The sequence below is a fragment of the Salvia splendens genome, chromosome 1 (genome assembly GCF_004379255.2).
Source record: "Salvia splendens isolate huo1 chromosome 1, SspV2, whole genome shotgun sequence".
NCBI lineage: Eukaryota > Viridiplantae > Streptophyta > Magnoliopsida > Lamiales > Lamiaceae > Salvia > Salvia splendens.
This window is the reverse complement of record NC_056032.1, coordinates 9,169,798-9,241,886: the sequence shown is the minus strand read 5'-3', so window position 1 is coordinate 9,241,886 and position 72,089 is coordinate 9,169,798. Positions and strand designations below refer to the sequence as shown.

The 72,089-nt window shown below is 38.8% G+C and overlaps 2 protein-coding genes and 2 pseudogenes across 5 annotated transcripts in view; 1 reads left to right on the top strand and 3 right to left on the bottom strand.

Moving 5' to 3' along the window:
• The window catches only part of LOC121741127 (ubiquitin C-terminal hydrolase 13-like), a 14,483-nt gene extending 2,903 nt beyond the window's left edge, over positions 1–11,580 (bottom strand). The window contains exons 1-26 of one of the 2 annotated variants that reach the window (XM_042133830.1): positions 11,380–11,580; positions 11,042–11,111; positions 10,297–10,441; positions 10,048–10,205; positions 9,212–9,477; positions 8,889–9,107; positions 8,695–8,803; positions 8,479–8,594; positions 8,187–8,285; positions 6,798–6,907; positions 5,991–6,065; positions 5,445–5,523; positions 5,186–5,335; positions 5,004–5,084; positions 4,796–4,915; positions 3,628–3,750; positions 3,347–3,424; positions 3,173–3,261; positions 2,919–3,027; positions 2,467–2,535; positions 2,265–2,375; positions 1,435–1,490; positions 1,140–1,317; positions 959–1,060; positions 771–842; positions 554–619 (exon numbers count right to left, since the gene is read on the bottom strand). In XM_042133830.1, the coding sequence (XP_041989764.1) occupies positions 554–619; positions 771–842; positions 959–1,060; positions 1,140–1,317; positions 1,435–1,490; positions 2,265–2,375; positions 2,467–2,535; positions 2,919–3,027; positions 3,173–3,261; positions 3,347–3,424; positions 3,628–3,750; positions 4,796–4,915; positions 5,004–5,084; positions 5,186–5,335; positions 5,445–5,523; positions 5,991–6,065; positions 6,798–6,907; positions 8,187–8,285; positions 8,479–8,594; positions 8,695–8,803; positions 8,889–9,107; positions 9,212–9,477; positions 10,048–10,205; positions 10,297–10,441; positions 11,042–11,111; positions 11,380–11,412 (2,883 nt within the window). In that variant the 5' untranslated portion in view covers positions 11,413–11,580. The remainder of the gene's footprint in view (positions 1–553; positions 620–770; positions 843–958; positions 1,061–1,139; positions 1,318–1,434; positions 1,491–2,264; positions 2,376–2,466; positions 2,536–2,918; positions 3,028–3,172; positions 3,262–3,346; positions 3,425–3,627; positions 3,751–4,795; positions 4,916–5,003; positions 5,085–5,185; positions 5,336–5,444; positions 5,524–5,990; positions 6,066–6,797; positions 6,908–8,186; positions 8,286–8,478; positions 8,595–8,694; positions 8,804–8,888; positions 9,108–9,211; positions 9,478–10,047; positions 10,206–10,296; positions 10,442–11,041; positions 11,112–11,379) is intronic. The other variant, XM_042133838.1, reaches the window with a different exon arrangement.
• Positions 11,581–21,028: 9,448 nt separating this feature from the next.
• On the top strand, positions 21,029–30,054 carry LOC121776585 (annotated as a pseudogene).
• Positions 30,055–30,526: 472 nt separating this feature from the next.
• Positions 30,527–36,329, bottom strand: LOC121741120 (annotated as a pseudogene).
• Positions 36,330–43,080: 6,751 nt separating this feature from the next.
• On the bottom strand, positions 43,081–54,145 carry LOC121741102 (5-methyltetrahydropteroyltriglutamate--homocysteine methyltransferase-like). Of its 3 annotated transcripts, none has more exons than XM_042133799.1 (13): positions 53,948–54,145; positions 47,827–48,180; positions 47,637–47,724; positions 46,944–47,071; positions 46,469–46,860; positions 46,025–46,188; positions 45,168–45,248; positions 44,904–45,070; positions 44,707–44,812; positions 44,386–44,636; positions 44,104–44,305; positions 43,609–43,985; positions 43,081–43,469 (listed from the first exon to the last, which is right to left on the bottom strand). In XM_042133799.1, the coding sequence occupies exons 1-12, from the start codon at positions 54,061–54,063 to the stop codon at positions 43,620–43,622; spliced, it is 2,415 nt and encodes an 804-aa protein (XP_041989733.1). In that variant the 5' UTR covers positions 54,064–54,145; the 3' UTR covers positions 43,081–43,469; positions 43,609–43,619. The 3 variants fall into 3 exon arrangements, with proteins under 3 accessions (XP_041989733.1, XP_041989745.1, XP_041989738.1); XM_042133811.1 differs by having other exon boundaries at positions 47,827–48,157; positions 53,948–54,046; XM_042133804.1 differs by lacking the exon at positions 53,948–54,145 and adding an exon at positions 48,334–48,487.
• Positions 54,146–72,089: the final 17,944 nt, after the last annotated feature.

Sequence of the window (72,089 nt, the reverse complement as noted above, 5' to 3'; positions counted from 1 at the left end):
ACAGTCCATCAGGCAGCCTATGTCAGATAATTCAGATCACACCCAGCCACAGGTATGCTATAGGTAAAAATCTGACCCAAACTTACATATTAATCTGATTGTTTCAAAGCCACCAAAGTTCACTTTTCATCTCAGTCACCCACCAGATTAATGTCACTTACATAATTCCCTGCTACTTTCCAATTTATAAGGAGATTTTAGCCAAATATACTTGATCAATGCATCCTCACCATGTTGTCTCAGCCCACGACTACAGAAATTTCATTTAGCTGGAAGCAATATAGCATGATAATTGCAAGTTTTTCTCCAATTATATACATGCTATGCTCGTCAACTTCTAAGAATCCCTTTGATGGCCATAGCATTAAGTGACTCATCAGTTAGTTCAACATCCAAACCTTGTGTGAAATGTGAACATGGTTCTCAAATTTTAAGTAAAGACAAACCAGTTATTAGGTCGTAACTTGATAATACATTTCTACAGTCTTCGTCATTAATATAATCAATGAGAACAAAGAGTAAAATATAAATGGTGGAGATAAGATCTCCAGACCTTGTAGATCTTGTGGGTGAATACTTCCAGCAGTCTGAGTTCTGCATCGGGACGAGACAACTGAACCTGCTTAACAATCAAACGAAGCAATATTAATCAAAGAAGCACAAAAAAACAAATTACCCTACACATATGAAGAAATATATTCTAGCATTGAAATATGTATCCTAGTGAAATGTTGATACAATGAATCAACATTATCGGTCCAATATTTTACCTTTATCCTGAGATCATCAAGCAAATCAGCCACAGTGCTATCCTTAGGCAGTCTAACATTGTGAATTTCCGCCTGGAAATCAGAAAGAGTAGAAGAATAATGATTTTGTCAAACAAATATCAAAGGGATTGATGTGTATGCCAACTTGCCAAGCACAACAAATTTACTAAAACTAGAATATGACTTACTTCGTTATATGTCCCGTGATGGAAAGCCACTCTGAGCGTTCTTAAGCCTTGCAATTCTGGCAGAGGCATATCCAGGACTTCATAGTACAATATATCAGAAGTCTGACCAAAACAATAACTATTCAATATTTCAGATAGTAAACATGTCAACTTAGACTCTTAATGTTAAATAATAGCTTACCTGATTGTGCTGCAGCAACATATCTAGCAAATTATCTACTCCTCTATACTTTATAGGATGAGGTTTTGGTTGTTGAGTGTATGAATTGCATGACGTAAGTCTAAGTTTAGAAGGATCATCTACTCCAAGTTGGAGAGCCACTTTCTCTACAACTTCATCATATGTGTCAAGCTTTGACCTTCGTATTATTATAGATATATATATATCAGAATGCAACAAATACACAGATTAATGTGATCAACTAATACAAAGATGATGCCTTGAGTTCAAAATTTTGGACCAATTTCGCACTTACAGTTGTAAACAAAATTCATCATCTTTAGGCTTTTCTAGGGACCGAAAATGAATAACCTGCAAAACATCCAAAATAAAATATGAAAATGATTTCATATTCAGATATCTACAGTATTATGAGTTTAGTTTGTTAAATGTCACCATCAGAAACTTCCTATCTTCCTTTCTAGAGTCCTAGACATGCAAGGTTCACAAAGGAAACTATTGCTGAAGAATTGGTATGTTGTTTATGAGTCCAAATTATTTTTCAAAACAACAACTGAGAGTTGAGACAAATATTTATTAACAGAAAACAGGAAGTATACTCAAGAGAATGGAGGCAAGTAGTGCAAGGAAGTCTTGGCTTACATGCTTGCTCCCAATGCTATTAGTTCTACTACGCAGAACCCTTAGTTTCTTTTATGCTTTACAAGATAGTCAATGGCTTAGAAGTTAGAACATAATAAAACACTCTTTTCATTCTCATCAGTAGTAACCTCCTTTTCTTTTTTCCTCCCTTTTTTTCTTTTATACCAGAGCATCTCAGCAGTCCGTACCAATATTATTGTTTTGTAGTAAAGCTTAAGATGACTAATGGCAGTTACATACTCAAATGTATCTTTATAAATTTCAGAGTAGCTATTAAGAGACAAAAGAAGGGCCCTCAAAGACAAACAAGCCTGGACTATGAGCCCTCCATGCCAAAAAGATTTTCAGAATCTCAACAAGATAAACAGGAGTGCATGGACAGAAAGAGCATAAGACTTGTAAATACATAAAACAGCAATCGCACGTAAGAAATATGAAAAGCCGATACTAAATGAAATTCATTAAATATTGAATGAAAAGTACTTGGAGATTATGGCGGTACTCAAAGAATGACCGAACATCTGGGCAACGAAGTTGCTGGAGAGCTTCGCTTGGAAGGGACTTCTGAATGCAAACTATGTCCCCATCCTCAAGCTGTAGTTGAAGACAAAGCAAATCATACCAATATTTTTTTTTCACATACGGCATAACACACATTATTAAAAAAACATATGCAAAAAAATACCTGGCTAGACCTAAAAGGGAGTATCTTCTGGATATGTTCACACATCACATTAGGATCAAATTTTATTTCCTGATAACCAGTAACAGAACAAATTAATACCAATGAGTTGACACTGCCAAAACAGTGTGTAACCAACCCCGCCCCAAAACAAAAATTACTGCCGTAAGTACTTGAGCAACCAGGAAAGGATGGGAAACAAAGAAATGTCCTGACCATTCCAAAAAGAAGACAACTCATATCCTACTCGCCTATATCTATTTTGGAAGTAGGAAATCAAAGATAGGTACAATGGACCCTTCTTTAACTACTTGATATAAAGCTGAGAATAGAACAGCCACCTCATTACAAGAACGGGGAAAAGGACAGAATAGTGAGGTTACGGGGAAAAACAAGAAGATAAAATTAAGAAGAATATGTATGGTTCAAAATTACTTCTGATATAAGCAACAAACCTCATAAAGCTCAATATCTTCCTCAGGAGCATAGCCAGCCATCTCATTTAGTCTAGTCAAGATATCTACCGGCTTCCCAAAGCTCTTCACAAAAAGTCTACCAACATATCTGGCATATAAAAATAAAACAGATAAAAACAATGACAAAGAATTGCTTCTCGTCTTCATCTCTAGGTGATGTCTAACTATTTGGTCCTATAGATATGTTCTACATAAAACATACCTAAACAAAGGAATGCAAACTAGAATAATACCTAAGCTCTTCCTTTTCTGGATCATAAAGCTTGAAGAATAACAGAATGTCATCTTTTGCCTTATTAGGGAGAGGGATAGGCCGGGAGTCCTGATTGATATCATAGAAGGTTATTAGCAATTTAGCGCCAATTATGAAGGAGAGCTTACTTTCTCACAACAAAAAGTTCCATTACCGGCCCACGTTCTAACTCTAAGAATAGCCTCAACTCTGCATTCTGAGCTTTATTAGACATATCCCTCAGATACCCAACCTACATCCATGTGAAGAATTGTAACACAACAAATCTCAAAATAGTCGAATTCGTATAGGAAATTACTGATATATTTAATAGTACTAGATATAAACTGATAGCATATGAAGACCAATGAGTTGGTCAAAAAAAACTGTTGACTATAAAGGTACAAGACATTCATAAGTGGTCACTTTTATAGGCAGGAAAAAAAATTCGCTTACAGTCTGTGCTTCCTCAGACTGTGTCAATGGACGGTTAGGACGATAAGTGTGATTTTGCCGTTTTGCCCACAGCCAGAAGCGTTGTAATTGCACAGGTATACCAAATTTATTTGCAACCTCTTCCTGGGGAATACGATCAGTTGATGTTAATAATAACTACAGCTTCAACAACTGAATGTTGTAAAAAAACTAATATGTGAGATGGCTTAGCCTGGAACGACTTTATGTATTTCATAAAAAATTATAGAAGTGTATGCTCATAAGAACAGACTGAATTCGAAATTTTAAGATATGCAACATGTTGATTTGTAAATCAGCTTATAAGCATCAAACTGACTTAAACGGTTTAAGTTAAACCCATCTGATTCATTTTCCTTCTCTTGATTATTATTTTTAGACAAATGTCTTAAGCTGAAGTCGGACCACTTATTTATGGCGAACAAAAAAATCAGACTTGCATTATTTTATACAACTACAAGTACGATTTTCAAATCATACTTGATGTGATTTTAATTCCACTTGAACTGCTATGGTTATAGTATCTCAAACTGGACGTTTTAAGTCACAAGTCACAACTATGCTTTCCATCTAAAGTTAAACTTACGGATGGTTTGCCCACATTTATGTCTAATCTTTTACATATTTCCTAGATGCAGGAAGAGCCCTCTTTCTTTATTTGAATTATTTTTTAAGTAGGTTTCACAAATAAGCAGCCTGCCTGCATCATCCCAAATATCCAATGACTAGTTAGCACACTTCAGAGTAAACATTGCACAGTAGCTGCTTGCCCACAACATTTCACCAATACCAGTGTTGATCTTTAAGCAGACTAGGGTGCTGGTGACACATTGCAGCCACACTGAAAGTTTTAGGCGGATGTTTATTTAGCATAACAAGTAAGAGGAAATATTGATAATCTTAGGACAATCTACCCTCTCTTTAGGTATATGCACATATCCATAATAATATTGAAGAGAGGATGGTTCTGGCTTCCACACTCTATGATGAGTTCCCAACTGTGCAAATCGAAATGCATTCATCCAGATAATCTAGCTCCACATCAAAAGGTGGATTTCTCATGCACTAGTATGTACTTCTAGTGAAGAGATACAGCAGCTAAATCATTACAGAAATAATTGTAGTGAAACATTTAGTCATGTTTACATACCTTAAAAACATTAAATGGCATCAGCTTCTGGACACGGAAGCTCCTAACTTTATCATGATCCACTAAATCAAAAAAAACGTTTCTTCCAATCTGCCAAACAAAGTCTTCATCACATACTACCTGGAAGCATCACGCCACATTCTTAGTAGTTGCAAGCCCCTACATTAGAAAGGTCATTCAACTAAAACATGCTTCTTAAATTACTTACCTTTACAATAGTGTAAAGATGTGCTTCAGCTTTTTCTTTCTTCTTTTGTTCTTTTTCTTCTTGTTCTCTCTTCAGCCTCTCCTAGTTGACAACTCAAACTCTAGTTAGGCCACATATAGTAGGTAAAAGTAAAGACTGTTACCTTTGAGAAATATGAAAATATGCTGATATCAGAATCTAACCCTAAGATGCTCGGCAATATCCTTTTCATCGACATGACACATGATTTTATCCTTGTCACTTTCACGTATATACACCAGCATATAAGCATTTGAGTGTTTGGTGAACTTGAAGGGAGTATTATTGATTCCCTGGTTTGTCTGCATCAGGTGCTGAAAAGATGAATGAAGAAAGGAAACTGTATCACTAAACCATACAAGACTGCTAGCACAACCAAAGCAATTTATATATTTCACCGAAGAATGAAATCACAAAACCTACTTCTTCTTCACCGCCATACAGCTCATCTAATGCCTTCTTCATATCTTCTTTTGTCACTCGTTCATCATCAAACTTATACCTGAGAGATAATTAGGATTATTTGCTGTTTGAGATTTATAACAAATACATTTGTAATCTTTCTGTAAAAAGCCCATGATATACACAATCTTCATGATTCAGCCAAGGAAGGGGTTTCTGAAATTTTTTGATGACAGTGGTGTAAGAAAACCACAGTGAGGGATGCTGCCTGCATAATTTTTTCAAAGGGACTAACCCTCCAGAGATTTAACAACCACAATTATATTTTGATTACGTAAAGAGAATTGACAAGAAAATGAGGCACAAAAAATATCCATCCAATGAACAAAAAAGAGTCAATATTGCAAATTTAATTCCTAAACTCAGACCAATTCCCAACTAATAGAATACAGGAGCTTAATGATGTATCATAATCAACAGGACTCGCTGAAGGCTGTCAAACCATAAGAATAGTACTTTTTTATGCTGCAAACATTAAAAAAACAAGTTTGAGAATGGACTGCATACCACTGGCTGGAAAGAGTAGGCTGTATAAAGGCATAATAGTGACCACCGTGCACACCACCACTATGGACCAAAACACTGCGAATAATATAAGTTGAACCAATGAAAAGATATAGCATACGATTTTGTGATATATATGCGTTATAATGCTAACTTTTCTTAAATTGCTAACTTGCTAACTCATCAACGCAGTGTGTTAAAAATGTCAACACGATCACATTAAAATCTCAACACAAATTTCTTTGACATTTTAAATATCAATGGCAACTCAGTGTATTAAAATATCAGCTAAGTTTATGTTCACATTTCAATACCAGCGTGTGTTGACATTTTTAATACACTGCGTAGATGAGCTAGCAAAGTTAGGAACTTAAGAAAGTTAACAACGGATCACACCTCTAATATATATATGGATTTAGAAAGACTACAATTAAGTGATACAGAAACATAGGTTTTCATATCAACTTGGGCATTTACAAAAATTTTTTATCAAAGTAAACCTTGTTCAGCATTTACTAATCACAATCTGGGAAAATATATATAATTTACAAAATTGTTTGTGAAGCATCAACATAATTCTATGAACCAAAAGGCAAAAAACAACCGTTCAAAAACTGCAATTTTACAGTTAAAAATGGACAATGTCTCTGCGAGAACGGAAAGTAAAAAATATCTTGCTTTTTTCACACATGGTATAGGTGTTGAAGTAAAACCCAAGAAATACTATTACCTAGCCAAATCAGTAGAGTAAGTGGTAATTTTTCTCACTATAAAGCTGGGAACTAATGATTTAAAATCTCATCATCTGACCTGTGAAGTGTATATAGGTTATGAACTCTTCTATCAGCATCAGGTGACAAGTACTTTCCATCATCTCTATCAAGATCAAGTTGAAGAGGAAACTCATAGTGATCATTTATCTGTGTCATCGAAATCAAGAAATTAGGCTATCCACTTTTAGGGAAATATAAAGTGCAAAGCGTACAAATACACCAGAAATCACAGCTAGCTAAAAGAATCATATACAACAATGAAACGGCAGGAGCAAAACTCGAGACTGAAATTTTGAGAGTTGAGACTTAAGAGAACTTGGTTGACAATTGCTGAATAAATGGCTTCATCAACACACTCACTCATTCCTTTCCTTCACATGTCTGGCTAGACAACAAGAATCAGCTCCTGAGTTCCTATTGCCTAGGGTACTTCCATAGTTAAATTATGGTTTTTGACTAAACGTCCATATCTAATGCTTTCAAAATTTAAATGTTATGACTGAACTGAACATCCTTTTTTTGCAATTCGAATCACTGGCATTATTTCAATAGACAATAACCAAACGTTAGAGATTGATTCCTACTGATTAAAAGAAAATATCTCATGGAACCTTTCGCTCCTAATCTTGTTTCCGTAATCCATAGTTATGCATGCATTGATTAATTACAAAATTCATTTTGTTTTCTATTTGCATTCTCTTCATTAGTTGTGTTTTTCTTTTTTCTTAATTTTCTATCTTTTAATGCCACCGATACCCCAGAAACATCATCTTTAATATATGGTCCTTACATAGCAAGTTATACTTGGTCACCGAATTATACCCATTTACTCAATTTGCAAGAAGTTCATGGTTTGCGTTGCAATTTCTGAGACATTTCAAATTTTCTAGTCTTTTCTACATCTTTCGGAGGATAACAAATATGTCTTATAATGCAACTTAACTAAATTAGTGCAGCTTCATAGAAAGAAGCCACTGCAGGAATTCTTTACTAACTCTTGTTCTATGTATAAGTATATAACCATATTCAAAGGGGAGTTGCCCTGATTAGGCACCACTGTTAAGTGTACCTAGAGGGGACAAGTCTTGGAATTCTTGGATTCTCCACGATGTGACTAAAAACCCATATTAGTTACACTAATTATAGAGTGGCTGTTCATATCATTTCTGTATCCAAATTCTAAGAGTGCTAACACACAACAATTATTAAGGCTATTTGGTAGGAAGTTTTCCATTGACTAATTCTGCTCAACCCTAGAACTAGCAGTTATGCCTTATGTAAGTTGTAATGCCTAGGCTCTATGGATTTGGCATCGAAAAAGTCCATTCCAACCTTGTCTACTTCTAGTACTGTATGTGCCGAAAGAATAGTGAATCAGGAAAGCTCTTGATGAATAGAATATATTACGTTTTCAATAACTGCTCACCTTTACCATAACATCACGCACAAAGTCGTATTCAAACCGCTTTAAGTGAAGCTGGAGAACTGGGGGAAAGTCAATGAATAGCACTCCTTTCTTAGCATCCTGAAATAAGCAGAATATTAGCTTAATAATGTCAATTACCGGGAAAAAAATTCTTCTTTTAGGACAATATGATCGTAAAAGAACAGGAAAACAAGACTGCTGATCTGTACAATGACAAGAAATGCATTGCTCATATATCATATCATCCATATCCAACATTAGTCAAATCCAGTTAAGTGTAAAACATGAGCACCTGCAAACCATGCTGTTCAGCATGGTATTTGTTATCTCCATCTAGATGTTCAACCGTAACATATTTGTCAAAAGAAGCATAGACATCATCACAGCCTTTGACATCGAGCTGAAGATCTGTGACATGAAGGATGAAAGACGCGTTCTTACTTCTTACAATGAAGCATAGAAACAGCAGTAAAGTAACATCAACAGTAAATCTGATCATTCTACGTACCATAGAATGACTCTTTTCTACTGGATTTGTAATCTACATTTATGCACTCGATGTAGTTCATATGGTGCCCTTCAAATAACTGTTGTATGGCACCTTCCACAATGGTTCTCTAATGACAATATCACAACAGTCAGTGGGTAACAGACTAACAGTATCCAAGTTCGGGAAAATTGAGATTAGCAGAAGCTAAGAACCTTCATTTTCTCTTCAAGCTTCTCGCAAAGCACTCTATTGAGTTCTTGTACATCATGTTGCAAGAAAGCATCATAGGTGTCCCATCCAAAGGATTTTGTCAACTCCTTTGTTGCAACACTATTATCGCTGTACTGTAGCTTGTAAAATAAACTCTGCAGAGCCAGAGGGATACTTGCAGATGGCATATCAATAACATTAGTAGGCATATGGTACACAACCTGAATTTACAAGCAAAGATGTGTGAGTAAGATCATGAAAGAATCAAAGAACCTTAATAAAGTAACTCAGATCCGACTACATAGCCCCTAATAAATATCCTAACCTTTCTGAAGAAAGGAATATGGTACAGAGTTTGGAGAAGAGAGTTCATATAGCAGGTAGCCCCTTGGTTTTTCAGTCCTACGAAACCAGTTTCTTTCTTCGAATCATATAGCCATGGATCCATAGCTTTGTACACCGCAACCTCAGCTTCAACTATACAGGTGTCATTGACAAGATAACCCCTGCTAGGATCATGAAGATCACGAAGTGGCATAAAAGCTGTAAAGCCCCAATCATTTTCTCGGGCACTGAATTGATGTTGTGTTTCTGCATGATCATTAAAAAGGATTTGTTTACATTAACTACCTTCATGCCCCCCTTAGAACAGAAGATTGTCTCAAATTGAATGAAGCAGCATTTCAGACCAATCATTGATTCATTTCCTGTTTACACTTGGTCAATGCACAGATAATTGAAAGAAACAGCAATGCAAATTTGATTTTTACTCAGTGAAGTTCTACATAGTAGTTAAATTCTGTACAAGTTGAAAGGGATTAGTAATGACTGGAGTTGCAAGAAATGTTAAGCAATGCACATCATATTAAGAAATAAATTTAATACTGCTTCCATATCTATGCCATAATCGGGGATATCCAATAGTTATTGTCCTTGTCTGGGAATGGCAACAATATAAAAAGGTTTTAAATTATTCCTGGAGGTAGTCAATTTTATATACCTAATTACTCAAGGAATGTTAGCTCTATAGATAGATAGATTAATTCCTTAACCACTCTAAATAGTTTATGCTGAACCAAATGTTTAGCAAACAAGGTAACTTTGCTAAATAAATAAATATATGCAATGTGGTACTGAAATAATATACTGTCCCTTCATTACCCTTTCGGACTGAATACTTGCTATGGACTTGATTCACAATAGCCAAACTGAAATGGGCATATCTAGTCCATCCATAAGGTAAACCGGCAGAATCAGCAACATCCAGATACATGGATAATTGATCAGCATTGTTCCCCTTCGGAAAAATAAGAATCCGCCTAACAGGAATGATAAACTAATTGTTAGCATTACACACCAAAATATTAATTACATCTATCGAAGATCTTAATTTATAGAAAGAACAGTTACCATTTATAATCACCGAGATCAAATATTCCAGAATAGAGCTTCTTAGTAGTTATCTTGGAAAAAAATTCGATCTTCCAAGTAAATTTTGCTGTGCGGGGATCCTCTGTTGGCTGGTTTTCCACATTATTTTCTGTTGCTTCTGGTGCTACAGCAAAGAGTGGACAAGGAAATGAGAATATATAGCTACAGAAACAATGAAAGAAAAGTAAACGAGACACTGTCGTTCATGATGCAATGCGTGCAGATGAAGTTTTATCCTAGTACAACTAAAAGCATTTAGCTCCCTCTTTTTTAGCTACTGCACAGAAGGAAAGCATGACAAACATACTCCTAAGGCATCACACCATTATCTTCTCGAACTTCAATTGCCTTCTCAACGAGGGAGACACTACATTTACATAAAATAAACAAATACGGTGGCTTCCACGCAGCCAACTAACTGTTTACCATAAAAAATTTCATGATGGATTTTAGAAATTTTATTGTACCAAGGAAAGTTCACATTTAAAGCAAGATTACGAACAACCCCCACCCCAAACCCTCCTCCCTGTTTCCGGAAATTTACACAGAAAAGCAGACACAGAATGTAACGTTTAAGAGAAAACATTTTTCTTGAAAGCCATACAGAATGGCCACAATTATGAAACATACCAAAATCCCTATTACATCAACACATTTTAACCCACTCTGAAAAAGTAAAACAAATAAATACGGGGGAACACGCCTATCTACTTATTTGAGTTACCTTCCGCTCCCATTGGCAGAGCCCCTTCCACCAAATCTGATCGAGGAACTAACATGTCCTCATCCTCTTGCTGCAACCGAAAGAAAGATTAAAGATTTAATACAAATGAAACAAAATACGCCGCATATCAAAACAACAGAGTAGCATACACCTCAAACACTTGATCGCCAACTAAACCTAAACAGGGACCAATTGAATATCACTGGAGCTCGTTCTCTCACAGAAACAGAGTAAAAACACACACACAAAGCACGCACGCACTGCGAATTGGCACCGTAAACAAACTTGTAGGTTTATCGAAACACTAGTTAATACAGGAGGCACGCGGATTCACAAACCTCATTCGGGGCGGGAGAGGCTATGACAGTCATGTGAGGATTAGTCGAGTAGAATTTGAGGCAGAATTAACCTAGGTTTGATCGAATTGGGTTAGATTTTGATAGGAATTTTGCAAATGTTTTCAGGTTTAGGAAATGGCAGACTGGGTGCAAAGGGGGGAAAAAGGTAGTGGGGAAAGGAAGGAATGATATCTGACGTGGACTATTAAAGCTTGTTTCCTCTTTTTATTCGCATTAAAATTGATTTTACTGTAATTCTTCGCAAATATCGACTTCATTAAAGTGGGTCCACACTGAAATTTAATTATTACCTTGTGATGAAGTTTATGTTGTACGGCATCATATTTTCATGATTTTACTTTTTCACTTCAACGTTTTTTCTCCGTGAATTATACAGACGCTGACGGTTTTTTTTTTTATGGTTCATTTTGTTCCAATGAGTACTTTTAATAATTTAAAATTGAAAGCTATATGAATTAAAAAAGCAGTACTATAAATAAAAAAAACATTTTATGCACGTTTAGCATGTTTTATTTTAATTTGATTAGTTTGATTCCAATATATTAAAAAATATTATTGATATTTTTATTTCATACAAAACTATTTTAAAATTTAAATTTTTAAATATTTGTAATTTTTTATATTTTTAATGAAGTACTCCATCTGTTCCATATTAATAGAGATATTTTTTTCAGTGCGGAGATTAAGAAGTGTATAGAATAAGGGAGTAACTGAAATGATAAAGTAAGAGATATGAATATAGATGTCAGTGCAGCTTACAACCTGTGGACTAGCCCAAATAGCCTACCAAATTTATAATGCTATGGCTGAGAATTTCTAGCCCAATAAAATTGCAATCCGATTAACCCGCAACTCGTTATGGTTAGATCCGAAACTCGATAAAATTTCCATTGTTCTATATGTTTGTACTCCTAATTCAACACTTCATTGATTATTTTATAATGTAGATAACTAAAAAAATAATATTAAATGTATAAATTATTATTAAAATTTTATTAATGTAAGTAATAGATAAATAAATTAAAAACTTCACATTCACTAAAATAATATTTAAATTTCTAAAACATACTTTAAAATTTCTAGAAATATTTTTATATTTCATTTTGAACAAATCTCAAATATTAGTATTTGATCATGTTTATGTTTGAGTTTAAGCATGTATCTCAAATTTATCATAATTAAATATTTCATCTTTTATAAATATAACTAAGTTTCATCATTATTTATTATATTGATTGCATATTAATTTTATCGGAACAACCCGATTAATCCACTGGGCTAGCCCGAAACCCTAACGTTTAGAGTTAGGGTTGAACTTTATAACCTGGAAAAAATGCAACTCGATTAGCCTGCAACCCGCTGGGCTAACCCATTTGACATCCCTATATATGAAGTAAGAGATATGATAAATTAAGGGATGAGATAAAGAATGAGAAAGAGTGTGTATTGCTTTTTACCAAACATATAAATGACTCTATTATGTTGGAACGTCACAAAAAGTAATATGACGTTATTAATGTGGAACGGGGGAGTACTAAAGTGTCTCGTATTTTACTTTTAGAGTAAAAAAAATATTTAGTGTAAGCTAAATGTTTCGGCTTAAGAATGGTGGAGGGAAGGACTTCTCATTGTGGTGGTTGTGGCCTGAGACATAAATAGAGAAGAATGATGACGTTGGGGGAGTTTCAGCTTGGGAGGAGCTCCCCATTACTCCTTCCGTCCCTGAAAATTTGTCACTTGTTTCTATTTCCGTCCGTCCCTAAAAATTTGTCACCTTTCACTTTTACCATTTTTTATAATTGACCCTACATTCCTGTCACGACCGCATTTTCTAAGGATAGAAAACACGGTTGATCGCGACTAAGAGAGGATTAAAGAAGCGGGGAAAGAAATAAGGAGAAATTAAATCAAACATTGGTTGCGAGACATGACTAATCAAGTGCTGATACATAGAAGAAAAGATACTCGATCATGAAAACTCGAGTAATTGTTTGTAAAAATTTCAATATATCAGAGTTTTGAACAAATAGACTTTAGTCTTTTAGGATGCACAACGGAAGCAAATGAATGCGGTTCCATGTATGAAGACATGAACCTCCGAGAGTCAAAATCTGACTGAATTAAATGTCTTGTCTCAATAGCACTTCATCCACCACTTCGCTGCTCAACCTGCACATTTAGAAATATATGCGGGGCTGAGTACAAAAAGTACTCAGTGAACACATTGCCGAAAATTACACATATACATTTAAAAATATTGTCAAGCCATCATCACAGTAACACTCGGGGGTGTTATTGAAAAGACCCGAGCTTACTAAAAATATTCACATTGGGCTGCAGCCCCTTTTTCCTGTACTTAGCCATATCTGATCACCTGTGCCGCCGAGATGGTGTTCTCGCGCGATCACCTTCTCTGCCCATCATGACAGAGGTTTCTCGTGCCGGGAAGGTGGCCACCTTCCACGGTCACCTTCTCTGCCGTTCACGGTCAGAGGTTCCAAGTAGGGACACCACCCTACCAGGACTCAAAATCGAATCGATTCACATATATCATCATTCATAATTCACTTGGCCGTAGCCAACAGATAGGCATCATACACAAAACATTTATGGCAAGACAACATATTTAAAAATCACAAACATGTGTTCGTGTTTTCATAAAATACGATTTGTATTTTAGTATAAGAAAGCTCACATTGATCGTTTAGTTTCCTTAACTTGAATCTTTCGTTCCGACTTTACTTGCGAAGGTAACCTTTTTGAAAACTTCATAATAAAATAATACACTAATTAGACTCAAGCACAATTTTACTTAAATTAGAATGCATGCCTCATAATTGATCTCCTTTTCGTATTTCACTTATATTTAAAGAATTTCTAAAACTCAAATAACTTAATGCTTCTTCCACTATTCTAGGGCTTCGACTAAATTGGATCTATGTGTCTTTTTCTTTGAAAATTTACACTTTAGGCAAAACTCTAAAATAATCAAAAGATCAATTATTTTATCTTAGTTATACCATTAGAAGAAACCATATAAAAATATTAATCGAACCTTAACTTAAACTTGGCTACAAATTAATAATCTAAATCTCTCCCAACTAATTCTTGGCCACCTTTTTAAATAAATTTACTGCATCCCAACTTATTAAAAGGAGTTGGGCTCGGATTTTAATTCTCTCATCCTCTTAGCCCAAGTAAATAACATGCAGCCCAATCACTAATTAAAAAGCTAGCCCAAAAGAAATAAAACCCACGTATTACTAAGTCATTATCTTCCTCACAAAAATTCTAACCCCAAATTGATGTGAGAGGAGCTCCTCCTTTTCACTTCCAGCTGCTGCCGGGCCACCCTTCCGTCGCCACCGTCCGCCTCTCTGCCTCCAACGGTGCCTCTCTATTCCCCTTCCGTTTCTCCCTCTCGCCTCTCTCTTTCTTCCTTTTCTCCCTCACTCTCAATCACTATTCACTCTTCATCCCCAATTTGCACAAAAATAGGGAAAACCCTCCCCTAAATAAGATTTTCCGCCGCCTCACCCAGCTTCACACCTTGCTGCCGTCGACCAGTCATCCCTCCGGCGTCGCCGTCGCTCCACCGCCGGCGTGCAACGCCGACGCCGACTCCCTTCCAGATCTGCTGCCGATTTCCGAAAGGTGGGGTGACCAAATTACTTGTTCGTCTAATCCTCCCGTCCTCTCTTTTTGTTTATTCACAAGATTATATTTTTGATGTTGAAACTTTGTAAATTTAAATTTTCATATTCTAAAGAACGAAAACAGTGACAAATTTTTGGAGCGTGGGCTGTCACCGTCGGCGACGGAGTGCCGAATCTCAATCGCCGGAATTCCGGCAGAATCTTATTTTGGAGATAAGTTTCTTGACTTGTTTTTACTATGGTTGTAGGACTTGGGTTGGCTATCCTATGGATTTGGTGACTCTTGAATAATGTGTTGCTACTTGGAAGACTCATGGTGTAATAAGTTAATTTCACTGTGTTGTTAGAATTGGGCAGATTCCTATTGCCAACTAGAATATGCATGCCTCGTTCATGAATGTAAAGGAAAGCAAGGGTTTGGGATTCACCTTTTTGATGTGGAAAGTAAAGTGTGGGGCTGTAGTGTTTGAGTCTACAATTGTGTGCAATCTCCCTCCTCGGACGACTCCTCTTTCCTTCGTAGGGGTGGTGACTCCTCTTTCCTTTGTGGGGTGGTGTGTGCAGAGAAATTTGGATGTGTGATGGTGACGTGGGTGAGTGGGAAAGGAATGATTGTATATCTATATACAATACGCAAAAGACGGCAGTGAAATTGATCGGTGTAAGCAAGTTGTCTGACATTTTTATCCAAACATTCTTCTAGCATAGAAAAGTAAAGATTACTCTGACATCTCATTTAATGCAGTATTAATTGCTGCTGAAAATTTGATCCTCAGGATCGGATATGCTTATCCCTCTCTTTTATATTTTATTTGTTTTATTAAATTTTATTATTTGTATATTTATTTACTTATTTGTTTAATTTGGTGTAGGAAAAACCCAGTTTAAGCTTGTGGCTTTGGTGTAAGGAAAACAAATAACATCCATAGTCTTCCCTGATGATGTACCGGACTTTCTTGGAGTACGAGCACGACCGTTGAACGGGCTGCGTGAACTTTTCCCTAATTGTGATAGATGAGGATTTGATAAATTTATATAATAGTAATAATAAGGTAAGAAAGTTCGGGTTGTTACAATTCCACTAACTCATTCATACTCACATTTTATTATAAAATTAATATATAAAAATAGAACTCACATTCCATTAACTTTTTCAACTCACTTTCTATTACATTTCTTAAAGCTCGTGGTGGGTCAAATGGTGACGAATTTTAGGGGACGGAGGGAGTATAATTTATAGATGCCCTTGTAAATGACTTATTCCGTTCACAAAAGATAAACTAGTTTTACCATCTTGGGTCGTCCCTCACAATTAGATAAAGTCTAAATACAGAAAGTTGTCAACAAATAATAATCATATTCTCTTCATTACATAGTAGTAGGGTTATTTTGTCATTTTGGTACGTTCCAGAGTAGTGGAGTCATTTCCCTTTTTGGTAAAAGTCAACACATTTCTTCTTACTTTATTATCTATTCATCTCTCTACTTCTACTTTATTCTTTCTTACTTAACTCACTTAACACAATTTTATTAAATCGCGTGTCGAAAAGAAACGTCTCCACCACTATGGAACGGAGGGAGTACACATCATTTATAATGTGGACTCACAATCCACTAACACTCATTCCACTATCTTTTCCCTCTCCTCTTACTTTTTCTTATTTTTCTCTTACTTTACCAATTGAACATTAAAACCAGTGTCATTTACAAATTTATCTATTTTTTGGGACGGAGGAAGTATAATATTATACAAAAGTTTTTTTTAATGTGTAGACCCGTCTACTTTGAAAATACTACGATCACGGAGGTGATGGATTGGCTAATGAACATGATACGGTCAATGCTTGGAAAGTGTATAGCCGAGGGAATAGGGGAGTTGTTTGGCCAAGGGAGAAAAATAAGGAGGCAGGCGAAACTGAACCAGAGGATTAGTTCGAGCAATCTAAGGAAGAATCTACAGTTCCTATTTTAGTTCCTATTTTATTGTAATTCAATTATTCTGTTATTTCATAGTCTATAAATATATGTACGCTAGGGAGAATAGGATATCCCTTAGGCGGTCATTTATTTGGACGACTTTGTCGTAGGCCTCCGTAGTGAGGATTGTTATTTCCGTTCTCTGCATTCCAGAAATAAAAGTGCATTCTTTCCTCTGCTATCCATAGTTGAGCATGTGTGGGTGTGAGTTTGTATTTAAGAGAGTACAACTCGTGCTCCATCCATTCAGTTAGCCTTTCACTCTTATCAATTGGTGCGGTGAACAATGGTGAATTCCAGGACGAATACGCGACTGGACGGTTTGGAGAATGCTACCGAAGAACTCAACGCTCAGTTCCAACAAACGAATGAGCGGGTGACAGCGCTGAGCTCAAAGCTCGATGCCGTGGTGGCAGAAATCCGAGCTGGATTCGCAGCTGTCGAACTCAACATCCTCAGAAAGCAAGACGACGCCGCCCATGCCAACTTTTGATGGCACTGAGGCCCTCGCATGGCTAGTTAGGGCTGAGCAGTACTTTCTGATCTCGGAAACTCCTTCTGAGAACCGGGTGGGTGTTGCCATGGTGGCATTGCCGGGCCCAGCCCTACCTTGGTACCAGCTATTGCAGAAACGGGTCCCCAATCTCACTTGGGCCCGGTTCACGCGGGAGCTAATGAAATGTTTCGGAGGGAATGGAGCTTTGGATGAGTATGAAGCCTTTGCAGCCGTACACTACACCGGAACTCTCATTGAATATGTGGCGGCGTTCGAAGCGCGCCTCGCGCAGGTTCCGGATATATCTTGCCATCAATACTTGGGTTTCTTTATGGCGGCCCTCCGACCCGAGGTTCGTCTCCAGATGAAAGCCGCCAAGATCACTACTTACGAAGATGCCGTCGAATTAGCACTGGACATCGACATGTTAGCATCCAACCTCTCCTCGCGATCAGCACCTACCATCTCTTCCACCCCGACACCCGCGTACATAGGACAACCAGGTCGATCCTACTCAAAGGGTTACTCCCAATCCCCCTCCCAATTCTCCTACACCAGCTCTTCTCGCCCGGTGTCAAAACGTTTTCAGAACGTGTCACCAGAGGAATATCGGAGGAATATCACAACAGGTACATGTGTCAAGTGCGGCCTTAAGTTTGGTCCGAGTCATAGATGCCCCCCCAAAACCCCCAATGTCCTTATCTGCAAGGACGACGAGGAAGAATCGGATGAACCTCTACTCGAGGAGTCCGCTGTGTTCGACGATGAAATAAATCCGCAGCTCTCTGTGTTGTCTTTTAATGGGCTGGATACGTCCCATACAATGAAGCTATTTGGTGAAATTGATTCACACCAGGTCAAGGTGATGGTGGATAGCAGCGCAAACTACTGCTTCATACAAGAGCAGTGCGCCCAGAGGCTTCAACTCCCAATTACAGGGCGGCAGGGATATGCCGAAGCATTTCTTTGACATTGGAGAAGGAGAAATTTGAAGTATTGTGTTATGTCTTCCCTCTCCGGAACATCGACGGCTTGTTTCCCTCGGCAACGTCATGGCTAATTGGCATCACTCATCCATGGATTTTTCAGTCAACGGTCATCCCGTATAACTCAAAGGCGATCCGACTCTAATGCGCAAAGCTTGTTCTACCCAGGACCTCCGTTGCCTCGAGGAAGGGAACTGCTGCTGGATCCTCCATTCGGTTGAAAAACAGATAGTTTTGGAGCCGTTTAGGATCAGTCCAACTCTGCCGCGGGCAGCCCAGTCAGACCTGCTGCAGCTGATTGATGAATTTTCTTCGATCACAGAAACCACCGCGGGGCTACCCCCGCCGCCGCACCAATCACCGCATTCCTCTTCTACCAGGTACTAATAGAGGTGCCCACGGTTTTGGAACCGTTGGTTTCGGTTTTGGAAAATATCGAACCGGAACCGAACCGCGAGGTTGTTTTACGGTTACGGTTCCGGTTCCAAAACCACCGGTTTCGGTTTCGGTTCCTAACTGGCGATTTTTCGGCGGTTGTTTACAGTTTTTCACGGTTCCAAACCGTCGGTTTTTTTGCAGTTTCGGCTTGGTTTCACTTTTTTCCAGCTGTTTTTCGCAGTTCCGATTTGGAATCGCCCGGAACCGGCGATTCCGGCACGGTTTCGGTTCAAAAAATTTTAAACATTAACCGAACAACGGTTCAAAAATCGACGGTTTCGGTTCAGGTAAATTCTCACGGTTTCGGTTCGGAACCGTAACCATCAGTTACGGTTTCAGTTTTAACCGCCGGTTCGGTAAACCTTGGGCAGGTCTAGGTACTGACCCTGTCTTCGTTCGCCCGTATCGCTATAATCATTTGCAGAAGGACGAAATGGAGAAGGTGGTCACTGAGATGTTGGCTTCCGTGGTGATCCAGCCGAGCACTAGCCCGTTCTCCAGCCCGGTCCTCCTCGTTCGCAAGAAAGACGGTTCTTGGAGGTTTTGCGTGGACTACCGAGGATTAAACAAGCGGACGGTACCCGATAAATATCTCATTCCGGTGATACAAGAATTACTAGATGAATTACATGAGGCCAAGTGGTTTAGCAAGATCGATCTTAAGGCTGGATATCACCAAATCCGTGTGGCAGCCGCAGATGTTCCAAAGACCACGTTTCGCACCCATTCCGGTCATTATGAATTCCTAGTGATGCCTTTCGGTCTTACCAACGCTCCGGCAACTTTCCGAAGCCTTATGAACCACATTTTCAGACCAGCGTTGCGCAAGTTTGTCTTAGTATTTTTCGACAACATCCTGGTCTACAGCACGTCTTGGGCCGACCATTTGCACCACCTTCGACGAGTTTTTGAGGCCCTACACTCTCACTCCCTCGTCGTCAACTCAAAAAAGTACCTTCTGGATCAGGACATCGTCGAATATTTAGGGCACATCGTGTCTTTCGAAGGAGTTAAAATGGACCCGGCCAAGATATCGGCGATCCTCTGCTGGCTGACCCCGACTTCATTGAAAAGCGTTCGCGGGTTCCTTGCATTGACGGGATATTACCGCCGTTTCATCCGTGACTACGGCAAGATCGCAGCTCCCCTCACGGAACTCTTGAAGAAACCGCTCTCACCTCCTCCCAAAAGCACGTGGGTCTGGCCACCCACAACGGCCTCCGCCTTCGAGGCACTTAAGATGGCATTGACCTTGGCTCCCCTCATCAAAATGTCGGATTTCTCGAAAGAATTTGTGATTGAGTGTGACGCCTCGGGCCGGGGACTAGGAGCAGTATTAATGCAAGACTGTCAACCGATCGCCTATTTCAGCAAGATCCTATCGGCTCGCTGGTTGGCGAAATCAGCCTATGAAAAAGTGCTCATGGCCCTCGTCCTCGCAATCCATCACTGGTGCCCGTACTTGCTAGGCTGCCGTTTTGTGGTCCACACGGATCAACGCAGTTTGCTGCAACTGTTGGCTCATCCGCTTGCAACCCCGGCACAACAAAACTGGGCATCGAAATTATTGGGCTAAGATTTACAATTGTCTACTAGGAGAGCAGGTTAAATAAAGCGGCCGACGTCCTTTCCCGGCGAGATGAGGAGACGCTAAAATTCTCGGCCATCTCTCTCCCATCTTGGCCGGAGTGGTTGACCATTCAGGCAGATTTACCTTCAGACCCGGCGCTACTGAAAATCAGATCTGCCTTGGAGGCAGGGCAACCGACCTCACCACACTATGAGCTGGTGCACGACATTCTATTCTACAAAGCAAGGATCGTTGTTCCCCCCACTCCCCATGGATACCGAAGCTGCTCGCAGAGTTCCATGTCACACCGGTGGGTGGTCACTCCGGCGCATACCACACATATCGACGGCTGGCTTCCAAGGTTTACTGGCCCAGGATGATGCGGCAGGTCACAAATTTCGTCGCGGCTTGCGCGACGTGCTAGAAACAAAAGGCCGACACCAAGTCCCCAGGCGGCCTTTTGCAACCACTTCCGATTTCGGACCGAATTTGGGAGGATATTAGCATGGACTTCATTTCCGGTCTGCCACGAGCAGAGGGATTTGACTGCATTTTCGTCGTTGTCGACCGTCTATCTAAGTATGGGCATTTCATCGGACTGCGCCACCCCTTCACAGCCCGGCAAGTGGCGGACTTGTTTACAACTGAGGCAGTCCGCCTTCATGGCATTCCACGATCGATCGTGTCCAATCGCGACCCTATCTTCCTAAGCTCGTTTTGGAAGGAGCTGTTTCGTGCCACAGGAACTAAGTTAAAAATGAGTTTAGCTTATCATCTTGAAACGGATGGACAAACGGAGGTTTTAAACCGTTGCCTGCAGACATACCTGCGTCGTTTCTCGTCCGACCGGCCAAAGCAGTGGAATAAGTGGCTGGCTTGGGCCGAGTACTGCTATAACACAAGCACCCACTCCGCTTCCGGTATGACCCCGTTCGAAGTGATCTACGGTCGTCCTCCTCCTACTTTACATACGTTTCTGCCGGGGGAAATTAGGGCACATGCCGTCATTGACACTCTTCGCTCTCGTGATGAAGTGTTGGAGCTGCTGCGTCACCATCTTCAGCGGGCGCAAGACCGGATGACAGTTTCAACTAACAAGAAACGTCGGGACGTCGAGTTCGTGGTAGGAGACATGGTTTATTTGAAATTTCGTCCCCACCGCCAGTCCACTATTTTCACCTCCCGCAACAGGAAGTTGGCCCCAGGTTTCTTCGGGCCATTTCGGATCGAGGCTAGCATCAGCGCGGAGGCTTATTGTCTGCAGCTCCCCGCCTCGTCCTGCATTCACCCCGTGTTCCATGTTTCGCTCCTCAAACGGGTCATAGGAGACGCCACTTCAGAGGCCACGCTTCCCGACGGGCTCGTGGGAGCTGACCCTCCCTTTTTACCAGACAAGGTGTTAGCGAATCGAACTGATCAACGGGAGGGCGAGGCCGTTGACCAGGTTCTCATCAAGTGGCACGGGTTAAACGACGATGAAGCCACATGGATGGACGTGGCAGATGTCCAAGGTCAGTTCCCTTTCTTTAGCTTTGCTGACAAGGCTGTTTCGACGGGTGGGGCAGTTGATATGGTAAATGCTTGGAAAGTGTATAGCCGAGGGAATATGAGAGTTGTTTGGCCAAGGGAGAAAAATAAGGAGGCAGGCGAAACTAAGCAGGGGATTAGTTCGAGCAATCCAAGGAAGAATCTGCAGTTCCTATTTTATTGTAATTCAATTATTCTGTTATTTCACAGTCTATAAATATATGTACGCTAGGGAGAATAGGATATCTCTTAGGCGATCATTTATTTGGACGACTTTGTTGTAGGCCTCCGCGGTGAGGATTGTTACTTCCATTCTCTGCATTCCAGAAATAAAAGTGTGTTCTTTCCTCTGCTATCCATAGTTGAGCGTGTGTGGGTGTGAGTTTGTAATTAAGAGAGTACAACTCATGCTCCATCCATTCAATTAGCCTTTCACTCCTATCAGAACAACTATAACAATTGTATGAGCTTTCATGGACAATATTTGCAAGCTTCACAACTTACCTGATATTCCATTCGTCCGCCATTAACAGTCTTATTTCTTGATGGTACAAATATTAAGAAATATTTATAAAAGTTATATTAGTTTTAAATTAAATGTGAGCGGAATGAGTTAGTGGAATGTGAGACCATATTACCCTTTGTGGTAAAAATAAATCGGGAATCCTATGTGTTTTTTATAAAAGTTATATTAGTTTTAAAAATCGCCTCATGTGGACTCGAACTCCAATGTGTTTTTTACTACAACTTTTAGCAAAAAAGTGAAAAGAAAATTAATTCCAACACACATAATTAGGGTTGGAACGGTACGGTATACCGCGCCGAAATGGCCATACCGCATACCGTACCGTACCATGCGGTATGACCAAAAACCTTACCTTTACCGTACCGCTTTTGTCGGTATACTGTGTTATTTTCGGTATATACCGCAATTGCAGTATAACGCGGTATATACAAAATGCATACCTTTACCGTACCTAAAATTGTCGGTACGGTATGATACCGTACCGAAAATTCAGTATTTTCGGTATTTTTTCGGTACGGTAAGCGCGGTATTTCGGTATATTTTCCCAGCCCTACACATAATAGTCAAATTTATCGCCACGCATTACAATATACTTTTACATTTTTACCAAACAAAATTTCAAAACTGATTAAAGAACTTCAAACTAAATTACGTAGTTATAATTATAATATAATTACAAATCCATTTATATTTTATTAATTACAAATCTGATTATTTTATTCGAATCATGAAATTTATTCTCTAATAAATGGATTCAAACTGAGTCTGTATAATGAGGCTGGGCTGAAATTTAATCTCTAAATGGACTAAAATTGAGGCTGCATAATGGGGCTGGGCGGTACAGGCAAGGCCCACTTTACTTTAATGCCTACACAGGAGCTATGTACATCACTCCCTTTCTCTTCCCAAATTCAATTTAGGGTTAGCATTTTCAAAACACTTCACTGATTTCAATAACTCAATTTCGTCCAGTAATGGGAAGGAGAGAGCGTTCGAAAGCGGCGAAACTGGACAATATTTGTTATCGGAAGAAGATGAAAGAAAGGGGAAATCCCCAACCGAAGCGGCCAGTGATGACGAAGCCGAGGCCAACGAAGACCTCAGCCTCAAATTAGTTCAGAAATCAATGCAGAGAGCCGCTAAAATGATCCAAGGGGAGACGGCGTTGCGGAAGTAGTTGATAATTTGAAGGAAGAGCCGAGTAAGAAAGAGCTGAAGAAGAAGAGGAAAAAGAGCAAGGAAGTTAGAGGGGTTTTTTCTATTTTTGTTCTAAACCACAGCTATCATTCCTCGTTTGTACTGGATTTTTTTTGTTCCGGATTTGGGAGAGACGCATGACCCTCATGCGCCTCCTTTTAATGAGACGCATAAGACGATTATGCGTCTTTCATAAAGACGTATGAGGGTCATGCGTCTCTCTTTTTTTCCGTTATTTTTTAACGACGCATGAGGGTCATGCGTCTTAGGGAGAGACGCATTTCCCTCATGCGTCTTTTTTTTAAAAATTTCGCCAACGACGCATGAGCGTCATGCGTCTCTAACTTGCTTAAATCAGTAGCCAAGGCAGAATAGGCAGAATACGCGAGAGAAAGAGAGGAAGACAAAACTTGCGATTTCCTTGGCGATTTCTTGGCGATTTCTTGGCGATTCCCTTCATATTTAGGTAAGTTTCCTTCAATCTTTCAACATTGCTCCCGTATTTGTTGTTTATTTGCATATTATTAGGGTTTGTGATAAATTTATTGTATACTTACTATATTAGGGTTTATTGAAAAAAATTGTCTTTAATTGTTGTTGGTTTGTATATATATTTTTGCATAAATCATGCAAGTATTCGTGAGTTTATATTGGGGTGGTAGAATATATCAACTTCCTCAAGTGGGCATTTGTTATGATCCTCCTTGTGCGAGAGCTTCCATCGTATTGGATTCATGTGTTTCATTATCTGAATTAGTTGCAATGATATGTGCTAAGATAAGAATAGATTCAAACCAACACTTCATCGAAATATCTTGGAGGCATTGTTTCTTGGGTACCGGTACGAGTTATGTATGTACTGCGATTGACAGTGATCAAAGTGTGTTTTTTATGTTCAATGCGGCTCTAAATTCTACTCGGCATATTGAATTATTTGTTGACTATTCGTCTGTTGGAAATGCCTTTCATCCCACCAATTGTTGATCATGGTGTTGGATCATCTACGAGGTTTGAACCTTTGAGCATGGATTGCGGTATGAATGAGCAAACAGATGCTGCTGATGTTGGATTGAATACTCAAGAGACTGTAGAAGAGCATGCTGATGTTCATGTTGTACGAGGAGACCTTGATGATCCAGAATTGTCGTCATCATCGTCTGATGATATTTTAAGTGATGATTCCGGTGCTGACTCTAGTGATGAGGAGGTAGTGTATAAACCCGTCGTGCAAGGTGAACAACCACTTCCAGAATACGTGCACACTGGGTTGAACTATTTTCGCAAACTGCCAGTGGTCCTTCTGAGGCACCTGAAGTTGGTAATGAACGCAGTACCATGTACTGGGATGAAAAACACCCATATCGGATTAATGAGGAACAAAATTTGATAGCAAGCTGCATGTGAAGACTGCTATTACTATGTGGAGTCTGAGGCAACACCGGCAATTTAGGGTGGTTGAGAGCAAATTAAGAAGGTGGCATGCCGTGTGCAAATATCCAGCAGGGAGGACAGAAGATGGGACAGCTATTATCAGCGAGACCGACGCTGAAAAAGCGAATGAATGTCGATGGGAAGTTTCTGTTACACACATGACCCATGATGATATGTGGGAGATTAGGAAGTGGCGGGGACGCCATAGTTGTGAAGGCCATCGTAATGATAGAGGACATGCTAACTTTTCATCACCAATGATTGCTTTGTGTATTCGCCATCAGTTGCTAAAAAATGCCGAGTTCAGTGCCGCAGCCATAAGAAATTTTGTTCATGACAAATTCCAAGGTGATCGTCGCCTCACCGATCGGTAGATGGAAAGTGTGCGTCTCTGGCCTCCAACTCTCAATCAACGCCGTGATCAGCTCATTGTCCACCTTCATGGGCTTCCCACAATCAATCACGCCTTTGAAACCAAAGACGTCAAGCCAATATCTAACATTCTCGTGAATTTCGACGTCCCAAGTCTTACTTTCAGTCCTTCGGACTTTAAATACTTGGGTTGTTCCCTCTTTCATGAGTTTATTTGAAATGTGATTTTTTTGCATATTTAAGACCGACGGGTCTTCGGGTCCATACAATAAATGTCCGCTAGAACTTGAAGTCTCCATGTAATCTAAGTACATATTCACAAAACAACAATTACAAACTCACAATGGCATGTACAAATAACATAATATAACAAGAGAACAACAAGTGATAGAGGGTTGCAAGTGCAATGTGTTAGGTTGTAGAACAATTTTTAGAAGGCCTGATAATTCACTTGTACACACCTAATCTTTTTTTTTTGTTCCGGTTAGTCTTCACTTATTTTAACCAACTTCACTTATTTTAACCAAATTACAACCAAAATCACAACACCAATCATCTCAAACATACCAATAATATACAATACAATGAATTTACCCACTAAAATCCATTACAATTAACTAAACAACAAAAAAATCGACCAAAATGGAGCTATTTGTTATAAACCATAATTTACAAACATTAGGGGAAATCTAAACAAACTATGCAAATTAACAACAATTAAGGAAGGAAGGTTGAAGGATTGAACGAAAATTACCGGAACACGAGTGGAAATCGTCTTCTTCGCCGAATCACAAAGGAAAAATCGCCAAGTTCGTCGTCTCTCTTTCTGTTTGAGTGAATGAGGAGGCTACTGCCTTCGCCGCTGCTTTAATTCGAAATTGGAGACGCATGAGCCTCATGCGTCTCTTTCTAAGACGCATGACGCTCATGCGTCGTTCGTGAAATTTAAAAAATATAAAAAACGCATGAGGGAGATGCGTCTCTCCCTAAGACGCATGACCCTCATGCGTCGTTAAAATAAAACGGAAAAAAAGAGAGACGCATGACCCTCATGCGTCTTTATGAAAGACGCATAGTTGTCATGCGTCTCATTAAAAGGAGACGCATGAGGGTCATGTGTCTCTCCTAAATCCGGAAAAAAAAAAAGTCCAGTACAAACGAGAAATGATAACTCTACTCTAGAACAGAAATAGAAAAAACCCGAAGTTAGAGATGCCGTAAGCATTGAGCCGAACTTGATTTATTTTGAAATTTGTTTACTGATTAGCTATTGAAGTTCGTGTTTAGTCAAAATGGTAAAATATGAGATAAAGATTTATGCGGAGAATTGTTTCTGGTATTATGATTAGTTAACTTGAAGCTATTTTGCTTAGTCTGTGGAGATTTGATGTGCTTATTATGATTCGTTTTTATATTTGTACAATGTGGAATTATTATGCTACTGGAGATATGAGTCATAACAATGTATGTTTGTCAAAAGGGTGATGCTGACTGAATCTAAGCTTCTTTTCTGCCTTTCTTTAATTAGGTGGATGATGTAAAGGAGAATGAGAAACCAGGGATTGACAACACTACTGATGTTGCTAGTATAGCTGTCGAAACCAATCCTGTCGAGGTGTCAGATAATGCTGTCCTGAGGAAACTTCTTGTGAGTTTAAATAACTTGTGCACAAGCTTTATCATTGAGATTTGCGACAACTCATTTATGATTGTTTTTGTAATCTCAGCGAGGGCCGAGGTACTTTGATCCTCCCGATAACAGTTGGGGTGCTTGCTATAATTGTGGTGAAGAGGGCCATACGACTGCCAACTGTACTTCAGCTAGGCGAAAGAAACCTTGCTTTGTTTGTGGGAGTTTTGAACATAATGCAAAACAATGTTCTAAGGTATATACTCTAGAAAACTGCTGGACTTTTTTTTTAACCGTTCCTAGGTGATAAGAGCAGGCTTATTTGCAATGGACTTGATAACAAATAATCTTGCTTTATTCATCATTTGACTGATATACTGTGGGTAGGGATTCAATAAGAAGTGGATGTGCTTTCTTTTCCCTTTGATTAGTTAAATTCATTCCTAGATTTGTTCTTGTACATGTTGATATGACATTTGTTTCATAAGGAATTGTTAATCTGTTTGCAGATATTCCAAAATAGCAATGCATGCATTCTGCCATTTCCCTATAGTATGCCATCTTTCTTCACACAAGTATTTTCTATTGGCTGAAATGATTTTCATAGCGTCTAGTTAAGTTAATGGTGGAAAAAGATTTTTTCAATGATTTAGCAGTCCACTGATTTTCCTAACAAGTTTATTGCAGCTTTATAAGCAAAATCAGTAAGAATCTAGAGTAAATCCAGAAGAAAGTTGTATTACATTATTTACAAGAAAATCTTGCTTTTACCAATATGTTAATGGGAAAATTGGACTCCTTCCCGGAATTGAAAAAATTGACTAGAAAATATTTCAGTATCTCATGTTCTTTTGTGCCAAAAAAATATACTGTATACAAACTCTTTGGATCTGGTAAAAGTAATTTTAACAGACTTCCTATTTTTTGGTTTAATGTGAAAGAGAATTTGGGAATTTGGTTTTTGAAACAGAAGGGTAAATTTTAGTCAGCTTGGTTTGTATTTTTAGTTAATTAATGTTTTGTAAAGAATATTGTATCCTATAGAGATCATTTCGTAAAGATATTGTTCTTTTGGAAGGATAATGCTTGATTTAGATTTTTATTGCATCTCATTTAATTGTTCAGGGGCGAGATTGCTTTATCTGCAAGCAGCAAGGTCACCGTGCTAAAGATTCCCCGGAGGGGTACAATCGTTCAAAGATATTGTGGAGATTTAGGGCATGAAATGTTCTCATGCAGGAATGATTATAGCCCAGATGATTTGAAGGTTCTTTTTTTACCTCCTGGGAGATGCACTGCTGCATTCTTATTATCTTCACAGATTTGATGACAAGCTGAGTGTTCTGCAGGAAATACAATGTTATATTTTGTGAAATATATGGCCATCTTTGTTGTAAAGAATATAGCGATCCTGGGCACAAAGAATATTCTTGTTATAGATGTGGTCTCTCCGGCCATTCGGGTTTGGTGAGTTTAAAATACTTTCAAATTTCAATGCATTCTTGTCAGATTACAAGCATGATTGATTAAGTAAGAAGGCATACGCATGAACAATAGTTGGCTTTTGCTTATTATGCAATCAATGATGGAACATTCTAGGCTCCATTCACTATGGCTGCTTTTTTGTTGCCATTTTGGTGAGACCTGGAGAATTACATGTATTATTACTGCTGAGTGTTTCATCTGTTCCCAATTCCTGAGGGGTGCTACAATGTCACAGGAAACACACCCATGTGGAGTATTATTTTTTGGTTTTAGCTTTCCATTTCTGAAGTAGTTTCTGGTTTCTTCAGGCTTGCTCTGGCTTCCGTGGCCATCGGGAAACAATTGATAATGCACCTGATAGTTCATGCTATAAGTGTGGGATAGTAGGACATTTTGCACGCGAATGCACCAGCACAATGAAGGTGTGTCACTGTGTTCCCTCTAGACTTTCTTGCAGTCTTGACACTAAATCACAACTTTTGATAGTTGAAAATTGTTCATATCTGCTTCCTTCTATTCTCTCCTTGTTTTAACTTCTTCAATAACTGAGTTTCTGGGTATTTTCACCAGGCCAGTAAGAGAAACCGTGATCCATCAACACCCAAGCACAAATCTCCCAAAAAGAAGAGAGATCATTCGGAGACCCGGTCTGTCCCGCGTGATATGGGAAAGGAATGGAAAGGGAAGAAATCCAAGGGCATTGAATTTCATTCGGCTGCAAAACCAAAGCAGAAAGGTGGTTGGATGACCGAACATCCCGGAGATTATCATGACAGTAGCCAAGATAATTACTGGAGATCTCCAGCAACCCCAAGAGATAGAAAATCTCGGAATTCCTATTCCAGCGATGTTCATGCATCGAGCTCTCACTCTTCAAAAAAAGCCTAGAAAGATCAATTTGAATGATTCACCGACAAATGAGTCAAACAGATATCATCAGCGCAGATATACAGCATCAAGATTTGGCAATAATAGCAATGGTTATGGTGGCAGTGGAAGAAATGATGATTGGTGGTAGAAGTTTTATTTAAAGGGGTGAGCGTGGGACAGTCTGATGCTGTCCTAGGCCACATATACTGATTATACGTGGCCGTGTGCTATTTGGGCCATTGCGTGCAGCTGATGTTGGAGGTTCCTTTGGCATCTGCTGTGAAGGTAGCCCCATGTTTTCAGTCAATTTTGTTCTTTTTTAGTAATTTGCATTTGATGCCCACATTTTTTAAGATACATTTTCTCTTTGCCCAGCTGGGACTGTAAACTGTAATTTTGACACTGGTTACAATTTTACCATGTGTTGTAATTTGTATGTAGTTACAATTTATGGTTCAGTGAGTAATAATAACAACAATATTTATTCCATTAATCCCAGATCAATTTATTCCATGAAGATACTTGGTCATATATTTCAAATCTATTCTTAAATCCATTCTATTACAATCTAATTTCATTCTAATTATTAAACATGAAATTGCTTGTATTCCACGAAATTATGGTATTAAAAGATCTTATTTAATTTTATTGCGTCTGGGCCTGATAAAAACATCCTACTGTCTTTGTTTGTGGCATTGATAATTTATTGATATCTTTTACTCTCACATTGCCTAAAATAAATCGACTGTGCCTGCAAAACTATTTTTGTGTATTCATTTGGATGTGGAAATGCATTAGGTTACGTAGACAAACAATGACACGTTTGTTGAGATTCAATTCACTTATTCACAAGCCCTTCCCTTAACTTGTATGACCTGACTCTTTGCAGCTACTAACTATCCCTAATTCAATTAGTGATATGATCCAAGGTTTAGCCGTTTAGGTAATACCAATACAACAAGAAGTAAGGCTAACAAAAAGTCAATTTCTTATGTATCCTGAAACTTCAAAAACGGACACATAATACATTCATGAATACTATAGCATCAAGGCGAGGGCCAAATTCAAATCCAACTACTGATTTCTAAAGCATTGCGATCAAGGGTAAAAAATTGTAAAGAGAGAGTATCACCTCAGTAATATCCAATGGCACTCATATCTGTCCTTGAAAACTGCGCAGCTTCACCTCCGTTTCCCAGAACCAAAATCCTCCCATTCCGACGCACAGCGATCTCTCTGATTCGACGGACAAGCCCTGTTATCGGATCATTGAATATTTTAGTCTCCAGATTCCCTTCCACGTACAATGTGGACCCAGGGGCCAGCTTCTTCGCGGCGAGCTCGCCCAATCTGTCAGGGTAAACGGAGACCCTGTGCCACTGCACCGCGCAGCGATTAGCGTAATCACGCGGCTCCTCGTTGTCCAGCGGCCTCCGATTGTTGCGAATGCCGCCAGTTCCGAGTGAAATTAGGGTTACCGTTTTCCCGCTCCTCAGGCGCTTCTGAATGGGCGCCTGCCCCACCTGCCCCACCAATATCGCCTTGTAAATGCCGAGGTCCAAGCCGTTTTCGAGTGGTCGATCGGCGTTGGCGCGCTGCTGGTTTGGAGGGGGAGAATCGGCCTCGGAATCAGAGAGGCCTTTGGTGCAGAAAGTGTGTGAAAGTGAAGAGAGTGGTGTGGGCCTTGAGAGAAATAGTCTTCTAGAGAGAGAAGACGCCATCAAAATTGCTTGTAAACCCTAAACGAGGTTTTATTAGAGGCTGCAGAGAGTTGAAGGGAGAAATGATAAATAGAGAAAACAAACTTATAGATGAAGTTAGTCGTTAATAACGACATTATCGTCCCTATTATTGATTTTTATAATTTAATCTCCAACGATGTCGCAATTTATTTTGTAGCAGTAGCATTTTAGAAAGGAGTGCTAATTGAAAAAACAAAAAAACATATTAAAGGCCAAATTTTAAAAAATGATCAATAATTATCATAATTTGCGCGAATTTCTATTTATAACCAAATATGCAATAGTGCTTGGAAAGTTTTTTTAATAAAATTCCGGCTTTGTAAGAGATAAATTAGCCTTATGCGTCCTTCTTTAATGAAACAGGACTCATGTGCCTTTCAAAAGATTACGGAGATAGTGGAGAATAAGAACATGCAAGAATAACAGGTGATGCTTCTTTTCCACCATAGTACCCTCAGGAACTAAATATAATAGTTTGGCATAGGAAAACAGCTCCTCAGTGTCAACAACACCCCTCTCCCACCTTGCCCCCAACCACAAACACCAATAAACCAAATCTGGAGGAGCATGCAATCACATTCCGGCTTACACCAAAGAGTAATATACTCCAAACAAACTATACAGTAGATGTTAGCATATTTGATCTGCATTTTATCAAGGATTCATACCTGTACAAGATTAGAGGACAAAACTTGCTCATAGTCCTTAATTTCTTTTGTTAGCCATCGGTCACGATCTGCTTTATTACCAAACTGTGTTGCACGCCCTTGTTTCTGATATAGAATGCTAAGCTTCTTTTCACGCTCCATAATCCTGCCATACCAAAATCCAAAGTTTGTTTTGTTCCCTTTAAATTATCTCAGTTGAAAAACATTGATAAGTAATGAAGAAATCAGAGTTAATACAGCACATGAGCCATGAATAAAAAAACAAAAAGAAAGAGAGATAATAGAAGAAAACAAAAGGAACAAATGGGATAGACCAGAGATATATTGTCCAATAGACATCCATTACACACATTACAACTATTTGAATAACCTAACTGTCCTACCTATTTCCTGCCTTCATGAATTGCACAGGAGAAACCATGAGCTACCTTGTGATTAATAGAAAGCAAAACTTTTCATTGCAGTTCATGAGAGTAATTACCATAGTAAGAAAATTAGATAGCTGAAGGCACACATGTAAAGGTTAAGTCTCTAGGGCCAGTAAATCACTTATGAAACTTAATTTCTCCCTAAGTCACTGCACAAGCAGAAGGAACTAAGAGTCAGAAATGTAGGATGACATAGATGATATAGAAAGCTTGATAAATGTTAACTACATGGGTTGTAACTGGTAACATCTCTTAATTTTAAAAAAATAGAATTGTCTTTAGACACCGTCGACTGACTTGTTGCCTTCCGGTTATGGAAAAGGAATAAAGGATCCATGATCATTCAAAGGGCAATCTGAGGAAGAAGATACTTTGATATATTATGACTTGAGAGCATGATACTAGATCAAAAGATCTACTACATAGTAAATAGAAACAAAGACGCAAGATTCTATAGGCTCCACCAGGGAACAAAATAATACCCTAGAGTCAAACGCTCCTCCTCCCTGATTCGCAAATCATGCAACGTCTTGATTCTAGTCAGCTCAGCATTGGATTCCTCAATTTCTTTTTTCAAAAGCTCAAGTTGTATCACAGCATCCTCCTGGAATACAAAATCCAAACATCAGCAAAGGCTTTCACTCATAGATTAGGCACGTCCTCAAAAGGTAAATAATTGCACAGAACTACATAAGTCAATGGTCAGTGCACCTTAGCTCTAATATTTCCTTTAATCTTATCATCAAAGTCTTTGTTATCAAGCTCAAGTTTTGCACGCTTCTTTATAGCTTCTTTCTCTCTGCTCAATATCTGAGCTTCTTTAGTCAGATCTTTAAGCAATTTGTCTAACTCCTTGCACTTCTCATGGGCATCTGAAACACTATTGTACATTGTCGCGGATTTTTCAGAAACCCTGTATCGATCCTCATCTATCTGCAAATGTTGGCAATAATACAGTCAGATGCTTATAAAATACTACGCAACAAATGCCAAAACAAGGCACTAGATGGTGTGATAGTATCATAGTACAAAGAGAAATCCTTTTTCTTGAAAGCCACGAGTTTATTTAGTTATAGAAAGATTATCACATATAGAATTAATTGTATTATCCTTCATGCAGAACTGATTATAAAATTATATATTCCCCAACAAAAGAGATCTCAAACCAATCGAAAGGACCAAACCGCAAAACAGGGTGAAGTAAAAGAAGCACCTTTGCCAATTGCTGCTTCGTATCATGGAGTTCTTTATCATAAATGGTATACTCCAGAGACTTCCTTTGCCGGTCAAGCTGCTGATATTTTTTCAATTCCTCTTTCTCTTCATCAAGCTCACGTAGTCGGTCATCCAATTATTGTACAACTTGAATAATCTGCTTCCTCTTGTTACCTGTAACAGACATTGGTTAGATTCCAAAGCAAAATGGGCAGAGAAAATAACCCATGGGCGCTTGCCAGTATCCTGCATGATTTTCAAGCTTTCACGGCGTCGCTCTTCATATACCCTAGTCCCCCCAATTTCCTTTAGCAGATCCAACCGCTCAGAATCTTTCATCAATGTTAATGATGCAATCTAAGGAGAAACATATGTCAGAAAGATGAGTAGGAAGACCAATAAGGAAAGACCAAGAAAAAGTACCGCATACCTTTCCCTGCTGCACAACATAATAAGGATTTGAATGAGAGAATCAGGCACTTTCCAGCAGATTCATGACTTCTGTCTTCCTGAAAACTCAAAGACCACCAGAACTACTAATTACCAAGAAGTGAAGTAATAATTGGATGACCACCAAAATCAAGACTCAATAAATAAAAGACAAATATAGTCAAATAATGAAAATCATTATTCTATATGACACAAGTTCATACATACGTGATATGTTTTCCATCCAAGAAATATTCGCCTTTCTTGACACCAATTGTTCTCCTTAGCCGGACTTCCTCTTTATCAACCTAAGACGGGTAACATAGCAACTATAATCACATTTGGAGTTAGACTATGTTTCCGCACAAAATATTCAACATAAAATTTGCACAGTAGCATTAAGCCACATAAAGCTACAGAAAACTGTGACTACTTTTGCATGCAATGTATCCTACAACCAAGCCTTAATCTATCACACTTGCAGAAAAAACTACAGTGGGTCTTAAACTATTTATTTGTAGAGTTCTCAAAATATCAGACCCACAAGCCAAAACTAAAGACAGAAGAAGGAATATTATCTCAATAGAAAATGCTTTCTTAGTTCATCAAATCGTCAACAACAATGGCCAACATGTCTATAACACTTTTAACATGCAACTAACCCACCAATTTGTTTGTTTCCAGAAGACTGGACTTATCATATTCGGAAGCATATAAAGGTTATGAATTGCGAATATAGGTTTCACATTAATGAGCTCATATATTTGGCACAATAGCTTGCTTTTCAGATGGTTTCACATTAACGAACTCACGCAGACTACCTTACTTTACTTTCCAGCAGCTACGATTAACTCATATTGTGCTTGACAATTTTTTCCCTCATTTTTATTCACTTAAAAATCATTCCCATGTCAATTTAGCCACTGCCAAATTTTCTTTTCAACATAAAAAGACAGGGAATCAGTTAGTTAAAACTAAACAGTAAACAATGATAAACACTAACGGGGCCTGCAAGGCTGCAATAGTGAAGAAGATATATTTGCAAGTAACTCTTAGTACTACATTTGTGGATTAACAGTTCTTGTAGGACTCAGCAAACATACATACAGAAGGCTAAGCACCAGCATTAGTATTAGTTTACCATTTAGTGTTGCACAATCATGCTAGATCTGCCTAGTATTGAATATATGAAGTTGGAAAGTTGAAAAATAAAAGTACCATCCAAATTTACAGGGATACGATTGTCCGAGTTGTCGAACACGATCTCCACAAGTGCTGATAACACCTGGTGGCCTGCACCTTCCTGATAATCACAAAGGAAAGGGTTCAGTTCAACTGCACAGGAAAAACAACAGATCAGAGAAATTAGTAATGCATCCCAATACGTCATTGCAGAACATACATGCAGCAATGCTTGCCTTTCTTCATTACGCAAGTTATGGAATAGGTCACTTATTACAAAGCGTATTGCTGTGAATGAAAGTAGATTTATCAGTAATATAAATACCTAAAAGCTGAAAAAAAAATATCACAAAACATTCCATATCACATACCGTGGAAGAAATTAGATTTACCGGAGCCATTAGCACCGACTGCAGACATGCGTAAAACATAAATTATCTTATCTAATAAAACACTCTTCGAACGAGATACATTTGTGAGACAACTAAGAAAATAATGGACAGCAAGATGTAGAAGGAAAATGTATATACCAACACAATTAACTTTGGGACTGAATGTTTCAGTTGAGATCTGTTCCCTGTAACTCTTAAACCCTTCTATTACAACCTACAAGTGAAGATACGAATGAAACTAAAAAATGAGTGGGAATATTTTGAAAGGAACCAGGAACCGAACAAATAAGAAGGTCGATATTCCACCTGCTTTATATACATCACGAAAGTCAGTACAGTTTGAAACTGCTCTTCAAATTGAAGGAGAGGAAGCAAAATTTTAAAATGCGGCACCCTGAACTAAACTTCAAAATAAATGGGAGCAAACGCTTGGTTAAGTCCAAATTACAAGTTAAACAAAGCAAGATAACAAATGAGAAACAATGAGAAACTGAACTAGTCAGCAAATACAATCAAATGAAAAACATAACAGAGAGAGAGAAAATCATGAAGTCGATCAGAAAATGAAGTCTAGGATTCTGGACGAAATTGGGGCAAAGTCGAGTGAAAAAAATGCGAAGTTAACAATTACTGAGCTAGAGTTACCAGTCAGCGGTTGAAGGCGGAGATATTGAGCTCTGTTTGATGTGAAGCCATTGAGTTGAGTGTAGGCGCGCGAGAGAGGAGAGAAAAGGCAGGCGATGGAATGGAAGAAAGAAAATGAACTGAAAAGGTTTTTAATACTTGTTTTAATTGAGAAAAACGTGTTTCTAGGCGACTTGGCCTTTAAAATAACGCAAATGTACCCATTTTGTTATCAATTCCATTTATGGGAAAAACGCCGATGAAGTTGGCGTGTTTATAAGTAAAAACGTCAGTGATATTGGCGTGTCTATACGCAAACACGCCAATATAGTTGGCGTTTTACAATGGCACCGTATCTTGCTCGTATTTTTAACCAAAATACTTAAATTTGAACACGCCAATCTTGATGGCATCTTTACGATATAAAACGCCAAGGTCATTGGCGTGTTTAACGTAAAAAACGCCAACCTGATCGGCGTTTTTTGGTTGAACCATATTTCTCAGATCTCCCCCAAAATCGCAGACCCTAATCACATTTCCTCCCTCCCCAAAACGCGAAAAACCTTCCCAAAGCTGAAAAACGCGAAAACGTTTGCCTTGGTCGGGTCAACCCGGTGGTGGATTGAAGCGTGTAGATTTCTATTTTGGCTCATTTCTTCCAAATATTAGTACTCGCAATCGGTTAGTATAGCTAATTTTTAACTCATTCTTCCTAACTTTAGTCTACCAATATCAATATTTGATGGATTATTATGATAGTATATATTGTAGTGTAGTTTATATAATTATTTGATGGATTATTATAGTATTATAAATTGTATTGTAATTAATAGAAATATTTTGACCAATTGTTATGGTATTATATGTTGTAGTATATCTAATTTTTTACCCATATTTGATAGGTTGTTATGATAGTATATATTGTAGTGTACTGTAAAGAAATATTTTTGACCAATATTTGTGTTTGACATTAATGCAGATAGTATGACGTGGTGTGTCCATTTATATTGGGGTGGAAATATAATTCCCGGAACAGTTATTTCATATGATCCTCCTTTTGCAAAAGGATTGATTATGTTGGATGAAAGTATTTCCTACGAAAAGCTTGTGGAAACAATTTGTGAAAGAATGGGGATAAACATATTTGAAAACAAACTTCAAATAGTATGGAAACGTCATATATTCTATGGATCTTCAATCACGTATATAGGTATTTTACTAGAAGAAGTATACATGCCACTAATGTTTAGTGAGAGTATGACTACAGGAGGTCAAATTGAATTGTATGTTGAGTATTCGTCAATTACTCAACAACATAGTCATCATCTCATGAGTAATGATGTTGGTACGTCTACGAGAGGCCGAGAACCATATGTCGCTGCAACACAAGATTTTGATGTTGGTACGTCAACGAGAGGCCAAGAACCATGCTTCGATACAACACAAGATTTTGATATTGGAGGCGTGCATTTAGGGGACAGTGACAACTGTGATGTGGTTGAGGACATAATTGGTCCTGATAAAGCCGACTTTCTTGATCCACAATCACCTTATGATTCTGAAGATGTCGATCCGGATAGTACAGATTCAGATGGTGCTTCGTCGGATGAGGACCAATTTGTTGCTCCAAGAACATCCATTCCGGTTGGAGAAACAGTGGTTGGAGAAACATCAATTGGAGGAAGAGCAGTACGAGAAAGAGTAGTTCCACAGTTCCCACAGCCTGATATGAACTATTTGCGCACCTTACCAGGTCCATATGATAGTTTTGATCCAAAAAACTTTGAGTCTGATGATCTCAATGTGCATTATTGGAGTGAAAAAGATCCGAGCAATGTCGGTTTGCATACTAAATTTAAAACCAAATTGGAATTGAAGTCAGCTGTGACTTTTTGGCATTTGGAAAAAATCCGACAATATACAGTTGTTGAAAGTAAAGGAAAGAGATGGCATGCAGTTTGTAAGTGGCCACAAGGAAATCCGAAAGATAAGTCCTTACCGCCATGTTTGTGGGAGTGCCGAGCAACATTGAGGAAGCATGATGAACACTGGCAAATTAGAGTGTTTAGCACTGCTCATACTTGCATGGGGGATCGTAATTATAATGGGCACGCTAATCTTTCGTCGGGTATGATAGCGTTGAGTGTTCGACATCAGATAGAAAACGATCCTTGCTACAAGGTAAAAGCAATTGTGGCGGATATTGAAAATAGATTTCATGTGATAGTTAGTTACAAGAAAGCATGGTATGCTCGGAGGACAGCTATTGAGCTTGTGTATGGTTCGTGGGCGTGGAATTTCAAAGTTTTACCAGGTTATTTGAATGAGTTGCAAAGACAAAATCCTGGCACAATTGTCGAATGGTTACATGATGAAAGATTAAGCAACGGTATGAACAAGGTTTTCAAGTACGTATTTTGGGCTTTTGGTCCAGATGTGGAGGCTTTTCAACTATGCAAACCAGTTTTAACCGTTGATGGAACTCATCTACGTGGACGATATCGAGGTAAAATTCTTATTGTCGTTGGATTTGATGCTAATAAGAAATGTTTGCCTATTGCATATGCCATTGTTGATGAGGAAACCATACAAAGTTGGAATTGGTTTATGGAACGTATTAGAATTCACGTAGCCAAGCATGAAATATGTGTAATATCTGATAGGCATGTGGGAATCATAGATGCAATGAATTCTCCCATATGGAAAGAAGAACCCAATGTGGGGCATCACAGATTTTGCTTGGTACATGTTAGAAAAAATGTTTTGCAGAATCACAAAGGCATCATGGTAAAAAAACTTGTTTGGAAAATTGGTATTGCTACAAAGAAACGCAAGTTTAAGATCAGACGTCGTTTACTTCGAACCATCAACAACGAGGCTGTGCAGTACCTTGATGCCGTGGAGTTAGAAAAATGGAGTTTGGCGTATGACAAACACAAAAGATGGGGTGAGATGACCACTAATATGGTTGGATCTTACAACAATGTGTTGAGAGGCGCAAGACAACTCCCAATTAAAGCTTGCATTGATCTGATATTTTGGAGGACAATAGAATGGTTTAATGAGCGGTCAATTGCATCAACACAGTGTGCCACACCACTTACCCGTGAAAAGGTGTGCAAAAATGATGTAAATGGTCAATTACATAATGTGAGAGTCCCAAACACAATTGCAGGGCTTTACGTGGTTCGAACAAAGCGTCGAATTGGTGGAAAGGGCGGTAATAAGTGGAAGGTAAAGTACTTGGAGTCGAACTGCAAATGTCAAAAGTGGCAGATGTGGAGACTTCCATGTTCACATGCAGCGGCAGTTGCGCGGTTTAGAAACGAGCCCATGCTGTCGCTTGTTGATAACGTATACCGCACAAGTGTTTGGGTACACCAATATTCTACGGTGTTCAATCCAATCAGACACCAAGATTATTGGGCTGTGCCTGAATGGACTTTGCAATGTTCACGAGCCCAGTTAATGCCTAAAAGTCGAGGTCGATATCGTACTACTAGGATTCCTAATCAGATGGATGTCCGTGAAGCTGACCAGCCACGCGCCCGACGCCGATGTAAACATTGCCGTCAACCAGGGCACGACAGACGCAACTGCCCGAATGCTTCTTCAAGGATGGATACTCAGTTGGTAGATGATGCCGCTGACGATTTTATGCCTCCACCTCCATCAAGATCTGCAGTTCGAGGTCGTCATTCTATCAGCCACACTGATGATGCCGATCACGATTTTATGCCTCCACCTCCACCAAGATCTGCAGTTCGAGGTAGGCATTCTGTCAGCCACACTGGTGGTACAGGCGACGACATTGGGCTCAGTGATATCCCACATTCTCCACATAGGTCTTCTGTGCGAGACGATTTTTTCGGGGTTGATTTAGAGAATGTCGTTGTGCAAGATACTCCTCCGTCTAGACTCTCCACCGCCAGAATCGGGAAGGGTATCCGTAGCTTCTTTACCCGGAGAAGGCGAGACAATTGAATGTGTAACAACTATTTAGTTGAATTGAACATTGTTCTGTTTATAATTGTAGCTATTTACTGAATTGAACATTGTAACGTTTTACTCGTCAAAATTTCCCGAAGCCAAATTTTTCCCAAGGTAAAAACGCCATCTCCGTTGGCGTTTTCCACTAAAAACGCCAACTACAGTGGCGTGTTAATGCAGAATGTCCGCTCCAACGTAGGAAAAATTGGCAAAATTTTGCGCAAGGTAAAAACGCCATCGAAGATGGCGTTTTCCACTAAAAACGCCAATAATATTGGCGTCTTTTAAAACATGCCAACGACAGTGGCGTGTTTAAAACACGCCATCGAAATGGTTCCCAAAGCCAGATGTTCTGTCGTATCTTGGCCACTTAGAAAGTGGCGCACATTGTGAAGAGTCTCCACCTACAATTATCAAAGTTAAATACATATCATAATATGAATTTAAATAATTAACTAGGGTTTGGTTAAGTATGAATAATTTACCGCGAATCTATGAGAAGATGCCGTTTCGTGGAAGCCAACTATGTTGGCGTGTTTGCGTATAGACACGCCAATATCACTGGCGTTTTTACTTATAAACACGCCAATTTCATCGGCGTTTTTCCCATAAATGTTATTGTTAACAAAATGGGTACATTTGCGTTATTTTAAAGGCCAAGTCGCCTATAAACGCGATTTTCTCGTTTTAATTTTTAATTCATAAAAAATGTTTATTAAGTTTGATTTTTAATAGCATCGTTAATTATTTTAATTTCAAGAATAGTATACTATAATTTAATACATACAAGTAGGGGTATAATGCTAAGTGTGGTGTGGCTGTGATGTGGCTGTGATGTTTTCGCTATTTGGGGGTGGAGGCTGCTATATCAGCCTGTTAAAACACGCCACTCAAATTGGCGTTTTTTGGTTAAACACGCCGATGTTATTGGCGTCTTTCCTTTTAAACACGCCGATGTCATTGGCGTGTTTTATATACTACACGCCAACACCAATGGCGTGTTTTAACGTAATGATCATTGGAAAGAATACGCCCAAAATACGGAACAAGTATAAAACGCCAACTATGTTGGCGTGTTTGCGTATAGACACGCCAATATCACTGGCGTTTTTACTTATAAACACGCCAATTTCATCGGCGTTTTTCCCATAAATGTTATTGTTAACAAAATGGTACATTTGCGTTATTTTAAAGGCCAAGTCGCCTATAAACGCGATTTTCTCGTTTTAATTTTTAATTCATAAAAAATGTTTATTAAGTTTGATTTTTAATAGCATCGTTAATTATTTTAATTTCAAGAATAGTATACTATAATTTAATACATACAAGTAGGGGTATAATGCTAACTTTTACTTAAATTGTTATTACTAACTTATCAACTCAGCATATTAAAAATGTCAATACGATTACATTAAAATCATAACACAAATTTGAGTTGACATTTTAATATACTGTGTATGTGTTGACATTGATATTTACATTTTAAATATGAATGTCAGTATAGTGTTTAAAATATCGACTAAGTATATGTTGACATTTAAATATCATCGTGTTGACATTTTTAATACACTACACTATTGAGTTAGCAGAGTTAACAACTTAAAAAGTCGGTAATGAATCACACCTCCATACAAGTATATGTGAAATGTGGGTAAATTAATGCATCTTTGTAAGAATAACAATTACTATTATGCATACGAACTTTTTAAAAATTCGGGTAAAATTTGCCTACTCTTCACACATAGTACTCCCTCCGTCCCGTGCTACTCGCACGTTTGCTTTTCGGCTCGTCACAAAGTCCTTACACTATTTATAATTTAAGTTAGAATTAATGCATTTAATTAATATGTTAGTTTAAGTTAAGAGCTCTTTTATTAAGTGATGTCTCATTACACCTAAAATTCTTTTTTAATTACACAAAAAAATCAATCCCAAATTTACGGCCTAAAATGAAAAGTGCGAGTAGCATGGGACGGAGGGAGTAGTATTTATTTAATTTCAATGGTTTTACATGTACAGAAAAACAGTTTGTATGGGTGAACTTTTAAAAATTTATCTACAAATGGAAGGATATTGATTTTCACTACTGTCTCATATATTTAGTTAGTACTCCTGGTATACTCCTATGTCATTTGAATTTAGACCCAACAGCCTTCCCAACATTTTAATTCATTTTTATTTGTTGGTGTTTCGTCAAAACAATGCTTCCGAAATTACTTGGACATAAAAAAAACGCAAACATACTACATTAAAATTTTTTAAAAAAACTACACTAAAAAAAATTTGTTTGGGAAATCGCCATGGGGATTCATTATATCTAGAGAGAGAGGTTTTTGTAATCGTTTTTGGAATAGGTAGAACGAGAAGTGTGAATGAAATGAACTGCAACGACATGAATATATAGAGTTCAAATTAAAAAATTAAAAATCGCTCGGCGGTTGGACGGCGCGCAATGGTCCCCGAGCGACCGTCAAAGTCTCGGCGCCCTTCCCACCCCATTTTTCGACAGTGCACGTAGTGATGACGTCCCGACCGCCGAGCCGCACGGCGGTGGCACGGCCCGCGGCCACTGTGAGTGCTCTTGTAAGGAACTAATCCGAGGTGTGAAATGAAATTTGGATCGCATTCGTATTTTCAATTTGTTTACTTTTTGCCACTTGTAAATTTTTTCCACCAACTATTGTATATTTCAACCTTCGTAGAAGGGACATAGCAAAATAATGAAATCATGTTAAAATTAAAATTTTGTAATTCCACTTTTCGGCGTATGTTGTTTCACTCCTATAAAAAATATAGAGATCGCGTCAAAGTCTTAAAAAGCCGTCATTTTTAATACGAAAGACAGAGAATCATGTGAAGATGCCCTCAAGAAAAACTGATTGTCTTGTTGGGGTGGATCCCCTGCGGTGCACAGCACTGCTGTATACACTCACAAAACAATTTTATAATAATTAAAAAAAAAATATTTTTTTATTATCCCCTATGTGCACAGCACAGCAGGGGATCCAAATCTTTGTCTTGTTAGGCCAACTGATATTGCTTTTAATCAGGCTAGAAACACGGCTCATTATCCTTCCACTGCCGATGCTGCTCTGTGAAACTAGCCTGACGTGGTGCCCTCTGCTCTACGGGACAAGAGGCCGATGCCTTTGCAAGGGACCCCATGACCCAACTCCCAACTTGGAATGGGCGACCCAGAATCAGTGTGTGAAGAAGTCCTCACGTGAAGATGTGTGACCTATAACATGCAAAGGCAGACTTCCAGTTTAAACGGTTTATTTTCAGTTTCTGTATATCACTTGATACAAACGGTTAAAACGACTTGAAATGAAAAAAAAAATTGCAGTGAAACAAGAAGATGAAAATCGTATACGTACAAGTAGAAAAATCATCCCAAGTGCATTCGACTGCGAACGAGCTTTGCTGCAGCAACCATACTAGTGAGTGCGGGCATTATCTCACTGTATTTCCTCGTTTTGAGGCCACAGTCTGGATTGATCCACATGTTTTTGGCGTCCAGAACTGCCAGCATCGCCTCGATGCGCTCAGCAATCTCTCGAGTCGAGGGAACCCTTGGTGAATGAATGTCATACACTCCGGGCCCGATGCCTGCTTCGTACTTCACTCCCTCACTAAAAACTGAGAGAAGTTTCTGCTCCGACCTTGAGTTCTCGATAGTCACAACATCCGCATCCATGTCTTTAATCGCGCCCATGATCTCGTTGAAGTTCGAGTAACACATGTGAGTGTGAATCTGCGAGTATTAGCAGCGGTGTTGATAGTTTACATTCATAACTGTAATTGGTGAAACTTACTTGAAGTGGATACATCGTGCAAACAGATGTACACAAGCCTTTTCCCTTCATTTATACCTGGGTAGCATCTTCAACAGCAGAATTAGTTATCCTGAAGGAGTGCACAGCCCACTCCAAGTAGAATGCCTGCTCGGATTTTCGGAGAGGCAGGCCCTCTCTCAAAGCCGCCTCATCAATTTGGATCACTTTGATTCCAGCTTTCTCAAGATCTTCAACCTCCTCCTTCATTGCGAGAGCAATTTGATAGCACGTCTCATGTCTAACGTGGAAAGAAGGCGGTTAGACACTAAATGCAATGTTTCTAACATGTCTAGTAGGAGGAGGATGGGATAATTGTACCTGGGCACGTCGTTCCTCACAAACGCCCAGTTCAGTATTGTGACAGGGCCAGTAAGCATTCCCTTCACCGGGCACTTGGTCATGCTTTGAGCCAATGTGGACCAGAAGACTGTCATTGGTTTGGGCCGACTCACGTCACCATATATGATGGGTGGCTTCACACACCTTGACCCATATGATTGAACCCAGCCATTTTCAGTGAATGCAAAACCAGATAGCTGCTCCCCAAAGTACTCCACCATGTCATTTCTCTACAGTTTTCCAATGTGATAGTTAGGTGTTTATTTTTCAATATTTGCAATTGCTTTGAGTTGAACTCACCTCTGGTTCCCCATGAACAAGAACATCAATGCCGAGCTCTTCTTGAATTTTGATGACATCTGCTATTTCACCCTTAATGGTTTCAACATATTCTTCCACAGATATTCTGAAAGGATAATAGCAGAAGTCTCAACGTTATAGAAGTTGAAAGCACCAAAATTAGTGTATGGATGAAGTAGTATAAGAACGATACTTTCTTGCCAGCCTTATATTCACGACGAACTTTCCTAAGCCCAGCAGTTTGAGGAAAAGATCCAATCGTAGTAGTTGGAAGGATGGGAAGATTAAGCTTTTCCTGCTGAGCTTCCAGCCTGGCAGTGACAACTGTAGCTCTGCGATGGTCAAATTCCTCCAGCGCAGCGGTCTGAACATAGAAGCAAAAACAGCGGTCATAATTAAAGTGAAAAATGAACGTACAAGAAAAGCATGAATGGAAAAAGTATAGTAGCATAGACTCGTACAGCCTTCTGAACAGCCGCATTAGTCACTCTTGGGGATGACCTTCTAGAAGCAAGAGCTGCTGCATTAGCAGAGAAGAACGCCTGAAATGAAAGCAAGCGGTGAAATTAAGACACTCTGCAATAACTCACATTTTGGGGTAAAATGCAAGATACTCGGCAATAACTCACATCTTGCAGCAAGATACATGATGAAATGAAGCTATTTTGAAAAAAAAAACTTATGCCACAACCACTTGGAGAAAGTGAGAGATTACTTTTAACATGCATTAGGACATGTGAAGAGGATAGTCAAATCAAGCAAGTTTCAGAGGTTGCAAACTTCTTGAATCTCAACAAGCAAAGTGCTGATAAAGATTTGAATAGTTAAATGAAGAACTGTAAACACAGTATAAATGGCAGCTCATCCTATGTTAATAGAAAATGAAAATATATGTCAAACCAATAAGCTGGAACTTCAATGTAAAAACAAGAACGAGAAAGTTACGGTTTGCGAATTTTAAAAACATTTTTTGACCTGCAGAAATGCTAGATATTTTCTGTATGAAAGCTGGAAAAAAGTAAACTGGTCATCCTTTATAGCTGCTTCTGTTCACTTTCACGCTTGAGGATCCAATAATGCATAAAATAAAGTGAAAATTGTGAAAATATTCTCCAAACTTTGATCCACTTAGGCTTTAGACACATTTTTTAAACCAATGTATTAAACTAATAATAACACATTTTGTTGATCTGTGGCAAAGCAGAAATACCCAAAATTTCCAAAGACCAGAAAAATGATGTGGCTTATGTTTTCTCCACCCTGGCACAAAATCTGATGTGAGCCTATTCTAACTTGAAAAAAATGGGTAATGGAGTACCTCATCCTTCTGTCCAGATAGTGTCTTTGCCAACACATTGACTTCAAGTAACTTCTGTGCAGCAAATGCAAGCCATGACTTTAGCTCTCCATCCAACATATTTTCATTCACCAAATCAACTGAGGTATGAAGCAGAGAACATGATGTGGATACCACGAGCTTGTCTGGATTATGAAAAGAGAAGATCTTATAAGAGGTGATCAAATGTAGGTTTATGGAATCTAAAATCACACTATAAACTGATATATAATACATAAAAAAGATTCCATATCTCATCTTTCATTGACAATATCTAGATCCACAATTAATAGATACTGTAAAGTACAATGATGTACAGTATTACGATTTGCTGCTTGACATCTTAAACACTTAAAAAAATACTAAGAAAACCACAGATGACTTTGTAGCATGTTATCTATAGTGTAAAAGGGTTTAGGAAATCACCTTTCGCCACCACACCCTCCAGAGCCTTCAAGGTACTTAGAGAAGCTTCGAGGTCATTAACCCAAATATTTCTTCCATCAACAACTCCAGCAAAAAGATGTTTTCCAGGAGGAAATCCCTTTCTGATTAAGTCAAGTGTCTTAGGTCCACGGACCAAATCAAACCCAATAGCTGTAACACCCTTCAACGCAGTAACAGTACTATATGCCTCAGCAGTGAGGTCAGCAAAATATGTCTCAATAAGGACATTTAAGCCAGAAACCGAAGATTCCAATTCTTTATAAGCATGAGTAAATGCATCCAATTGGTGAGAATCAAGATTCATGACAAGAGAAGGCTCATCAAACTGAATCCAGCTAGCACCAGCAGCCTTTAGTTCAGCCACAACTTTCCTTCATAGTAAAGTAAGAGAACAGTTCGTTTCAACATGAAATTTAAATTAAATGCACAATCAGAGCATATGTGATGATTTTACTTGTAAATAGGAAGGATCTTATCTATCAGGGAAAGAAGCGAAAATGACTTCTCAACTTCCTTTGCCCGTTTTGATAGTAATAAATAAGAAACAGGACCAATGAGGACAGGAATTGTATCAACACCAAGCTGCAATGATAGAAACACCAACACAGACAAATTTAGTTAGCATAAATAAATATGAAAATTAAAACACAGACATATATGACAGTGAAGTTTATGTTCCTATAGTTATCAGATCCTCCAACAGCAAGCCCGGATGGATATTCCAATTTTAATAGACATAAACTAAAATAAAATGAAGACAAGTAGCTAAGAACTCCCTAGACCTTGCTAAGAAACTGTAATCCTATTTCCTGCAATTATTGGAGTAAGTAGATTATGTATTCATGTAGAATGTCAACTCACATTTTTCGAAATCACTAGTAAAATTGCTTCGAATTGGACAAGGACAATGTACTAGAGAAAGATTCATATCTTGACTCAATGGCAATATATCAAATTCACAGTATCGAGTCAATGTCACCCACCTGATATGAGAATGTTCCAGATACATAACTTAACTCTGAATTGTGAACAATAAAAATAAAACAAACGAATATTTTAAATAAAGCTGATACAGAGGCTCAAATTAACACATCATCTGATGGATACAGTGAACATGTGCACATCAAATAATGGTGATTGAACTTACAGCTTTAGCCTCCTTATATTCTTGCACTGCCTTGTGAGATCCATAAGAAAACTCGACATCTGGCCCCAATTCTGGGACAATATAATGGCTGCTTCAACATGAAGTATCTACTGTTAAATACTGATATACTAAACATATATGAAAATCATGCTATACTCTAAACCAAATACAGCAATAAGGCACTACTTACTAGTTGGTATCAAACCACTTGGTCATCTCCATTGCAGGAACAGAGGCATTGCCCCTAGCCATTGAAAAATAAACTTCAAATCCTATCTCACCCCCATTCCAACCGTATCTTGAGGGAACTGCACCCAACATTGAAGTGGTATCCAACACCTGGTCATAAAACGAGAACGTGTTGCTAGGAATATACTTGATACCAACATCTGCCATCTGCTTCCAAATTGAGACACGAAGATCAGCTGCAACCTTCTGCAGTTCCTCGGCACTGCTCTTTCCATCCCAGAAGGATTCCAGTGCAAACTTAAGTTCTCTTTTTGCACCCACCCGGGGATACCCTACAATATGCGATGACATTGACCTGATTCACCCAGTAAGGCCAGACATAATCAAATGGTATCCTATATGCTGACAAGGATATAGACAATAAATACCATAATTTGCATCAAAGAACCCAATCATAACCTAAGGCTAGAATCCTAAGAAGCACATAAAAAGGAGGCAACAAAAATACCTTACTCTTTTTTGTTGACCACTTACACTAGGACTCATGAAGAACTCCTCAGTTGATTAAATAGAGCACCAGAGAAAATCCCCGCATAGATATGGGGAATTACATTCATCCAATATAAACTCACCAAACTTTTTCTTTTGTCCAGGAGACTAAAAACTTGAAGGAATTTAGCTTCATATGCACAAACTAACTAATTAGACAGGCCACGTATGAACTATCATATCATCAAAATACAAAAAAGCGTGTGGAAAATAAGAGTTTGAGCAAAGCCGTGCATGAAGCTTGAGTGAAAGAATGAAGTCGAAAGAGAAAGATTGCAGGTGTGCATGGCAACGAGCTGAGCTGGCATACAGCTAGAAAGATGCTGAGTCACCTCCAGCTGGCATCTAGTCAGCTGCTGAGTTAGTTACAAAGTTGGTTATGAGTTTAGTTGGAATATTTGTTAGTTTCTTCAATAAATATCTTAGCTTTAGTATAAATAGCTAGCTGCTATGTAGCTTGTTTTTTGAGAAGTTTTTTTTGAAGTTTAATGAGATATTCTTTCATCTTCTATCTCAATTCGTTTCCATATTATTCTTTTTCATGAAATTTCACATGGTATCAGGAGAAATCCTTTGATTTTGCTTCCGCTTACTTCTTCTACTTTGCTACAATGAATCGCAATCCTAGAGGTGGAAATGCTCAAGCTGTTCCTCCAATGGAAGACACATCTAGTCCCTATTATCTACATCCGAGTGATAATCCGAGCTTCCAGTTGGTTCCTCAGGTCCTCACTGGACCAAACTACATCAATTGGAGCCGATCTGTCACTACGGCTCTGTTAGCGAAGAATAAAATTGCTTTCATCAATGGAGTTCTTCTTCGACCGGCCGATGATGATCTTCTATTCTCGGCGTGGCTTCGATGCAATAGTATGGTGGTTTCCTGGCTTCGAAACTCGATTTCGCCTCAAATCTGCTCGAGCATTATGTATATTGATAATGCACATGAGATCTGGTCGGATTTGCGTGATAGGTTTTCTCAGCTCGACACAGCTCGTGCGTATCAGCTCAGGCAGAAGATTATGGCACTTGCGCAGGGAAATGATGATGTGAATACTTATTTCACGAATTTGAGAATTGTTTGGGAAATGATGATGTGAATACTTATTTCACGAATTTGAGAATTGTTTGGGATGAATATAGGCATTCTCAGCCAATTGCTTGGTGTGTTTGTGGCACTTGTCGATGCAATAGTGCATCTAAGTGGCACACCTATCAGGAAGAAGAGTGTAGCATGCAGTTCTTAATCGGACTCAATTCAAGCTTTTCTCAGATCCGATCGAGTATTTTGTCTATGATTCCTACTCCTCCTTTATCCAAAGTGTTCTCTCTTGTCTTGCAGGAAGAGAGACAACGTACAATAGATGGAAATGGATCCTCTACCCCTAATGCTGGTCCAATGATGAGCGAGCAGTTGTATTCTGCAAATGCAGCTCAATCCTACAACAGAAACAATAGATTGTGCTCTCACTGTGGGAAAACTAATCATACAGTGGATAGGTGTTTTGTTCTTCATGGTTTTCCACCGAGTTTTGGAAAAGGAAGAGGCAAACCGATTGGTAAAGACAACAACTACTCAAAATCAGTGAATTTTGTGGATAACAGTTTTGATGATTCATGTGAAGTCAATGCTGCATCCTCTGGCACAAGTATGCCTTCTTCTGAACAATGTCAACAACTCATTCAGCTGCTACAAACTCAACTTGCAGCAGCCTCTGTCACTCCTTCTTCATCCACACCTTCATCTTCTGCCGCACTAAACAACAATCCTTCATCCACCTCCTGCACTCCATTCTCAGGTACTATCTCTTTCATTCCTTTTATTGCTTCAGTAACTACAACGAGTCCTCAATGGTTGTTAGATACTGGAGCAACTCATCATGTTTGCTGTGATCTATCTTTGTTTGATAGCTATTCAGCTATAAATAATGCCTCTGTGCATCTTCCAAATGGAGCTACTGCACCAGTAACTCATATTGGCTCCATTACTCTAAACACATCCATTACTCTTCTATCTGTACTCTGTGTTCCAAGCTTCAGTTTCAACCTCATTTCCATCAGCTCTTTAACCTCCTCTCTGAAATGTAATGTTGTTTTTACTCACAATCCTTTGAAATCCAGGGAGTTTCTCAGGCAACTGTGATTGGGAGGGGTAGCAGAGTAGGCAACCTATACACATTGGAGACTTCTGATTCTTCATTGGACAACAAAGGTTCTGCCATTACTTCTTTTACAGCCTCATTTGTAACTCCTCATGTTAATCTTGTTCCTAGTATTGATGTATGGCATAGGAGGTTAGGACACTTGTCATATGATAAACTGAGATCCATGTCAGATACTCTTCATTTCACCAATAAATCTTCTACATCTTTGTGTGAAATATGTCCCCTTGCCAAGCAAAAACATCTTTCCTTCACAAGATCAGATAAAATAGCAGAAAATTGCTTTGATCTCATTCATTGTGATACCTGGGGTCCTTTCTCACCCCAAACCAATCAGAATTTTAAATATTTCCTCACTTTAGTGGATGATTGTTCCAGATTTGTTTGGACCTTTTTGATGCAAAATAAGTCTGATGCTAAGTTGATTCTGTCACAGTTCTTTCACACAGCTCTTACCCAATTTGGAAGAAAAATTAAGGCAATAAGATGTGATAATGCACCTGAATATAACCTGCCTTCCCTATATTCCTCTTTTGGCACGGTTGTGCAGCATTCATGTGTTGAAACCCCTCAACAAAATGCCCGGGTAGAGAGGAAACATCAGCACTTGCTCAATGTTGCTAGGAGTCTCTTGTTTCAATCACATCTACCTGTTAATTTCTGGGGGGAATGCATTCTGAGTGCATCATATCTTATCAATAGAGTCCCATCTTCCATTCTGCCGCACAATATAACACCTTTCCAAGTCCTTTTTCAAAAACCACCTTCATATTCCCACTTGAAAGTAATTGGATGTCTCTGTTATGCCTCAACCTTACAAAGAGGCAGAGACAAATTCTCACCTAGAGCAAGCAAGTGTGTGTTTCTGGGATATCCTTCTGATTTCAGAGGATACAAACTTTTGGACTTAACCAACATGCAAGAATTTGTGTCAAGAGATGTTATTTTCCATGAGGATGTTTTTCCTCTTTCTGATCTTTCACCGTCTTCTTGTCCTTTCATTCCAGACTCAACTCAAACTCCACCTTCACCTATCACACCTGAGAATAACTCTTCTGCTCCATCCACAAACACACATCCTGAAATTCCTTCTTCTCAACCATCAAATGCTCCCAACACTTCCAGATCTGGAAGAAAAATAACACCTCCATCTCACTTGACTGATTACATTTGCAATTCTGTGAGCTCAACTTCTCCATACCCCATCTCTTCATATTTCAGCCTCTCCAAACTCTCTCCACAATATCTCAAATACATAATTCTCATGTCTGCTGTTTATGAACCTCCAACATACTCTCAAGCCTCTAAATACCCTGAGTGGCAGCAGGCAATGCAAGATGAGTTGGATGCATTCTTGAGAACTGAGACATGGTTTGTGAGTATTTTACCATCAGGGAAGATACCCATTGATTGCAAATGGGTATACAAAGTGAAATACAATCCTGATGCATCAGTAGAAAGATACAAAGCAAGGCTTGTTGCAAAGGGCTTCACACAATTAGAGGGTGTAGACTTTCTGGATACTTTTCCCCTGTTGCTAAACTGACTACAGTGAAGCTTTTATTGGCCTTAGCAGCTACTGAGGGGTGGTCATTATCTCACCTAGACATCAATAATGCTTTTCTCTATGGAGAACTAGAAGAAGACATATATATGACGCTGCCACCAGGTTATAATGTGGAGTGGCAGACTGTTGAAGGGGCAACTCCTCAATCAACATTGGTGTGTAAACTAAAGAAGTCCCTTTATGGTCTTAAACAAGCCTCCAGGCAGTGGTACTTAAAGTTCTCTGAAGTTTTGAAAGGCTTCGGTTTGCAACAGTCCGCATCAGACCACTCTTTTTTCTTCAAGAGGGATAACACTAGTTTCTTTGGCATTGTTGTGTATGTTGATGACATTTTGGTGGCAACAACTGATCCAGAGATGACAGAGAGTTTCAAGACCTTTCTATCTCAACACTTTAAGTTCAAGGATCTAGGATCCCCCAAATATTTTCTTGGAGTTGAAATTGCTAGGAATAAGAAAGGGATCTTGATATCTCAAAGAAAGTATGTCATGGATTTATTGAGACACTGGAATGATGGGATGTAAACCCTCTGCCGTGCCTATGGATCCCTTGAAGAAACTGAGGATAGATTCAGGGAAGCCTATGGAAGATACATCCAAATATAGAAGATTGATTGGTAGATAGCTATATTTGTGTATAACCAGACCTGATGTGACTTTTGCTGTGCATAAACTTAGCCAATATGTGGCCAATCCCACTGATGAGCACTGGGAAGCTGCAGAAAGAGTGTTGAAGTACTTAAAAGGATCTCCAGGTCATGGGTTATTCTATTCCAGCAATTGCAAGATCAGTCTTAGCATGTTCTCAGATGCAGATTGGGCCTCTTGTCAAGATACAAGGAAATCGATGACAGGCTATTGTTTATACCTTGGAAACTCTCTGATATCTTGGAAGTCAAAGAAGCAAAACACCATTTCAAGATCATCAGCAGAGGCTGAGTATAGAGCAATGGCACAAGCCACCTGTGAAGTGGTGTGGGCAGTAGCTTTACTTGCAGATTTTGGATTCAAAGTGGAGAAAGCTGTGCCTCTTTATTGTGATAACCAATCGGCCATTTATATCTGCTCTAATCCAGTTTTCCATGAGAGAACGAAACACATTGAGATAGATTGTCATACAGTGAGAGAAAGGTTCCTTGAGGGAGTGATCAAACCCTTACATATCAGAAACAATCTCCAAGTGGCTGACATTTTTACCAAGCCTTTGGGGCCAATGGCTTTCCATTCAATACTTAGCAAGATGAATTTTGAGAGCCTCTATGATCCATCTTGAAGGGGCATGTGGAAAATAAGAGTTTGAGCAAAGCCGTGCATGAAGCTTGAGTGAAAGAATGAAGTCGAAAGAGAAAGATTGCAGGTGTGCATGGCAACGAGCTGAGCTGGCATACAGCTAGAAAGATGCTGAGTCACCTCCAGCTGGCATCTAGTCAGCTGCTGAGTTAGTTACAAAGTTGGTTATGAGTTTAGTTGGAATATTTGTTAGTTTCTTCAATAAATATCTTAGCTTTAGTATAAATAGCTAGCTGCTATGTAGCTTGTTTTTTGAGAAGTTTTTTTTGAAGTTTAATGAGATATTCTTTCATCTTCTATCTCAATTCGTTTCCATATTATTCTTTTTCATGAAATTTCACAAAGCGCACTAAAATAAGCATAAGACGTTACTGTTCATGATAGGAACTCCAAATCAGTCATACGATACGCTGCAACAGAAGCAATAACACAAACACCTGCAAGTATATTCAAGGTCCTAAACGCAGAAAATATATAAACCCTAAACCTCCTATTTACAAAAAACTAAACAAATACTAATACGTATGATAGAGTGAGGGTGGCGACGCAGAAAACCTGATACGAAATTTGATGGAAACGAGAGTTGTGCTGCGTGAGGCGGGGGAGAGAAAGAGGGGGGAGTTGGGTGAGGTGAGAGGGGCGGAAGAAATCTGCGTCATGTTGTGCTGCATTCATTCGTGGTCACCAATCAACATATTTGTGCATAGAGCAGTTCGTAAACTTCATCCCTTTTATCTTCCTTGGTTTGTAGATTGAATAATTTCGCTTGGTTTCTATACCAAGTATGGGGAGCTTGTGAGGGAAAATCGGGTTTATGGGGCACTTTACACTAAAGATTACGTAAATGTACCCATTTTGTTATCTATTCCAAAAATGGGAAAAACGCCAACCACATTGGCGTTTCTATTAGTAAAAACGCCAACCTCATTGGCGTTTATCTTCGCGTCGTATTGGAGGTGTATTTTCGCCAAATACAGCGGCGGTAAAAAACGCCAACTTCATTGGCGTGTTTTAAGCTAAAACGCCAATGTAGTTGGCGTGTTTAATTAATAAAACGCCAATGCAGTAGGCGTATTTACTAATAAAAACGCCACTGAGGTTGGCGTGTTATTCTTAAAAACGCCTATTTGAGCGGCGTGTTTCTGTTGAACCATATCCTTATCAGATCTCCCCCAACATCGCGACCCTAAACACTTTCCCTCCCCAAAACGCGAAAACCCTTCCCAAACGCATAAAAACCTTTCGCTTGGGTCGACCCGGTGGTGGATTTAAGCGTGGATATTTTGAATTTGGCTAATTCTTTCAACCATTAGTCCTTCTAATCGGTTAGTCTATTAAATTTTAGACTCATTCTTCTAAACATTAGTCTTCCAATATTTGATTGATTGTTGTGATAATATATATTGTAGTGTAATTAATATAATAGTTTGACCAATTATTATGGGTACACTAATATTTTGATGGATTTTTATGATAGTATATATTTTAATGGAAATATTTTGACCAATTGTTATGCTATTATATGTTATAGTATATTTTATGGATTGTTATGATAATACATATTGTAGTGTATTTAATAGAATTATTTTGTCAATTTTTTGGCTGACTCTACATAATGATGAATGTAAAAATAATACATATTTATTTGTGTTTTACATTATTGCAGATAGTATGACGTGGTGTGTCAATTTATATTGGGGTGGAAAGATAATTCCCGGAGCAGTTATTTCGTATGATCCTCCTTTTGCTAAAGGATTCATTATGTTGGATGAAACAATTTCGTACGATGACCTTGTGGAAAAAATTTGTGAAAGGATGGGGATAAGCATATATGAAAACAATATTCAAATAATATGGAAACGTACTATATGCTTTGGATCCGGAGTCACGTTTATAGGTGTTCAACTAGAAGAAGTATGCATGCAACTAATGTTTAGTGAGAGTATGGTTATTGGAGGTGTAATTGAATTATATGTTGAGTATTCGGCAATTACTCAACATCATAGTCATCATGTCATAAGTTATGATGCTGGTACGTCAACGAGAGCCCAAGAACCATATTTTGCTGCAACACAAGATTTTGATGTTGGTACGTCTACGAGAGCCGAAGAACCATATTTAGCTGCAACACAAGATTTTGAAGCTGGAGGCGTGCATTTAGGGGATCGTGACAATTGTGATGTGGTGGAGGACATAATAGGTCCTGATAAAGCCGACTTTCTTGATCCACAATCACCTTATAATTCTGAAGATTCCGACACGGTTAGTACAGACTCAGATGGTGATCCGTCGGATGATGAACAATTTGTTGCTTCAAGACCATCCATTCCACTTGGAGAAACAGCAGTTGGAGAAACATCAGTTGGTGGAAGGGCAGTTGGAGGAAGAGTAGTTCCACAGTTCCCACGGCCTGGAATCAACTACTTTCGCACCTTACCAGGTCCATATGATAGTTTTGATCCCAAAAACTTTGAGCGTGATGATCCCAGTGTGCATTATTGGAGTGAAAAGGATCCTACCAATGTCGGTTTGCATACTAAATTTAGAACGAAGTTGGAATTGAAGGCAGCTGTGACTCATTGGCATTTGGAAAAAATCCGACAATATACAGTTGTTGAAAGTAAAGGAAAGAGATGGCATGCAGTTTGTAAGTGGCCACAGGGAAATCCGAAAGATACGTCCTTACCTAAATGTTTGTGGGAGTGCCGAGCAACACTGAGGAAGCATGATGAACACTGGCAAATTAGAGTGTTCAGCACTGCTCATACTTGCATGGGGGATCGTAACTATAATGGCCACGCTAATCTTTCGTCGGGTATGATAGCGTTGAGTGTTCGCCATCAGATAGAAAACGATCCTTGCTACAAGGTAAAAGCAATTGTGGCGGATATTGAAAATAGATTTCATGTCAAAGTTAGTTACAAGAAAGCATGGTATGCTCGGAGGACAGCGATTGAGCTTGTATACGGTGGATGGGAGTGGTCGTTCAAAGTTTTACCAGCTTATTTGAATGAAGTGCAAAGACAAAATCCTGGCACAATTGTGGAATTGATGCACGATGACATATTAAGCAATGGTATGAACAAGGTATTCAAGTACGTATTCTGGGCTTTTGGACCAGCTGTGGAGGCTTTTCAACTATGCAAACCAGTTTTAACGGTTGATGGAACTCATCTACGTGGACGATGTCGAGGTAAAATTCTTATTGCCGTTGGATTTGATGCTAATAAGAAATGTTTGCCTGTTGCATATGCCATTGTTGATGAGGAAACCAAAGAAAGTTGGAATTGGTTTATGGAACGCATTAGACTTCATGTAGCAAAGCATGAAATATGTGTCATATCTGATAGGCATGTGGGAATCATAGATGCAATGAATTCTCCCATATGGAAAGAAGAACCCAATGTGGGTCATCACAGATTTTGCTTGGTACATGTTAGAAAGAATGTTTTGCAGAATCACAAAGGTATCATGGTCAAAAGACTTGTTTGGAAAATTGGTATTGCTACCAAGAAGCGCAAGTTTAAGATCAGACGTCGTTTACTTCGAAACGTCAACAACGAGGCTTTGCAGTACCTTGATGCCGTGGAGTTAGAAAAATGGAATCTGGCGTATGACAAACACAAAAGATGGGGTGAGGTTTCCACTAATATGGTGGAATCTTACAACAATGTGTTGAGAGGCGCAAGACAACTCCCAATTAAAGCTTGCATTGATATGATATTCTGGAGGACAATAGAATGGTTCAATGACCGGTCAATTGCATCAACACAGTGTGCCACACCACTTACCCCGTGGGCGCATGAAAAGGTGTGCAAAAATGATGCAAAAGGTCAATTGCATAATGTGAGAGCACCCAACACAATTGCAGGGCATTATGTGGTTCGAACAAAGCGTCGAATTGGTGGAAAGGGCGCTAATAAGTGGAAGGTAAAGTACTTGGACTCGCACTGCAAATGTCAAAAGTGGCAGATGTGGAGACTTCCATGTTCACATGCAGCGGCAGTTGCGCGTTTTAGAAACGACAAACATGCTGTCGCTTGTTGATCCCGTATACCGCACAAGTGTTTGGGTACACCAATATTCTACGGTGTTCAATCCACCCAGACACCAAGATTATTGGGCCGTGCCTGAATGGACTTTGCAATGTTCACGAGCTCAGTTAATGCCTAAAAATCGCGGTCGATACCGTACTACTAGGATTCCTAATCAGATGGATGTCCGTGAAGCTGACCAGCCACGAGCCCGACGCCGATGTAAACATTGCCGTCAACCAGGTCACGACAGGCGCAACTGCCCGAATGCTCATTCAAGGATGGATACTCAGTTGGTAGATGATGCCGCTGACGATTTTATGCATCCACCTCCACCAAGGATGGATACTCAGTTGATAGATGATGCCGCTGACGATTCTTTGCCTCCACCTCCACCAAGATATGCAGTTCGAGGTCGTCATTCTGTCAGTCACACTGATGATGTCGATCACGATTTTATGCCTCCACCTCCACCAAGATCTGCAGTTCGAGGTCGTCACTCTGTCAGCCACACTGGTGGTACAGGCGAACACATCGGTCTCAGTGATGTCCCACATTCTCCACCTCGGTCTTCTGTGCGAGACGATTATTTTGGGGTTGATTTAGAGAATGTCGTTGTGCGAGAGACTCCTCCGTCTAGACTCTCAACCGCCAGAATCGGGAAGGGGAGCCGTAGCTTTTTTACGCGGAAAAGGCGAGACAATTGAACGTATGCATTGTGTAATATTGGATTTCTGTATTTAGCAAGATTTGGACTAATGTATAGGGTAATATTTGTATGTACTTATATATTGAATAATGATGAAATGATTAAAAACTCTATCTGTGGGAGCGTTTTTTATAGGACACGCCGATGTGAGTGGCGTGTTTAAAGAGACGCCTACTTAATTGGCGTCTTTTCACTTTAAAACGCCAACGTGAATGGCGTGTTATTGCTGAAACACGCCAACGGGACTGGCGTGTTTGTTCAGAATGTCCGCTTTCGGCGTAGAAAAAACGAGCAAAGAAAAAACTAACTTAAAAACGCCAATGGCGTTGGCGTTTTTAAATAACACGCCAACGGAAATGGCGTCTTAATTAAAAACGCCAACGGGAATGGCGTGTTTGTTCAGAATGTCCGCATTCGTTGTAGAAAAAACGGGCAAAATATAAACTAACTTAAAAACGCCAATAGCATTGGCGTTTTTCACAAGACTTACATTCACAAAAACGCCAATATCTCTTTATTTGCCTGTTTTCATTTTCATTTCTACTAGGAAATAATAATTCAGACATCCAAAGACTTAATCATAAAGACTTAAAATCAATGAGTTCAAATCAAATGAAAAAACATCAATATCAAATTACAGTAATATCAAGAGTTCAAATTAGTTCAATCGTCACGACGTTTCCGCATAAACAGACGCCGTATCCCCTTCCCAATAGTGGATGTAGATTTAGGGATCCTTGAGGGAGGAGTATCTTGAACAACAGCGTTCTCAAGATCCTCCTGCACAGACGACCGCGGTGGAGAAACGGGGACATCACTGAGGCCAATATCTTCTCCGGTACCACCGGTATGGCTAATAGAATGACGGCCTCGAACTGCAGAGCTCGGCGGAGGTGGTTCCTCAAAATCGTCATCGGAGTTGTGTACGAACTGAGATGACGACTCTCCGCGGGTGGTTTTCTGCTTGGTTCGTCGTTTTGCCTTTTGCCTTATGGGTACGTCCACGTCCATTGCAGAGCGCTGCGAAGGAGGATAGTCCATCAGCTGAGGCTCCCCGGATATCTGCAGTCCTTCTTCAACCATCCTCGAAATGGTTTCCATATCCGGACAGAAATGTCCTGTCGCAGCTCGGCCACTTAGAAAGTGGCGTATATTGTGAAGCGTCTCCACCTACAATTTTTTAAAGTTAAGTACATATCATAATATGAATTTAAATAAGTAATCAGGGTTTAGTTAAGTATAAATAATGTACCGTAAAGTTATGAGAAGATGCCGTTTCGTGGAATCCCTGTTCAGCATGCACGCCGGGTTTGGTTAAATACACCACAGTGATCTGGCGAAACCAATTCATATATTCTTCCGTTGCAACAGGCTCAGTACTGTCCTCCAGATCAGTCCATATCGTAAAGTGTCTGTTGTCCCACTCCTGTATATAATTGGCGTGCCATTGAACCCAATTCCGACCAGCTTTTCCACGACGATCATGTTTCAAAAAATCAGAACCGTGGAACCGGGGGAGATCCGGGATATACGGTTGGACAATCCCGAATTGGCGCAACACTCGGTATGGCAGGTGTGGCTCAGCCAGATTCCAACAAATAAGCGTTGTGATCGACATCCATATAGGACGACCGGCATCACAACTTTCCGGCAACTCCCGGTGGAGATAAGGCCTCCAAATAAACTACATGTGATACAAATTTTTCAAAATAATTTCCATAAAAACAAAAAACAAAAAACCAAAAACATTTTATAAATATATGAAGTATCTGATTAGGATGCATCATGGAGAAATGATCTCGGAAATTTTCAACACAATGTCCGGGTGCTTTTACATATGACGCCGGGCCATTCCATCTAAAAAATTTAAATTATGAGCGAAGAACACGAAAATTGATGAACATTAAGTTTAAAAACGCAATTAATGAACAACTTACGCGCTTGCACATGGTAGATAGTCTGTATGCACGGGATCTAGCATCCTCGGTCTAATATTTGGGATTCTCTCCCAAGCCCAAAGTTGTAATAGAGTTAAGGCTCCCCCTACATCCGTCCTCTTACCAACGGCCGCTTCACACAAATTGTGATACAAGCAAGCAAGCGTCGCCCCACCCCAGCTATATGTAGAACACCGTTCTATATCCATGAAAAAGTGTAGGTAGAAGAACGGAATTTTATTTCCGGTGGCGTTGGGGATCATCAGACCACCAAGTAATAGCAGACAATAGATACGAGCCCGCTGAGCATATATGTAGTGTTCGTGGTCATCAGACAGCTCAATCCTCAATTGGCGCGATAAGCTCGTCTGCTTAAAAGCCATTTCCTTCAACTCGGATGCTTCCGGTATGAATCCTAGAAAATCCATACACCTGTCTGTCCAATATCCCGCGTCCGTCGGGGGGATGTAAGTTGTCAGAGCCTCTCCATCAACTTTCAGGCCCCATAAGACCTCCACGTCTTCCAGTGTCACAGTCGCTTCACCGACTGGAAAGTGAAACGTGTGAGTCTCTGGCCTCCAACGTTCAATCAGAGCTGTGATAAGATGGTGGTCAATTTCTTTTGGTTTACCACACCTTAACATACCCCCAAACCGCATCTGGTCCACTATTGCCAAGACATGTTGCTGGATGGGAACATCCCAAATTTTTCCTTCAAATCGTCGGCAGCGTACATCTTCGGATGGAACTCCTGCCCATATGTTGTTAGAGACGTGTTGTCTCTGAAAATATAATACAGATGGATCCGCAGGACCACATGCAAGCCGACGACGAGAGGTTGAAGATGATGCCATAATTTACCTACATAATTCAAATTCAACAATAACCAACCATAACATTTAATCCAATTTCATAAACCAAATTCAACAATAACCAACCATAAACCATTTCAATAATTAGATACAATTTAATCCAATATCACAAAATTGAACACCAACATCAAATAAGCAAGTTACACAACATTGCACATTCAAAATCATAAACCAATTCACCTACACAAAATTAACAATTTCAATTAACAATTCACCCAACCTACCAATTTCAATTTTGCCTAACCTAACATTTTCAATTTGTCCAATTTCAATTTGACAAACCTAACAATATAAACAAATTTAACAATCTAAACTAATCAACCAAAACCCACATAAATCAAAACAATTTGCCCAATTTTTTAGCTATAAAAACCCTAGGGTTTAGGCTTATAATCAAATTTATACACAAATTAACTTAAACCCAACACAATCCAACATAATAATCAACAATAATATCATTCAACCAATCCAAAATGCATAATATTTCTACTCAATTCACAACCCATTACAAACCCTAGCTATCCACCAATTACTATAATTATGTAAAAGGTAAGCATACTAACCGAATAAAATAGATGAATTTGGGGGAGAATAGCACCGATTGATGAATGTAGGCCGAAATCACGGAGAGAAGGCGCGCAGCTGGAGAAATCGCGAAGGCTGTGTGTTGTGAGGTTTTCGCGATTTGGGGGAGGAACGCCTGGTATATCAGTCTGATTAAACACGCCACTCAGGTTGGCGTTTTTCATGATTAAGTAAATACGCCACTCCGGTTGGCGTCTTTTACAAAACGTCAATATGTTCGGCGTTTCAACAAAGAAAACACGCCATTTACAAATGCGTTTTTTTATTTATACATGCCAACCAAGTTGGCGTGTTTAATCGTAATTACAATCCGAGAGCATACACCCAAAATACGACACAAGTATAAAACGCCATCATCGTTGGCGTATTTACCTTAAAACACGCCAATGACGTTGGCGTATTTACTAATAAAAACGCCAATGTGGTTGGCGTTTTTCCCATTTGTGGAATAGATAACAAAATGGGTACATTTACGTAATATTTAGTGTAAACTCCCCCATAAACCCGAATTTCCCGAGCTTGTGATGCGCGTCTGCAGTCTATAGTAGCTCCACTGTACAAGACTTGAGAACTTACTTGAGAGAGAGATGCGGTGGTGCTGCTAAAGTTTTCAATTTTTTTTTTACAATGCAATATCGAATTACTTCTAGCCGGGGGGAAAAAATTAAAAATACGTATGCCATTTAAAATATGTAAAAAGATAGAAAAAATACAAATGTGACAAACAAAATTTCATTTAAAAAAGAGCTAGGTCAATTTGTCACCTGAGTCATAAATATGGCATATGAAATAACTTTTGTTGTACTTCATCCCGTCGAACAATTTTTTTAAAGATGTCAATAACAATTTTCATTGACCCTTTTAACTCATGGTGATTTGAACATGGACAATTGGACATTATTAGTTACTAGGGTGTGCACCCGTGCGTTACACGATCCATACATATTGAAATAATTTTATGAAATGATAAACAATATACAAAATCTAAAAGCATAAAAGTGTATAATAAAATCATTATATAAATATATTAAATCAAATAACATTCAAAATCAATAAATTTGTAGAAATATATTGCTTAGTAAATTCTGAAAAAAAATTCTCAATAAAATAATAAGACCAACTAATTAGAATAAATAAAAAAGTTCATTATTGATTAAGAATTAATCTGCCTTCATCTTCTCTTCTATTCCAAATACTCTTCCATCTTACTTCTAATCTCTCCTAGCCTTTTTTATCTCTATCTCCAATAGCCCCATCTTTATAAGTCAATCTCCAACACTTTTTCATCTCATGTCAGATTGCCTACATCTATATAAGAACTTTAAACAAAATATAACAATAGTACACATTAACAATGTACATGTTATAAACACATATATTTAAATGTGATGCTAATTTAGAAAATTGTTTGATGGGAACATGAATTTATGTCATAATAACAATAATAATGCATAAATATATGCTAAAAGCAAAAGTATATGGTTGAGAATTCTGAAGAATACCTAAAATCAAGCAATTTTTTGCAAAAAATAAAGCTGAGTGAGTGAATTATAAACTATCAACTATCATATATTTATAGTCCAAACAAATGAATTGGGGGCTATTCTAAAACCTTTAAATTTCCTCCATTTATGATATGAAATACAAAAACTTTTCAACTTTCAATAATATGAGATTTGATATGCTGTGGGAGAAACTGTTAGCAATACTTGAAGGCCTCACTTCCCTTCCTTTATTCCGTGAAATTCTCGCTTCTCCTCTTCATCTCCGTGAGACTTCCCTCTTTTTTTTCAGTATCCTTCGTTCATTTCCCTAATTTTCTCTCTCTCTTCTTCAATTCTAAAATCAATTTTATCAACGGCAAAATCTACACAGAATTCTCTCGTAGCCTCTTTGCAAAACTAAAAAATTCTCTCTAAAAGAAGAATAAAATAGGTCTAATTCAATTGCTACTCCCCAAGCAACATGGAAACTCTTCTTATCCTTCACTCTACTACTTGCCTCCCCAATCATAATCAAAATTGCTGCAAAGAATTGAGTTTCATCCCGCTCGGTTGCATCAAAACGTGAAAACAAAATGTGCAAATAGAAACTAGAGAAATGGCAGAAGGAAGAGACACAAGTTCATGTAGAGTCTGTATGGGAAAGAATGAAGGGAATCACTGAATTGCGAATCATTTCTCCTAGAAATTGCACTTCATAATTGGCAGCAGTAACAATTGAAATCAGAGCTCTTTCCTCTTCCTTTGCGCTGTCATAATCTTCAACAACAATTAATTAAAGATAAGAATGTTTAGAGAGATAGAATTTCAGATCGGTAGAGAGAAACAGAGGATATGAGAGCGATAATTTGGGTTTTTTCTTTTTTGTTCTAGACTATGATTATCATTCCTCGAGTGTACTAGGCTTTTTTTAAATTCCGGCTTTGGGAGAGACGCATGACCCTCATGCGTCACCCGTTAATGAAACGCATGACCGTGATGCGTCTATGGGTAAGACGCATGAGGGTCATGCGTTTTTCAATTTTAATTGAAAGACGCATGAGGGTTATGTGTCTTAGGGTAAAATGCATGACACTCATGCGTCTCTCCTATAAACATAAATTCGCTCCGTAGCTTAATGGTAAGAATTATGTGTTGTCATTGTGGAGACCCGGGTTCGAATCCCAGTGGCCACATTGCAATTTTTTTGGGAAATTTCTAGTACATATTTATTTAAAAGTTAATTAAAAGGAGTATTTTATGTCAATTTCTAGTACATAATTATTTAACATATTTATGTTAATTAAAAGTTCCAATAATTTATTTAGTAACCGTTTTGAATTGTTACTAATTACAATGTTTAAATAGTATTTTGTACTAGTAATTACAATTTTTTTTAAATAATTGCTAGTACATAATTATTTAAAAGTTAATTAAAAGGAGTATTTTATGTCAATTTCTAGCACATAATTATTTAAGATATTTATGTTAATTAAAAGTTCCAATAATTTATTTAGTAACCGTTTTGAATTGTTACTAATTACAATGTTTAAATAGTATTTTGTACTAGTAATTACAATTTTTTTAAATAATTGCTAGTACATAATTATTTAAAAGTTAATTAAAAGGAGTATTTTATGTCAATTTCTAGCACATAATTATTTAAGATATTTATGTTAATTAAAAGTTCCAATAATTTATTTAGTAACCGTTTTGAATTGTTACTAATTACAATTTTTAAATAGTATTTTGTACTAGTAATTACAATTTTTTTAAATAATTGCTAGTACATAATTATTTAAAAGTTAATTAAAAGGAGTATTTTATGTCAATTTCTAGCACATAATTATTTAAGATATTTATGTTAATTAAAAGTTCCAATAATTTATTTAGTAACCGTTTTGAATTGTTACTAATTACAATTTTTAAATAGTATTTTGTACTAGTAATAAAAAAAATTGCAATGTGGCAGATGGGATTCGAACCCGGGTCTCCACAATGACAACATATAATTCTTACCACTAAGCTACGGAGCGAATTTATGTTTGTAGGAGAGACGCATGAGTGTCATGCGTTTTACCCTAAGACGCATGACCCTCATGCGTCTTTTAATTAAAATAAAAAAAAATTGAAAAACGCATGACCCTCATGCGTCTTACCCATAGACGCATTACAGTCATGCGTTTCATTAACGGGTGACGCATGAGGGTCGTGCGTCTCTCCCAAAGCCGGAATTTAAAAAAAACCTAGTACACTCGAGGAATGATAATCGTAGTCTAGAACAAAAAAAGAAAAAACCCCGATAATTTCACTCATGTGTTGCTCACACTTTGTCCCCTAGCATATCAAATCTCTACCCTATAATTTGGTCAAAATAAATTTTGAAATAGCAATTTCGGTAGTCCAAATAGAAATAAAATTAGGAGTATTAGGTGTTAAATATTTAATAAAGTTAAGAATTCAATTATATAAACACTTATACTGTATAATAACTTTTAGAAAATGGAATGGGCAACAATTTCTATCAAATGAATAAGTAATGCACCAATTTCACAATTTAATGATATTATATTTCTCCTAGGCACTAAGTAATTCACATTTTATATATGCATACAAACGTAGTAACTGCATTCATATGAATAACCAAAAGATCCTAATAAGATAAGGAACGGTAAAGCACATAGTATTAAAGGATCATAGCAAAACACATTCTAAGTCGACAACATTTGGTTTCTCTCCAGGCTTCATCAATTAAAATACACGAACACAGATAACTCATAATTACAATACATTGAAACATATAAAACAGATATTATAGCGTCGTCAGAAAAATCATACATTGACAAGGAAATTCGATCAATCTTATCACAATGTCCACATGTGAATATATTCTCAACCTCCATAGTCCTTTTAACGGATCTTTTGCATACCATATAGAACCACTTTCCGTAATTGCATTCTACAGTTTCAATCTTCCCAAAAATCCAATACAACCCTTCCTGGAACAAAAATCAAACAATTTTTATTCAAAACTAACAATTTTTATTCAAAGAGAAATGGATGTATTCATATAGAACAAAAATATATTCCAAAAGAAATCATCTATAGCAAAATAAATAAATAAAAAACGTAAAAATTACCTCAAGCTACTGAAATCCTCAATAGATTTCACCTTTAAATAAGCAAATTCATTAGTGACCAACTTGAACAAAAATTATCAATTTTTCGTTGGCAAGCAAATTTGGTAAAGGTAAGAACAATTATGAAAATATGCAATAGGGAAGGCAATGAGAGAGTGAGGTATAAGGTAACAAATGATAAATATTTATAGACAAAAATATAAAGAAATATTATCATAAATGTATGGAATTGTAGCACGATTAGTAGTAATAAATTTACATTGAATTATCGTTGACATCTATGAAACGCAAGTGCTACAAAAATTACAATTTTATTCACGCTAAATGTAATTTTCATCAACCATATAATAGGATAAAAATGCCATTTTATAACTGTTATTCGTATTTTTCATTTGAATATGATAAAACATGTTTTAACTTGATTATTTCAAACTAAAGTTAGAAAAAATAATTGCCCATATAAAATTGTAGACGGTTAGAGCATCTCCAGTGAGCGGATGTCCCACTCGGACATCCACTAGGACATCCCAAAAACACCTTCTGCCACGTCACTAGGACTTCTCATCCCACTGCAACGTCACTAGGACATCCTCTGCACAATCCGCCCTTCCTATCGCTCTTCCCACTAAGACTTCCCGCAATAAAAAAAATCACAATAATGTAATTACGTAAAAACGGAATTATAATTTTGACACGGAATACGGGAAAGCAAAATACGGGCAAAAATACATAGTCATAAAACATAAAAAAACATAGTTAGAAAAAAAACAAAATACATAGTCATTCAAAAAAAGAAAAATACATAGTCCAATATTCTCGGCTCACTCCGCACTGTCCTCGTCGCCCGTGCCGGCCCCGTGGCCCGTGCCAGCCTCGTCGTCCCCGCCGCTAATCTCGGCGCCATCATCTCCAATGGGTGGCACCCCCAAATCGCGCCGACATCCATCGATGACATCCTTCAACATCCTCTTGTACACCGGATCGGTCGTGCTATGCCACCTATGCATGGTCCGGACCAAGCTAGTCGTTAACTGCGCGCGGGCGAGTCGGTCGATATCTTCTGGGGGAGCAGGGGCCTCCGATTGGACCTCGAACGACCCGCTGCTGCTTCCCCTAGCCCTCCGCTGCGCAGCCTTTTGCCCAACTTGGCGACGACGGCGGCTAGAGTCTGATTGAGGTAGCGGGGACACTTCGTCGGCTTCTGGGAGCTCGTGCGAACCAGCACTGCTGCTGTATTCACCAGAAGCGTTGATCTTCGTCCGCTTCGCCCAGCCCGATTCGACTCCCCCACAAAACTTTGGGGAATCCTTCACCACGAGAAAGGCCTCCCACTGATCAAATTGTTTGAACTTCAAGGCTCTGTCGGGGTACTGAGCAAAGGCACGGTTCCGGACATCCTCCTCGGACATACCGCTGCTTGCCTGGCGGAGATTATTTTGGTAGAGGCCCGCAAATCGACTAAGCTTAGGCCTCAACCGCTCCCACTGTTTTCGGCACTGTTCGGGAACGCGACGCTTCGCCCCAGCCGGTTTGTGTGTGTGGTAGGCTTCAGCGATGCGATACCACAGTCTGTCAATATGTTGGTTGCCACCGACATAGGGATCCTCGACTACTGAAACCCAAGCCTTCGCAAGCGCGACATTTTCCCACGGGCTCCATACCGTCCTCTTTCCCGTCTCATCCTCATCCTCCTCCTCTGCCACCGTTCGCGAGGAAGAGCCCGGGGCTTTCCCGTTGCCCTTGCCACGTCCCTTCCCCCTGCCTGGAGTCTCCCTGACTGGAGATAGCCCCAACTCCTCTAAAGAGAAAGTTTCCAAGCTGGTGAACTGACTGGAGATAGCCCCAACTCCTCTAAAGAGAAAGTTCTCCATTAAGTAGAAATGAAATTTGTAGTAAAAGAAGAGAGAAACTTGTTAACACAAGTGGTGCGAATGAAATGAAGTTCAAAGAGCCGTATATATAGAGTTTAAAAAAAAATTAATTACCGGACGTCCGACCCGAACGTCCGACCCACTCCACAATGGCGGACGTCCGCCCGCCCGTCGCCCGCACGTCCGAGGACACCCGACGTCCTCACGGGACGTCAGTATCCGACCTTCGACGCCACAATGGCGGACGTCCCGGTCACCCGTCGCGGACGTCCGACCGGACGTCCGCCATTGGAGATGCTCTTACAATTTCATAATAAGTGGTCGTTACAAATCATTGCAACTACAAATATCTATGGCTAAATTAAGGAAACAGTAATGGTTAGGTTTATGAACATTAATCGGTTTTGTAATATTTTAAAAAAATGAACAGTTACAAATATGCATTGGCTGAATTATAGAGGCAATAACGTTTAGATTTATGCACTTTTATTGTTAGCAACTTATCATTAGTGATTATTGTATATATACATATGGTATAACATTGATATTGATTTAACTCACATTTAATCACGATGGAAATCATCATCATCTAATTAGAGGCTCACAATTTAATAAATATCACATAATTTATTTCAAAAAATGCGTATAATAGAGGCTCTGAATCCTAATAGGAGATGAATGATCATTACAATTTACACCGCAGAGATTGGATAATTATGACAATTAATTCATAATCATTTTTTATATTTGAAGATAGTAACTGGATGGCGAATTTCAAATTGTGCTTCCGAAATTTAATGAGTTCAAAGTGGAAGATATAAATTTTTAAATTGCATTTACATCCTTGGCATAAAATGACTATTCAAAACGGCCCAAAACTCACATTTTATAGAAGTATAGATAGATACCTTTTATCAATTAAGGTGTACTTTTTATCATTGAAGTTAAAAGTTTTATCAAGATCATCTTCACAAGTCTTTGGTAGTTAATAGTAGAGTACACAAGCTGATACAAAGACACGTGTATATATAATACAAGCTGATTATACAGTAGAAACATATATTTTATAGAGGTAAAATGGATAAATCGGGAATAATTAGTCCACTTATTTTTTGGGATGTCACATTTTTAAGACACGAGATCAGTAAATTGAATATCATATCGCAGGCTGTTCCCATTCCATCATCATTCATTTCATATTTCGGCTCCTCTCTCTCTTTCCCAAAACCAAAATTATATGTTCCTTTCTTCGTCGTTGAAGTTGAAATTTCAGAGTGATTTTGGCCGTTGTTAAAAAAAAGATGTTGTTTTCGAAGTGACCATCATACCCGTGAACATTTAATCAATTGTATTTTCCGTATAAATATGTTTACAGAGACAATTTTCTGGAATTTTTCTCTAACTTCGAAGTTGGTTTGCTTATTGTGTGAAAAGTGTGTGTTTTAATGGTAGAACAAATGTTTCTTACATTTTTTAATGAGAATTTGGAGACCTGAGCTGTATTAATTTTCAAGTTGGAAATGATAGTGAAACAGATAGTTATGAATATCAGATCATCAGCAAACCATATCTCTTAACTCTATCTTAAGTTCCTTTAGCTGAATAACAAACCAATTTTTCCTTCATCTGTACTCAATCCTTAACACGCATAACTAAATCCCTTCATTATCTAATCATTTCTACTATTCATGTGTCTAATATCTTATAATGCTATTAATTTAAGGGATTTGTTGAATTTATTTGCATATTAATTTAATTAGATTATACAATTACAAATTATATGAATTATAAAATAATCTCATAAATGTGCTATAAACCAGTCGGTATATTTTTCCTATCGCTCTATTACTTACCAATTGCACATTAAAACATAAACAAATTTGTCTATTTTTCCTATCGCTCTCTTACTTACCAATTGCACCTTAAAACATGTTAATATACAAATTTGTCTACTTTTGTGAACTACTACTATATAGTCTATTTATTTATTATTCACTAAATTTTAATCCTTTATTTCCAAGTAAATCGATTTGTATTTTTCCTCGGGAATGTCTCAAGCTAAACGAGTTATTCTTTTTATTTTATTGGCATTCCTACTTCATTATTTTTTGTTTACTTACTTTAATCTTTCTAAGAGCATCCACATCGGCGAGCTGTAGCTCGTCCGTCCGTGCCAGCGGCGCGACACCGCTGTCCGCCGCTGCGTTGTTGCCGCTGGCACGACGCTGCTCGATGCATCGAGCACGTCCGTGCCAACGATCAGCGGCAGGCGGTGATTGGCCAACGGCATAGCTGTTGGCAATTTGATTTTTTTAAAAAAAATTGGATTTTAATAAAAAAATCGATTAAAAAAATATTCTCACTTCCCAAAAAATTATATCCGTTTTCTACCCACTTTTAATTTATTTTTCAAATTTTCCCCCAAAAATACACATTTTCATCTATAAATACCCCCACTCTCACACTCAAAAATTCACACCACACTGCACAATTTTTTCCCCCCAAAATACACATTTTTTATTTTTTAGGAATTTAATTATGTAATTTTTAGTTTTATTGTAATTTATAATATTATTCTAGGTATTTTAATGAATTTTAATTTTGTGGAAATGTTTTTATTTAAATTGAATAATAGAATGGTGGGACCCTTGTGCTCGTCCTTGCGGAAGAGCACGAATGTGGGTGTTGTGCTCTTGCCTAAGAGCAGGCAGAAAAAGTGGGGCCGGGCCCACATCCATGCTCGCGGACAAGAGCACGGATGTAGATGCTCTAAAGTCCTAAACATAATTTTCTTAATTTTTATGACGAGAATAAATGTCCCTCAATTTGAGACTAAGGACGTAATAATAACTTTATAATAAGTACTATCTAATAGTTTAATTATTTGTAATTATGTTATACTCTATCCGTTTTTAAAAATAGAAACTTTGAAAACTACACGAGGTAACGGACATCCACAAAAAAAATAAAAAAATCGGGACATCCACCGGGACGTCCTTCGTGGCACCGCAATGGCGGACGTCCCCACGGACGTCCCGGAAAGCATCGGAGGTGCGGTGTCTGCAGCCGAAGTCCGCATCCGCCCCTCTCTCGCCTAATGGCGAACGTCCGGCGGGACATCCTCTATGGTGGATGCTATAAGAGCATAAATAACGTGGTTGGCCGGGCCGCAATTCGCGAGTCCCGGCCCGTCCCGCTCGTTAGACGGAGGCAAGCAACGGCTCAGGCTGGTCCCGGGGCCGCATTCCCGGCCTGGGACGGCGTTAATCGAGCGTTGTGCCGCACCGGCGAGTCCCGGCCCAGCGTTACACGGGTCTCGGGCCGGGCCGCAACGCCAATATATATATATATTTTTTTTTTGATTTTGTGTCTATAAATACGAGCATTCCACTTGTGCATCAATCTTACGTGCATTCCATTTCAATCTCTATTATATACTTTGAATCGGCATCAATGGATTGGTTCAACAGCGATGACGTGAGATGGAGGAGTTCGTTAACTCGAACAATTGGTACATACCGGGGTCGCAACCATCGCAGCCGACGCCTAGTCCGGGAGTCGGTAGCAACGTCGACATAACCTCGCCGGTCAACACGGAAGAGTTCGAATTCAGTGAGATGGAGCCCGCTCAAGAGCGGGGCAAGGAGAAGGTCGGCGAAGAGGATGTGCCGAAGAAGTACACTCCGCATGAGACAATGTGGCTTGCGAGGAACTACATCGACGTGGCCGAGGATCCTATCATCGGCAACCAGCAGACTTTCTGGGAGCGGATTGCTCAGAAGTATAACGCTGGCCGTCCTAAAGGGTCGATCGAGCGTAGCTACGTGAAGCTGCGCAAGCATTGGGGCCGGGTCCAGGCGGATATGAGCAAGTGGAACGGAAAGTGGGCCAACGTAGTTCGGATGTGGCCGAGCGGGCACAGCGAGGCGGACCTCGTCGAGAAGGCGAAGGATGCGTTCTTCACTGATGGGAAGAAGGCCTTCAAGTACTACGAGGTTTGGAAGCTTGTAGAGAAGAGCCAGAAGTTCACCAGCGGTGCCGAGCCGGCGGCAACTGGGGCGGCGAAGA

Bases quoted from the DNA above. Each gene is read 5' to 3' on its own strand.
- LOC121741102 (XM_042133799.1), bottom strand. From the start codon at position 54,063: ATGCAGCACAACATGACGCAGATTTCTTCCGCCCCTCTCACCTCACCC. The intron at 45,071-45,167 runs GTACGAGTCTAT...TTCTATGTTCAG, and splicing joins ATGCGGCTGTTCAGAAGGCT to ACCGCTGCGCTGGAGGAATT. The intron at 44,637-44,706 runs GTGAGTTCAACT...GGAAAACTGTAG, and splicing joins TTGTTCATGGGGAACCAGAG to AGAAATGACATGGTGGAGTA.